Consider the following 60,948-nt stretch of genomic DNA (forward strand, 5'->3'; position numbering starts at 1 on the left):
AAATGAATTAAGTTAATTGATTTAAAAATCTAAACTTGCATTATTTAGCTTTATAGTGTATATGTGTCAATTAATATTAACTCTTTTTTTTGTATATAACTATAGGTGTCTTTATCCATGTTATGATTTGAGCCAGGGTTAGTATTTGAATAAAGCTATCCCAACAATGATGACTCAAAGATTCAAACTTGGTCCAAATGCCTAGAAAAGACGTCTACTTTTACTTCTTCCAAACATTTGTTGGTAATTAATACCAACTTAATTGATAAAATAACAAAATTATTAAATAAAAAAGAATATGAGTTACAATGTAATTTATTTTTTTATATAATATTTTAGTTAAAAAATCTATTTCTTAAAAACAATAATTTACTCCTCTAAAACTATTCACAGCCATATAATTTTGGCTTAATGGTGCAAAAAGCCCTTAAACTTTTTTTTTTTAAAAAAAGCAATTAAGTGCCTACTTTTTTTTTTACACTCGATTGGGTACTTGAACTTTCAAAATGCATCAAAAAGACCCTCAAACTTTTAAAAAAAACAATTAATCCTCGCTTTTATTAAAAGTTATAAAAATTAAAATCAATAAAAGTTATATTGTTAAATTTTAAGAAAAAATAAAATATTCAAAATTAGAAAAATATAAAATTGTTAAAAATATAAAATTATAAAATTTTATAAAAATCTTAAAAATTATAAAATATATAGAAATATAAAATTTTATAAAGTCGTAAGAAAATTATACAAAATGTAAAGAAATATAAATTTCAGAAAAGAATTTATAAAATTATTATACCAAAAGAAGCATTTTATAATTTTTCTATAACTTTTATTGATTTTATTTTTTATCATTTTTCATCACATGTCAACTTGTGTTATAAACGTGATAACTTTAATTGAAAAAAAAACTAGGGTCGTTAATTTTTATGATTTTTATAAAACTTTCCAATTTAATTTTTATAAAAATTAATAAAATTAATAAAATTTAAATTTTTATATTTTTATTAAATTTTAATAATATTTTAAAATTTATTATTTATTATAAATTTATTTCTAATTTTAATAAGAGCATAGGCTTAATTGTTTTTCTTGAAGAAGTTTAAGGGCATTTTTTATACATTTTGACAATTGAAGTGCTCGATTGAGTAAAAGAAAAAAAGAAAGGAAGGGTTTTGTTTTTTTTTTAAGTTTCAGTCCTCAAGCCTATAATTTTTAATCAATAATCCACTTTCTTTTAGCCATAACTAAAAAAAAAGATATAATGTAAAATACATATAAAAGGTAAAATAAAAAAAGATTTTGAGTGTGGTTATTTAAAAAAAGAAATTCCAAAACCTAAATAAAATTGAAATAATTCAATGTATTAATCATTTCAAATCGAATGATAAAAGTAAGGAAATGTCAACTCTGGTGTAAAATTATTTTAATGAAATAGGAATTAAAAGTGATATGACAAATTGCCAAACAATGATGAAGCACACGAGGGAGGGAAGGTGGGCAACTGCACGCACCAAGTCTTTATTTGGAGAAACTAACCTATTTGACTTTGACTCCTAATGAGCAAAGAAAACAGATGAATCCAATTCCACCCCTTCTTTGTAGGCCTCTTTGTTATTTTTCACTATATAAATCAACTTGCCTGGTTTCTCTTTGATGCAATTTAAGTAGGGTTTTAGCCTTCAATCTTATGGATTTAGCCGCACTCAAAACACAGCTCAAGAATTTTGTTCAATCCATGTTTGAAGAGGTACCTTCTTATTTCCCTCCCTTTTTTCTTAATTTTCATGATTTCAAGATATGGAAGTCTTCATTTGTTTGGATGTTATTGGTAGGGAGTGCTTGACAACCAGTTCAGTCAAATTCAAGCTTTGCAGGATTCAACTAATCCCAACTTCGTGGAGGAAGTCATCACTTTGTTTTGCAATGATGCAGAGAGGATCGTAAATGAAATCAACAGAAATTTGTAATCTCAAACCTCAGATGCTACTGTATGATGTTACTATTTAACCTTATTTTCTGACTTCATCTTTCTTTTCCTGATCCTAACACTAATTTATGTCTCTGCACTGCAGGGGTTATCAGAATGTTGATTTTAGCAACCTGGATTCTTATGTTCATCAACTTAAAGGAAGTAGCTCTAGGTCATATGCTTTTGCTTCTCTTCTTTCTTCTTTTGCTAACCTTTCATCAAATCCTGGTGTCTATATGTGAATATTGATGCTTATTATGAGATTTTCTGCGATTAAGCTATACCAGGGGAACAACAGATTTATGTTACTTTTGAGGTTAATGACCCTTAAAAACTTTTTTTGTCCCTGTATTTGGTCTCCCAGCATTGGTGCCAATCGCTTGAAACTTGCTTGTGCTAACCTCCGTCAAGCTTCCGATGAGCGGAATAAGGAAGGGTGAGAGTTAGGGAATCCTCTTTTCCTATTCATTCTTCAATATTAAAGATACCATACAAATAGTTACATTCATGTAGATGCAACCGTTGGCATATGTACACCCAAGTAGAAACTGCTAACACTACTTCTTTCCCCATTAATAAATAAACTGCTAACCTCTTATATAACATATAAATCCGTGGTCTATGTCAGGTGTTTGCAAGCTTTACAATTAATCACATGCGAATACTGTCTTTTACGCAGAAAATTTCAGGCCCTGTTGCATGTACCGCTTCTTCTCTTCAAACTCTGTTTTACTGCACTCTTATTCTAATTTTTGGCAAAATTGAACGTGATATTTTCTTGTTTCCAATATATTTCCCCATTTCTGATGATGCAGTTAGAGAGGAGTATTGTTGAGCTTGAGACCAACCAAAAATGAATAAAATGGAGTGTGCATTTGGAGGAACAGTTGGGTGGACATTGTTTCTTCATTTTGCTTCAACTTCATCAATGGCGCTATGATATTGAGTTATTCTTCATTTTACAATAAGCCATTAAGGAATAAATTACTGCTTCTTCTTCTTTTCTGTTTAATTATTGTAAAGAAATCAAAACTTAAGCTCAAAGTGGTTACGGTTATGGTTATATAAGATAAGAATGTTTGCATTTCATGAAGACGGACGATAAAAGAAAAATTGGTCTTCTTTTTTGTTGATGGTTTGTTTGCATCTTTGTATTTACATGAACCATCAAACATCAGCTCAGCAATTCTTGACCAAACAAAAGTAGAATTTTGAGGGTGAGGAACATCCAAAAACCTTCTTATCTGTAAGCATATAGGCTTTAAATACAAGCCACCAGTAAAGAAGCTGAATTGGAAAAGGGAAAAAGGAAAAAAAATCCATATGTTTTGAAGAGGCAGGCAGGCAAGCATGGGTTGTGAGATTGGTCGAGTCATTTGATGTCGGCTAAGCTGTAGTTGATGAAAGACAGATTGAGGAACTTTAGTGCTTATAGAAGGTGGGTAGTCACTAGTCAACAACGCACCCAATCCTTGGCTTTGAAAGCTATATTCACGAAACGGAACTCTCTTTACTCCACTAGATAATTGGTATTTGAGTTGATAATTGTCAACGCCCTCTCTTTGTGCTATCCCTTTGCAATATATGTTTTGTTAGGCAGTTCGAGCTCTGTTGGGTTTGGCACCCCAGCATCAAAAGCCTGGTTATGTAGCTCCCTTGTGATACAGGCTGAACCACTTAACACCTCCTCTAATGGACTTACAGCCACTGCCTCACTGCCTGAACTACTACTATCTTCAACTAGTCGTAGGTGGTTGTTGGAACTCTCACAGATTTGTCACCGTTAACTTAACCAATATATATGAGATTATAAAATGTACATAATAAAATTATAATGTATAAATATATTAAAATAAAATTTTAGTTAAATGATAAATTTAATATTATTTTTAATGTAATTCAAATATCATCTTTTGTATACTTTTTATTTTTTTTTAAATTAAAAAAATTAAAGTACCATCGAATAATATTAACTTATTTTAAATACAAAAGGGTATTTTTATAATTTTTCTAATCGAGTTGGTGCCCATCTGACTCATGACACCAACTCAGTCAAGAATTTTATTAATAGTATAAATAGATAATTTTCGTTAAAAAACTATTAAACCAATTATAAGTACAATTATGATGAGTAACATATACGTGGATAGAGGCCTTGGGTCTCGAGTACTTAGGCTTGAGACCCACCATTGGCAATTATATGTGTGGGTCTCGAAGTACCAACACATGCGACTGTCACACATTTAATTACTTGTTTGTTGACTTTAGTCCCATACTGTAATAGTTTGATTCTATTTTGTAATTCTTGAGACAATATATGTTGTAATTATTTGATATTTGCGATTCTTCAAAAATGTATTTACACTTGTAGTTTAACACTTTCAGTAAATATATATATCTATAAATGAATTATCTCATTTTTATTATTTATTATATAATTTATTTAGTGAGGCAAAATTGTACCAACAAAATGAATATATGATAATTAGATAAGTTACCGGCAGTTAACTGTATAACTAACATAACATTGGGCTTCAAAAAAACATTTTGATCCATTTCTCTAACTAAAACCCTAGTTTTGCATAATATATATAACAGCTGCCTACTGATGCCCGACTTGTTACCTCCATTTGCATCCACAACAGCTGCGGATCCATTGCTTCCCTGGTTCCTTCTCTCTCCCACTCTTATTCTCTATATTTACACCTGTTTCTCTCTTTGGGTTTTTGACATTCGTCTTTTTTTCTCTTTTTATCTCAGTTTCCTGTAAGCAAAAAAGAGAGAAAATGAAGGTTGTTGCTGCTTATTTGTTGGCTGTACTTGGAGGCAATGCCTCTCCTTCAGCTGATGATCTTAAGAACATTCTTGCCAGCGGTACGCTTGTGCTTTTCCAAATCAGGATTGCAATGCATTGTTTCTTTTTATCTATTTTACTTGGTAGTAGTAAGATCGTATTTTTAGTTTGAGATTTTCATGAATATATGTTGAAGGAAAGAACGTTTAGTTTGCTTCTAGTAATGTACATAAATATGTTGGCCTTTTTTGCATAAACTTGGATGGATTGAGGAAGAAATGTTGATGGTTGGTTTCAAATAATGGTGTTATATAGTTGGAGCTGACGCTGAAGAGGAAAGGCTCCAGCTTCTTTTATCTGAAGTGAAGGGAAAAGATATAACCGAGCTTATTGCATCTGGGAGGGAAAAGCTTGCCTCTGTTCCCAGCGGTGGTGGTGTTGCTGTGGCGGCATCTGCACCCGGAGCCGCCGCCGCCGCCGCTCCTGCTGCAGCTGAGACTAAGAAGGAAGAGAAAGTTGAGGAGAAAGAGGAATCCGATGATGTACTAACTCTGAAACATTATATTTTTTTTTTCATTTGTTTTTGTTGCAGTCTTGGCCTGGCGTGCTGTTACCATCACAATTCACATATGCATTTTTATCTTAATTTTTTATTCACCATTTTGCAGGATATGGGATTCAGTCTCTTCGACTAAAACCACCACGCACCGCCAGCAACCTATCAATGAAATACGGATGGTTTTTGGTTTCTACGGAGGATTTCTTTTGAATTTAAGGCTGCCCTAGGTTTTTAAAGGTAGTTATCCAGTGCCATGTAGTTCTTTCTTTTTGGATTCATATATTTGTTTTGCTGAACCCTTTTGTTGCAATGGAATTTTCTTCCGACTTAATTTTAATCATCTTCTCGAGTTTCATTCCCCGTAATCATATGTGCACAGCCAAAATCATCCTGAAATTGCTTGGAAATAACCTTTAATTTGATGTCAATCGTTTCCTTGAATTTCGAGTTCTAATAATCTAATCTAATATTGGATGGAATAATTGGTTGATTTCAGTACCAGCAAAATCATAGGTTTAAGGGTTTATTTTTCGTACTGCACAACATACAGTGGAATATTGTTTGTTATTATTCATCATTCAAAAGAAAAGCAAGATAAACAAAGCAAACTCCAGAATCTATGTACTAAATGCAAAGAGAAATAACAGCACAACCCAAAGTAAAAACACAGATCCAACCCTTCCCCTACGCAGTCCTCTTGCAACAGTGTTCTTCCCTTTTTGTAAGGCATGGCAGCTGTTACTACTCTTCATATCTTACAGGCAAAGGCAAGTCCTTCTTTTGCCAGCGCATCCAAATTCTCAGCTTTAGGCTGAAGCTTAGCAACTTTAGCAATTGCCTGGTTTTCTTCGGCACTACCACCTTCTAGGAATGCCCCTACCACCTTGCCATCTTTGATCCAATAAGATCCGAACTTTGGCTTCGGTGATTGTGGGTTGTTGTCTCCAAAAAGCACTGTATCCCCAACATTGTCGCCATAGAATTGCCATGCTAGGTCAAAGGAACGGGAATAGAAGTACGGTAAGTAGTCATATTCGTCGACTGATTGCCCCTTCTCAAGCCCCTTGATGGCCTGCAAAAATTGTACGAATGGTTCAACAGTTTATATGCGTCTATTGGAATGTAACGTTTAGACAACATCCAAGTATAAAGATACCTAAGTCAGGTAACACACCTTTACAGCCTGTTCGGCAGATTTCCGGGCATGGTCAACATGTTCAACCCTTCTCAACTCATTGTATAACTTCAGAGGGAAAGTGGCCACATCACCCACAGCATATACTGTGGGAACACTTGTTTTGAAAAAAGCATCAGTCTGCACAGTCAAACAATTGTGTTATACAATTAAAATATCAGTCTTGATTAGAGTTTATTCTTAATGAATATTATTCAGAATTAGGTCCTGCCCATTTAGACTGCAGATTTATGCAATATCAACAGAATGATTGAGGTGATCATTTCTTTAATAAAGTTCAATAAGTATTTCGAGGTGACATTTGTAGATGACAAAGGCATTTTAGATTACGTTATATATAGATCAAACCAACCTTTATTCCGCCCGTCTCCTCTTCAACCTGCCCTTTAAATAGTGCTGTAAGAGGCCTTCCACCAACACCAACCACAACAATGTCAGCTTCCAGAACTCTGCCATCCTTAAGTTGAACTTCCTTCACCTAAAAAGAGGATGAAGGTATCAAAGCATTAAAATGATTTGAATCTTCTAAAAAAATACTAAATTATCAGCCTTCTGAAAGATGACCACTTACCTCTCCATTGGAGTCAGAGGTGAATCCAACTGCAACTGTTCCCTTTATAATTTTGATCCCTTTATTAGCATAATAACCCTCATAAAAAGCAGCTATGCCAGAGGTGAAAAGCCGGGGCACTACAAGAACAATCATAAAATTAGAACACAAGAATCCACCAGAAATTAATTTAGTTAGTTTATGATGTGTCCTCATGCCCATATTTCAACAGTAGGAATCTACTTACTGCACCATGGTTCCGGGTACACCATGCTGACATCAAGATTGTTAATTTTCAAGGCTGCACCAAGCTCAAGACCAATATAACCTCCACCAACGATAACAGCCTTTCCATTCTTCTTTGCTTTGATTGATTCTACCAACTTATCAGCATCATCAATTTCTCTCAAGTAGAAGATGTTTTTAGCATCAGCTCCTTGCACTCCAAAATCTGTCAATTTTATAACCTGCAGGACAGATGTGTTAAACCATGTATGGTAGGCAATACAAGGAATGTTTAAGTTGAGATCCCTAGAAACTGCAACTCACCGTTGAACCAGTTGCAATGATCAAGATTTGATACTTGAATGTTTCTCCAGCGGCACTTACTAGAGTATTGGCAGGAAGATCTGCTTTCACTATTTCTGTGCTAAGGATCAATTCAATTCCTGCAAGCATGCGTACATGAAAAGCATATTGATGAGAATAGTACAGATTATTGAATAAACAAAGACAAATAGTTAAATTCCCTTTTCGCATATCATCATCTATTACTGCAGCAATTAAATTTCACATTAAACAAATTCACACAAACATGTCGCTAACCTTTTTCCTTGTACCACTCAGGAAGCAATCTCTCTCCGCCACTTCCAACACAGACATGGAAACCAGGAAGTCTAGCAGCTCCTGTGAAGAACAAATCAACAAATTGATACAGGAAACAAAGCAACCAATGTTGATGTGGCAAATAGAAGCGTAGTTATTATTGCATTTATGCGAGTTTAGAGTTTATTTGAATTTTTCAAATAAGTACATAAAAACGTATTAGGGTTATAGCTTACCCTCAGGGAAGAGATATGCTTTGCTCAGGGCAGGTCGTTCATATGGAGCCACCTACATGTATAAGAAAGCAAAAATCAGGTCATATGCAATACAAATTTACCTGTTAAGGCATCAATAAATGACAACAACAGCAGCTATGATGAGTGATGTGATGTAAATGCCACTGGAACTGGCCACTATTACAGTAGAATTTAACTTTGACAAAATCAGAAATAGGGAGCATCCAGAGGAGGGAGTCCCCATGAAGACAGCAGAACGAGAGAACAAAATAATGCTAAACTGCACGCCGAAATTATTTGATGGACTATTTTGCTTTTTCTAAGCAGAACTGATAATTAGAACAAAACAATTGTAAGTGATATGAATAAAATAATGCATATAGTGATCTAAAATGTAAAAATGCAATATACATTCTGCTTAATACAACAACAAATTCCATTAGCACGCAATGCTTAAAGTGTTGATTGAATATTATGAATTTGCCCTCGCATTGCTGCAGGAGCAAATATTATACTAAAATGAGAGAAGAGTTCTTCAATAACTTGAAATAATTTACTTACATTTTTTAATGACAATGACATAGTATTAAAAATCACAAGACGACAACCCTATAAAAAAAACCTTAGTAGTGTTTATCAAACAACTTCAATAGATTTTTTTTGTTTATTTTTTTCCCCCACAAGCTTCATTTTAAGAAACTAACTATTTTTAAGAAAAGTTCAATCGAAGGAAAAGCAAAATGTCTATCACTCATGTAATCAGTTTAGGTTTCATAAAGTTATATATAATAGAAAATCATACCGCCTCCTTGGAAATAATTGCTAGCTCACCAGGCTGCACTCCCTGCTTGGCAAACTCTCTCGCTGCATATCCCTATAAAGTCAGAAGAGAAGAGTTTTCAGGAAAAAGACGTAAAAAAGTAAAATAAATCAGTCAAAACAAAGTACAACATAAGCCTTTTAATAGTGTGAATGCTAAATACAATGAAAGAAGCTTTAACTTTCCACATTAAAGGGTTCAAAACTTCAAATCATTGCAAAATAAAATCTAGCCATCGTTCCGATACACACGCGACGCTCCATACGATTAAAACAGCAAAAGATGCATTACATGATGTAAAAAGACGTAGCCATGTTTAAATGCCTCGGTATAAATCCATTCTCAAAAACCATAACAATGAAAATTCAGTGACTAAACGAATAGCAACCGATCTAAAGCTTCAGATTTGCTTTCAATTCGTTCTCATTTTTTCTTTCACTTATCATCTTAGCAGGAAAACTGGATCTGTATTATTATAAAATTAAGCGATAGATGAAACACATTGAGGACTAGATTGTGAAAATAAAAAAGCAAAGGTATCGATAAACAAGAGAAAAAGTCAAACAAAATTCAAGAAAATAACAAGAAAAGAAAAGAGAATCGAAGAGCGAGAAGTGATCGACGGAACTTACAGCAGCTACACCACCGCCAAGGATCACGTACTTGAAACTCTTCTCCGCCATTGATGATCAAAGCTTAGCTTACTCTGCTCTGTCTTTTGCTCTTAACTTTTTGGTAATTAAACAAGTTTTTGTAAATTAGGTTCGGTCAGATTAATTTATAGGAAAGGGCTAGGCTGCCCTTCTCATTGGCTGATCTTTAGAAGTAAACGTGATTCAGCCACGTGGCATGAACGCTGCCGTTCGTCACTGCTGGCAATGCTTCTTCCACCACTACCGCAGACCTGACTAACCCCATTCTAGTTCAATTTAAAGAATTAAAAAATATTTTTAATATTTTATCAACTTTTAAATAGTAAAACAAGTATTTTTGGGCGATTTTACCCAAAAACGAGCTTAAACTTAGAAATATTTTAAAATCCAACTTCATCTCAATCCAATCGATGGGCATCTCTACACTATGAATCCCTACTATTTTTTCCAAATTTTGAAAATTATGAATCTTAAATAAATGGTAAAAAACTTAATTCTACAAAACTAGTAAATGTTTAAATTCAAGAAAGACATACGCATATAGCAGTTTTTTCTGAAGCTTAATTTTTAATAGATAATGAAAACTTTTGTGGTTATGAATTTTAAAACGAATATGAAATTGATTTTTATGTATAAAGAAATACATCTTTACAATTTTCTTCCAAAACACAAGTGTGAATGGTGAAATATGTACAGAATCTTGTCGTACTTCGTCTTCCTATGAACCTAGACTCTTCTTTTAAATTTAATCCTATTTTTGCAGGGAGTTGACGTCATTGATGATGTGGCAAGGGATCATTTATGTTCATACACGTAGTGTGTGCAAAGTTCACGTAAAATTGAAAAAATTTGGTTAACTGATCGAATTCGGTTAATCGGTCGGGGGTCGGTTAATTATTTTTTAATTTTTCGGTTAACTGTTAATTCGGTTCGAAATCGGTCGGTTAATCGAATTTTTTCGGTTTAACCGAAAAAATTAATAAATAAAATTATAATATATAAATAGGCTCACTATTCACCTAAACTCAATCCAAACCCAAGTATTTAACCAAACCCAACTCACTCATAAAAATTACAAATAATTTAATAAATAAAAATAAAATTCTAAAACTAAAACTAAAGTCTAAAAGTCTAAAAATAATTTAATTATATAGTGATTCAATTCGGTTAATTCAGGTAATCCGATTAATTCGGTTAATTCGGGTAATTCGGTTAATTCTGTTAATTTTTAACCAAAAATAAAATATATATAATTTTCAGTTAATGTTATTTTGGGTCGGTTAACCGAATGAACACCTCTACATACACGTCAACGTGGTTTGACATTCTTGCTCCAACAAAACAGCACTCACGCGACACATGGGCTTAAACCCAAAATGAAGTATTTAAATTTATTTTCCTACTTTGGGTCCAAAGAGTTTATTGTTTTCACGTCCCACAGACAGATTTGGGCCACCCTTTGATACATGCTCGCCCTTTTCCCATCCATCCAATATTTTAGATTATTATTTCACCCTCCGCACTGGATTTTCTGGTTGTTGGTTAGTCTGTCATGGCGGATTTTGACTCTCCGGTCACTCTCCTCCCTCCGTGGCGGCAGATGAAAGTTAGGGTGGCTAGGGTTTCTTTGTGGGGGTATGGGCTGGGCTTTAATAGCCATTGTACTCATTGTTTATTTTTATTGGGCTTTTGGGCTGATATGCTTGTATTATCAATATTATGTGAATGACATGTTTGATCCCTATCTAGAAAACTGATTATTTTCATTTTGTATAATTTATAGTATTCCTCCTTTCTTATTTTTTTTATTTTTAGTATATATAATAAAGATCAATTTTGTTATTGGACCTTCTAATTTGTGTAAATTGCAGATTTAGTATTTGTACTTTAATTTGATCAATTTTAATTTTGTACTTTTCAAATTTTAAATTTTAAATCGCCAAACGATAATGATTAAATCTATTTGGTTAAATTATGTCATTAGTTCTATATTATGCGTAAAGTTATAGATTTAGTCTACGTTCACCAATTGGGTCATTCTTAGTGACTATATATATATTTTTTATTTCAAAATTTTTGTCTTAATGCAAACAACAATCGTTGAATCTATTAACTGAATTTTTGTAAGTAATATGTGAAAATACAGACATAACATTACACATATAATAATATGTTTGGCACATCAAAATTTAAAAATAATAGAACTTAACTTAATGAATTTAATAGTTATCATTTCGTTAGGACTAAGATTTTTAAATTCTAGAAATACAATGACCTGAAAATAACCAAATTAAAGTACAAGTACTAAATTCACAACTTACATAAAGTACAGGATCTAATAGAAAATTTTGATCTATAATAAAACCCTAGATATGCAAATATGTTATTTTTATTTGGTACACTAGTAGTGTGTTTTTTTAACTCCACAAACAAAGTTTAAAAATTGTCATGTGTCTCATTTCTTTTATATTAATTTTCTTTCTCATGTATGTCGCTTATAAATATACACAATTATCTATTATAAATTAAAATTTAATAATATATAACATATACAATGCAAATAATGTTTTATAAATAAAATTGGAATCGTTATTTAAGTTAATACCAAAATAAAATACCAAGTAAAAGAATACAATATTATATATTATAGAAAGTAAAAAAAAAACAATATATTGTAGTTAATGATAAATTTATACCTATTTACTTATCCATATGCTCTTTCAAAATAATTTAACTTTGAATTTTATCACACCACCATTGACTGTCATTGTAAAATCAATATTTATCTAAAAATCATTTAAACATTGAATTAATATATAAAATTATTGAAAATAATATAGAATTTTAGAATTATATTAGAAAATAAATTATAATATTAAATTAAAAATAAAAATTAGGTAAAACAACCTCCAGCAATCATAATTATGATTCATAATAAATACGAAAGATATTTACATTAAATTAATAAACACATTAAATAATAATTATTAAAAATTATTAAAATCTTATACAATAAATCTTTTTTTTTCTCATTCGTTTACAACTTCACGTAAAATAACAATAACAATAAAAAGAAGAAAGAATAAAACGATGTTTATTTTGCATGATATAAGCAACTTACCAATAAATAAACAAATAATGATATTAAATTATATTACTTCATCATCAATTAAAATGATACTTCTAAGTTACTAATACTAATAACCATCATACTGATGATTTTCTTAAATGCTACTAATGGATATTTTTAACAGAGCTAAACTTAAATTTAAATTGATTAACTCTAACACTAATTGTTATAATTAAAAATAAAATCAATCTTTATTTTTATATAGTAAATATTAGTTCGATACATTTTGGACTTATATGATTCTTTTTAATAGTATAGTGACTAAATTGATCCATTTAATAATAGCGTGACTAGTTTGATCCAGTTTCTATAATACAAAGTTTTGCCATGAACTTTAAGCGATACAAGTGTATATTGAAATTAATATTTAATCACAAAGCTTGTTAAAATAAAATTTTGAAATCTAATTTAATTAGTTTATAAAATCATATAACAGTTTGTGTTGAATAAATTTAAGTTGAAACATTAGATATTAGGGTTAATATGTAGTTTGTCCCCTAAACTTGTCCAAACATATACAGTTGGTACCTAAATTTCTTTAGACCTAATTGATATCTGAACTTGTTGGAAAAAAAATTCAATTCGAAAACGGTGTTATTACACAGCGAAATTTTTTTTTTGAAAATCGAGCCTGCTTGTGATATTTATAGTAATAAATCATTTATTGAAATCACACATGTGTTCTCGGCTAAACAGATCATTATCGTTCTTGGCTTTCAACCGAATGACCTTCTTCGCTATTCTCATACCATGAATTACTTTAAGTGTGGGCTCGAACGATTCGAATCAAATACAGAACCTGAAATAGTTTACTTTGCTTTTAGTGAGAAAGCAAGACTCTCTTTGAATAGAAAACAATAGAATTGTTATTCAGGAAAATATAATTAATACTTAGAGAATAAACTTTTATTATTTTCAGACATAATAAACAATACCTCAAAGTTGTATATTTAGCCCTACCAGTGTCATTTATTTATAGGGAGAAGTGGTGAAACCCTTATTGAACTGTAGAAGTATATTTCAATAGAAAAACGAACTCCTAGTCTAACTAGGATTAGGTGGGGCGACAACTTGACTGTCGTAATTTGATATGTCAAATTAGGCTCTCTATTACACTTAATGAGTTTATTCTCAAGCAATTTAAGTGTCTTTTCTTTACTTTTTAGTTATTTTTAGATTTCGTATTAATAAATGGTTTTTGTGTGTTTTACTCTATTTAATTTTGAGACTCAATATTGCCAAATGTGTCATCGAGAACTTAATGGTTGATTAAGTGTTGTAGGGAGCCATCAGAAGCCCAAACATGAGCGAAAACACTAGAAGGGGGTATTGCAACATCGAGTCATGGTTTGGCACATGTGTATGTGAATGTTGAATGCAGGTTAATGTCAAAATGGGTGAGAAAAGTGGCCTTAAAATGGTCTATTTTCGTCCACACGGGCAGAGACACGAGCGTGTGTCTCAGCCGTGTGTGACACACGGTTTGGCACATGGGTGTGTAGTCTGGCCGTGTGACCTCTGCACATTAATTTCATAAATTAGTTGCCCACACGGCCTAACACACGGGCGTGTGACTTGGCCATGTGACCCAAGTTAGAGAGTTACACAGGTAAGGACACAGGCTGAGATACGGCAGTGTGCCTCATATCAAATGCCTACACAGCCTAAGACATGGGCGTGTCTCCTGGCCGTGTGAGCCACATGACCGGCCACACAGGCGTGTGTCCCCTGCTTCTAAGAAAATTTTTGAGATTTTGGGAAAAATTCCCTGAGTACCCGATTTAATCTCGATTCACTTCTAAGTGAATATTGGGCCTCAATGGTCCATCTAAGGGACAATATGAGTATTATATGATTGATTCTTAGTATGTGTAACAAAGGTTGGGAAATGTCCGTATTTAATTCGTAAAGTTTGGTAATGCTTCGTAACCCTGTTCCGGTGACGGATAAGGGTTAGGGGTGTTACACAGCTAGTTTTCTTGCATGCATTCTTGAATGGAAATCACTGACTCTCTTGGGTCCGATCCTTGGAGTACTCCAGTATTTCATTGTAACACTACAAATATTACAACTAACCTATCACACTTGCAGTAAGTCGTGATAATTATATTTGTTTTAATGTTGATTTCTCTCTTTGCCTGCGAGAACAGAGAAAGACGATCACAACCCTAGTTAAACAAACTAGGGTTTGTCGTTCCTATCATTAAACATTAGAGACTTTTGGGCCTCTCCCATATCGGGTCCAATTACAAGTTTTTTCTGGACTTTTAACCCAGTACTTTATAATTCAATCCAACCTGATATTTATTTTTCTATTTCCCAAAATAAACATCTTAAATTAATTAATTTTTCAATTAAATAATTTTCTTAACTCAATTCTAATTTCATTAAAATCATGACAAATTTACTGTAAAGGAATCTTTAAGAAAATATATTTAATATATTTACATTCAAGGATTTACCACGACCAATAAATTTATTTCAATTTTTGAACTTCAATTATTTAATTACTTAATTAAATAATAATTTGAAAACCATAAATTTATTTTCTAGGTCATTTCCATTTAGAGAAAACCACATTGATTTTCCAAATGCTTCACATTTGTCTAACTTTACCATTTCTATCTATTTTTGTTCATTTGATTTAACACACAATTCATTTCTAGTTTTAACGAGCTAACGGATGAATTGATTGGACATATGTAAATAGGGTTCAAATGATTTAAAATTAAGTTTCAGCTTTTTGCCTATTAATTCTAAACTTATTTAGTCACGAAGTCATTCCATTATAGTATCGTGAATGAGCTCTCCCTAATGACATACCATTACGAAAGCAACTTGATCAATGCTTGTCCAATGACCTTGTCATAAATGTGTTATCCTCATAGCATATCATTAATCTCTTTGGGATTAACCCAATCCCAATATGATCCTATTCTATCTCACGGTAACCAATATATCTTCCTTCATGAAAAGTCAATTTCTATGTAATCAAGTCATCCATCACAAAGACAAACGACCTGTGACCACGTTTACTTTTCATCTACCATGTAATGACAATGAGAGGATATCATTTACGAATCTTGGGCTATGAATTCTACTGTTGTGAATGACGCTGCATACTGCAGAAGTCGTATACCTAACGCACCAGCTTTTAGTTCCTTATCTATTTGAACTCAGACTTTTACTTACATCAAAGTATATGAGTCACGCATACATAGTACATCATCTACTCAAGATTAATGTATGCCACACTTTGAACGTCACAAGTGAATAAATCCGTAAATATATTCAAGATCTATTCTTCTTAGATTCAGTCTGATGTATTGTTAGTTCAATCATCACATCTATGTTTCTATCTTCTGAGAGTCATCCACTCTGATGCCCAAGACAAGACATCTCCCCAATTGGACTTGATAAACGACATATTAGTCTTTTAATTGATTTGCTTATTTCCGATTAGACGAAGGACCTATTTAGGTTTGTCTACTAATATAAGTTGTATTTCTATATTATGATCTAACCACGTAATACCGTTTAGTATTAGTTTAAATATTAGACAACCAGTGAGCCAATATTTGCTTCTATTTTGCTTTACACGCGAAAACCACGTGATGACAATATACAAAAAATATTAATGTAATTCATTAATAATTTAATTGACCAATCTGTTTGAAAAAAATACAAGTGTACATAGACTAAAATACTACACTTAGGTTGGTACCTTCACTTTATCACCGTTAGTTTATGTCAACGTGGCATTGCTAGCTAATTCATTAATGATGCGTGTCAACCTCTTAGCATGCCATGTGACAAATATAAATTTCTCACATTGAGAATGAACCTAGACAAAAAATTATATTTTTTTATAATTTTTTTTATTTTTAAAAATATTTTTATTTTTTTAATTTATGCTCGTTACGTGGCATATTGAAAAGCTACCACGTGTCACCACTAAATTGGCTATTAGTGCCACGTCAGCCCAAATTAATGGTGTTAGTGTAGAGGTACCACCAACTTAAGTGACGAGATACAAATTCAGATACTAATTAGGTCCAAAAAAAATTTGAAGTATGAATTTTTGGATTACAATCTATTTTGGAGCAAGTAATATAATGAGTCTTCCTACCAAACAAAGCATGGAGTAAGTTGATCAATGGTACCTTGGTTAAGTGGGGCAAATTTGTCCGAGGGAAAGAAGAAAACAAAGCTATAAATCCATGGAAAAGAACAGGATCCTATGCTTATTTATTTAATATTTTGGATCATTTAGGGACATAGCGTGGCACCGTTTTTAAGGGATATTTTAAATGAATTTGGTGTGAAAAAGTGATGTGAGACAAACCACCCAAACAATCCTTTTCTTGGGAGCTGCTTATACCATGTGAGAACGATGGCTCTGCTACTTTATTTAATATTTTGTTTATCACTTAGATTTATTTGTGGTCCAATTATTATATATATTTAATCACTTTATTTTTTTAAAAAGAAATTTGACATGTAAGTTGACCTTAAATTATATACATTTCTTTAGGATGATATTTAAACTTCTTTTAATAAATTTCCATTTTTTAAATTTAAATAGAAAAACTATTTATATAAACCGATTTAACACATTTTTAATGAAATAAAATCGCTTACAAAATTAAAGAATTGCCACATGTATTTTGAAAAATTAATATCATAATAATAATTCACATGCATTATCTTAATTAAGGCCTAAATGCTACTAAAATATCTTTAGTTCTTGGAACATTGTTTGAAATGACTGACTTACAAATAAAAAAACAAAATAGAGAAAACGAAAAGAAACTACGTTTGCATAAATAATAGAAGGTATCATTGGAAGAGGATCTAAAACGAGGTGATACATCTTAAAATATTAGAATTAATTCAACTAAAAATATGCTAAAGCAGATCATTCTTTATACTGAAAAAATTATCACTTTTTTTAGTCTTCCTTCTATTCCTTGGTTGCTCGGCATCGTCCATGGATAGATAACATGGCCAGCATATGTGTTTACGTACGTGTAGGATTGTGGCAATCAAAATTTTTTATTTTCATCTTTTATTTGTGTTTATTTATTGTAAATATTGAAAAATAGATAATACACCCGTTATGCCAGCCTGAGCGTAGGCTTTATGAATAGTGTGAACAACTTAAAGAATCGTCTCCACAAGTAGTGCAAGCAAACCTTTCGAGGTAAATCCTTTATGGAAACCCCTCAACTTGATGATTAAGTAGGTCATACTCATTAACTATCACACCAGGCTTCAACTATAATGTCTTATCCGAGTTAACCTAGAGCACGTCATAATGCAACTCTATCCGACCTATAATAGTAGACCACTTCCCTTGATGCATCAAGCATGGTAACTTGAAAAAAAGGGCTAAAGATATGCAGGGCTTAAAGCTTGGAACTAGAATCAAGCCATCCTATTCCACTCCACCTTTCTCTCTTATAAGATCTCTCCCTTAGCTTCAACCGTCTTGCCAGGTGTGAAGCTAGAACAATTTTTTAGGGAGAGCTGAATGAAATTTTAATTTTTTATAGTCTATATATTTATAATTTTTAAAGTATTAAATTGAATTTTTTTATAATTTTAGGGGGGGTCAAAGTGTAATTTTATATTTATTAATTTAAAATTTTAAAAAAATTTAGAATTATTGAGGAAATGGTTTTAATGGTGCTGACAACTATTCATGTTTTATTTTTCAATATGTTAGCATTCACTATGAAAGAGCAAACCTAACCCCCCCCCCCAAAAAAAAAAAAACCAACATAAGAAAGGAGTTCAAAAAAGACTTGAAAACTTTCAACCTGAAACAAAACACTAAAATAAGTCACCAAGGTTTTAGGTGTGTCAAATCATTGGATTAAGATGATGACATTAATAAATTGATATTTTCTACACCTAATTGTTGAAAAAGCTTAACTTTTATAAGCCGAAAATAAGGTCCTATACCTTGGATTTTTTTTTTACTAAACAATATAAGATTATAGCTTTTGTCCATGCTGAACAAATTTGTATTGATAAGTTAAGAATATTTAAATTTGCTTTGCTTTTTTTTTTTAATTGCGTCAATTAGTATTGAAAAAAAAAGTTACGGAATGTAAAAATCTTGTTAGTTGACGAGCAAGTAGAAAATAGTCTTTTCATGCTTTCTTATCACATTAAAATAAAACTTGTAGGGATACGTTTTAAAGGTTCGACAAAATATTTAGTTTGTACTTTAATAAAATCTTTACTAGTGTCATAAAAATTCAAGACCTACTATTTGGGAAGCTCGAGCCTATTCCCAGTGCTTCAACCAATGACAAGTGAAAATGGTTTAAGGTAATTATTTGAAAATAATATTGTCTATTTGTTATACATATTATTGAAATCAATTAAGTTAATTTTAAAATATATATTTTTTTTATAAATTCTTAGAATTGTCTTGGGTCATTAGTCAAAACCTATATCAAAGTCCAAGCAGTACTTGAAGAAAGAACTAAGTATCATACAAAAAAAAAATGATGTAGCCACTAATGTTTTAGCAACATGTACCCTTGACATGCAATTTACATATGCGCGATCTAGTTGGGAATGACCAAATGTTAATGGGAGAGTTCTTCGAGATGCTTTGAGTAAAGGAAATGACTTGAAATACCTATTGGTTGCTATTATCTTATTGATGCTAGATTCATCCACTCAGAGGGTTTCTAGCTCCTTTTTATGGGGCAACAGTATCACTTAAACAAGTAGAGACACAACAATCAGCCCCATTAGCCCTAAAGAATTTCTCAACATAAAGCAATTCTTTTTATAAGAATTGGAATGGAAAGGTGTGATCTCTTAAAGATGAGGAAGTGTGTACTTAGAAGCCCATCTTTTTATTGAATTAGGACACAAAACTAAATTATCCTTGTACGTTGCTTGCTTCATAATTATATTTGCAAAGAAATGTCTTATGATTCATTGGAATAGAATAATGAAGTTTCAAGTAGTGCGAAAGTTAGGGATGATACGAATGACGTTAATTTCTGGAATTAAGTTTTCTAATGAGTGGATTATGTGGCGACAATAACTTGCTATTGATATGTTTAATGAGCGAAAGGCTACTTGATTAGAGAGGTGAAATAATGAAATGAACTAAACTAAATTAGTTGCAAGAATCTTTCAATAAATGTATAACTGCTTTAAGTGAATTTTTTGCCTTTATATTTGAATATATTTATTGATTAATTTAATTTGTATACATAGTCATAAGAATGCAACCTCATTCAAGAACACGACAACGTCATATTTTGAAGATTTTAGTATGGGATACGAGAAAGATTGTGTCAATGGGAAGGATGCCCAAATATCAGTTGACATTATTAAAGAGTTAGGGGAGGATGATGATTAGAGAGGTCCATGGATTGGGTCAGGTCGAGGCTTGATTCCAAATTTTTTTTCAAGCCTAGATTTGTTTTCGGGCTAGCTTGGCTTGTCCAAAAAGTGCATTTCACTATTAAAAAAATAAAAATATATTTTTATAAATAATATTATGTATTTTATAATTAAATTTAAATTTTTATTATTATTTAAATTAAATTTAGACCGGAGCTATTGAGATGGGCGGGCTACTCAACTTTTGGACAAGTCTAATGATAATAATGGTGGAATTGAGAAGAATGAAAATGATATAAGTGTAAGAGAAATCGACTTAAATGGAACTAAAAATGTGACATGACAATGGATGAGGAGAATAACCAGTTAAAGTCCCTATTTGCTAATGGGGGCCATATTAAAAGAATGAATATTTTTATAAATTTATAATTGAAGAATGAAATAAAGTATATAAAATTAGCACAACATTCATATTTTACTTTTAAAATACCAAATGTGACCTTAATGACAATGATTTAAGTAGAAAAATATCAAAAGTTTATAACATTGTTTTTAAATGTATTTATAAAATTATTTAAGTCAATTTTTTCAAATAAATCTATATATAATATAAAACTAACTCTTTTGAGAGTTGTTGGGGATAAATATGGGTAATTTAGGTATCAAAAGTTAGGAGTAGGAGTAATTTAGGTATTAAAAGTTAATGACAATTTAGATATTTTGAAAAAGCTAATTAATTATTTTAATTATTATTATAGTTTAATTATTTGTGTTTTGATTATTTTTTAATTTGTTGGAAGTTACTTTTATAGTATTTATTAGAATTAATTGTATTTTAAATATCACATTTATTATTAAATTATTTCTATTAGCTTTTCTATTTTATTTAAATTTTTTTATATAAGTGTGTGCATGCAGAAGTTAAATTGAAATTTTTTAAGGTTGAGAATATGAATAGTTTTAAAATTTATTGTTAAACATATTAATTTAGTATTTTCTTAACTAGATTTTATAATGAGCCGTTAGGAGTTAATAAGGACATTATAGATATCTATATTAACATTCTTTTAAATTAATTCATAAAAAGCATTTATTATTTTATTTTACTTTAATATTTTTTCAAATATATATAGTTTCAAATTTATGTGCTCTAACATAGAATTAATTATATTGTAACAAGATTTTAATTTTTAATTTGAGATAATATAATAAAACTCATCAACTCAAAATTTTTTACTTGATTCGATCGCTCACCCTAATTCAAATTAACTTTTTAAATGATTTATTTGTATCAAAATGAGTATTTGATTTGAGTACTAATCCCTATTTATTAGGGTACTCCCACTTCATTTAATATACTCGTGGTGTAAAGTAAAGATAATAATAAAATATTCGGTTGTTAAATCTGTATAACAGTATCCACATCCAATCTGCTACGGGGGACCCACTTCAATATATGGTGGCCCCATTTTCATCCTTCAAAATAATCAGAGCCCAAATAGTAAAATCTAAAATAAAAACAAAAGTTCCATTTCTCTCTCTCTCTCTCTCTCTGTCTTCAAATCGTCTTTGGTTTTAGGGTTTCCGATCCCTAAAAACGTTCTCATTTCACCCTTTACTCGTGGAATCCGTTCTGAAGTGCTTTCATTTCTCTTCATCTTCCTCAAGGTACTGTTTTTATTTCTCTTAATTCAAGTTTTGGGGTTGGATTTGATAAATTGCAACACGTTTTGAAGTATGCTGGAGCTCTTAGAGTGTTTGGGTTTTGTTTTTAATTTTGTTTGTGTTTTTCGTTTTTCTTTTTCGTCTTCGGCTTTGGTTGACAGTTAATAGTGTTTTTATTCTTGGTATCCTTGTTGGATCAGTGATTTTATTTTATTTTTTGTTAAGCTGGGAATGAAACAAAGTTTAGTTGCACTTGGATTTAGCTTCACTTATTTCTTAGAAAAAATTTCTGGAAGAAAAAAAAACTAATGTAAAAGAACATGAAAAATAGAGCTAACATTTATGCTTGACTTTTAGTCTGAATCCCTTTTTGTTAACCATTTATTGTTAGTTTAAATATAGCATGTGGTCCTGTAACTAGTCATGATACATTAAAGCTGTGAAAACGGCAGTAGTCTTAATTATTCTAGCTAATTTGGCTTCCTGCATTGTGAAATTTTAAATTTAAACATCACGAGATTCTTATGTGATTTTTTGTGCTTATATGTCAATGTAGTCATATAAACATATTAGATATGGTATATATTTATATATATATTTCCTTAACTGTTATTTTTGTAGCCTTTCTATATACTTCTTGTTTTAATGGTTTTCTAATTGGATGTCTTTTTAGGTTGTTGGGATGTATGAGCTTTAGAATTGATTTGATGAAATTAAAGTGACATTGGGTCCTTGAAGTTGGTTGATACAGAAACATGAATTAGTGTAAATTTTGAGGGTGATATCCGTACCTTTTCTTTTAGGATACTGCTGAGAATAATTTGTCCTGTGTAACAGTTAGATGGGTTCATATTCTGGTACTTGCGAAATAGTTGAAGCAAGCGAAGAGTCGGAACCAGTACAACAATCTCGATGGCAGTACCAACCAAATTCAGGATTGGGTGCACGTGACAAAGATAGAAAGCCTAATGCGCTGAAAATGGGGTATAAGGATTCTCTAGAAGATGATATTAATCAGCTTTTTGAGGCTATCAATCTGAAAGGTCCCAAAGGTTTAAGTGTTTCATACCAAGGAGGTGCGAGCTCAAGCTCTTTAAAGAAAAATGCAATGAAGAAGCCAATTGCAGTGGGGATGCCCCGCTCTCCTAGAATTGGTGGTTCAGATTCACTGTCTCTGAAGCAGGCACTTAGGGATCTTTGCATTTCTAAGGCATCGGAAATGGCTGCTATGAAACGGTTATCAATGTCAACTAGTTCTCCTGTGGCGTCTGAAGCTGGAAGGATAAAAAATTGGTTCAATTCAGTTGTAGTTGAACCTGCTGGTGGATCTGGTCTTCACAGAGATGAAAACAAGAGGGACATGGTTGAAGTATCTTTGGTGCCTGAAGAAAGCAAATCAACTTCTAGAATGACTGCTGTGTCACATGAAGCTCCCCAGAATAAGTCTTTGAGCCAAAGAGCTAATTCTTCTCCCCGATTTGCTGGTGCAAGACCAGAAATTAGCACTGACACTTCTGTATCAACTCCAACTGATGTTTCTGCATCACTAGAAGTTGAAAGTCAAGCACCAAAGGCAGAGTTGCATCAGAAAGAGAAGCATTCATCTGCATTTTTTCCGTCTTGTTCTTATGCTGATGATGATATGTTAGAGCCTGAAAATACTCTGCCTGGTTCAAACAAGTTGCCAGAAAGAGCATCAACGCCAAAGTCGGTACGAAAAGGCAGGTCGCAAATTGTTTCTTCTTCTAGCTCAATTAGTGGCAAAAGAGTAAGCAGGATGACGAGAAATGCACCACGGGTGGCCAAAATAGTTGTTAGGAACAAAAGTAGTTCTGGCAAGAAGAAAATAAAGCAGGGCTCCTCTTCTGCTGCTAATACTTTCAGTGAAGTAACTAGCAGCTTGGATTCCACTGCAGGTCAGTTAGTTTGTCAGAGGTGCCACTGTTCTTTGAAGAGTTCAAATAACGAATCTAATCAAGAATCTGTGAAGTTGCAGTCAGCTGGGATTAGTACTGAAGTGAGCTCAAGTCATGTGAATTCTGATGTGCGCAAACCAACATTGATGGTAAATAACTCTAACAGCAGCGTTGCTGCTGTTCCAAGGGCTAAAAAGAGCCCAAAATCAAGAGAAAAGGGACACTTCTCCCAAAGTTCCAGTAGCCTTGGTGATAGTACTAGCACAAGCATCAGTGATGACAGCAATTTAAGTAGGTATAGCTGTAGCAACAAACCTCACATGTCAAAGGATGTGAGGTGGGCAGCCATCCGCCACATTAAGATGCAGGAAGGGGTCTTGGGGTTGCGGCATTTTAATCTTTTAAAGAAGCTTGGTTGTGGAGATATTGGGACGGTATATCTTGCTGAGCTTATTGGTACAAACTGCTTGTTTGCTATAAAAGTCATGGACAATGAATTTTTGGCAAGAAGGAAGAAATTGCCAAGGGCCCAAACAGAGAAAGAAATATTACGGATGCTTGATCACCCTTTTCTCCCTACTTTATATACCCAATTCACTTCAGATAACTTATCATGTTTAGTTATGGAGTACTGTCCTGGTGGGGACCTGCATGTCCTTCGGCAAAGGCAGCCTGGGAGATATTTTCCTGAGCCAGCAGCTAGGTAAGATGCTTAGGTGATAAGTCATTCATACAGTTTGAGTTCATACATGGCTGGGTATGTCATGCTAGCAGGCAGAACTTTTGATTTTGCATGTTGGTCATTCACTCGGTTTGAACATCTAAAGCACAATAAGTTTAGCATTATATTACTAGCATATCCAGTTAAAGCTATGAAATGGTTCAGATGTGGCCATGATAGGTCATAGATGCTTCCACCTAATTCACCTTGGAACTCCCCCGAAATCCGAGTGAAGGATTGGAAGTGTTAAGCTTGTCTCAGAGTGACTTTTTTAACATCGGTTTTTAGTTGTTTATGCTAGGCTCTAGCTTGTGCTGTTTTGACTAGTTTTCTTTGTTGTGGTGATGGTGGTGCAGTATGATATAAAGACAAAGTGTGAGTTGAATGAGAGTGTTTCAATGCTATAGTTCATTTTCTTTTTTCAGTCAATCTGACACCAATATTATCTGAACTGGTTATATATGTTATCCTAAATGCAGGTTTTACGTAGCTGAAGTCCTGCTTGCTTTGGAGTACTTGCACATGCTTGGAGTTGTTTACCGTGATTTGAAACCAGAAAACATTCTGGTTCGAGAAGATGGCCACATAATGCTCACAGATTTTGACCTTTCACTTAGATGCACAGTTAGTCCAACTCTCCTGAAAACTTCATCAAATTTGGATCCTGCTAGGATGTCTGGTCCGGGCACAGGATCTAGCTGCATAGAACCCTTCTGCATTGAGCCATCTTGTCAAGTCACATGCTTCAGTCCTAGGTTCTTGCCTGCTGCTGCAAAAACCAAGAGGAAGGCAAAATCTGACCTTGTTGCCCAAGTCAGATCACTGCCACAGCTTGTGGCTGAGCCTACTGATGCAAGATCCAATTCCTTTGTTGGGACGCACGAGTACTTGGCTCCTGAGATCATTAAAGGAGAGGGTCATGGAGCTGCTGTTGATTGGTGGACCTTCGGTATCTTTCTTTACGAGCTTCTCTATGGTAGGACACCTTTTAAAGGTGCAGGTAATGAAGAAACGTTAACTAATGTTGTGCTAGAGGGCCTTAAGTTCCCGGACAGCCCTCTTGTGAGTTTCCAGGCAAGGGATCTCATCAGAGGGCTGCTGGTGAAGGAGCCTGAGAATCGGCTGGGAACAGAAAAAGGGGCTGCAGAAATCAAGCAACATCCTTTCTTTGAAGGCTTGAATTGGGCTTTGATACGATGTGCTGTTCCACCAGAACTGCCAGAGTTGTATGAATTTGGGATTCCGAGCATGAAGTCCCCGGAAGCAGAGAGCAATTATTTGGAATGTAAAGCTACAGGAGACCACCTTGAATTTGAGCTGTTTTGATGTAAACATGTACTTTAGGAGATGGGTTTCCATAGGATACCCTTCTCCATGGCTGGCCATGAGCCATGCTTCCCTTGTTGTAATTAATAATGTAGCCCATGATGTATATTTAATTGAGAATACTTGGTAAAGCTGTCGCCAGATTTTGTCCTATTATCAGACACCAAAATCTTATATTTCAACAATTAATGTTTAGTTAGTGTAAGTTGTACATGTTCTTTCATTTTTCCCGCTAGTTGATCACCACTCCCCTAATTTCTTACTTTTTCCTTTTCTACTCCTGTTTATCGCGATGCATGCTTTTATGAATTTAAATGTGTTTATGTTCAAATCCATCTACTTCAACTGGTGGGTTATGCTCATATATTCTACCATAATTTCGATTAGTTAATATTTTGTACCATTTACATGTTTATCAATGTTTAATATTATGACAAAATTATTTGTGTTGCGACTGGAACTATAGTTAGTTTTGATCACTCCTACTACTGCTTGCAGCGCAGTTACTCCCATATCCTTCATCAACCAAATACCAGATTCGTCTCTATCTTCTCCGAATGTCGTCGCAGTCTTTTTGGGTAATTATTCTTTTATTGATGAAATACTTTACGCCATTGTTAAAATTCTTAATTTTTGTTACTTCTTTTTGTTTTTCATTGTTATATATTTATGATTTATATTTAATGTCAACTTGATCTTATAAGTTGTTATTTTTAGCTCTAAAAAAACAAAAGAATTTTAAAGACGATATTATTAAGAATGTCAACCATAAATCCTTAAAAAATTATTCTCAATGAATCCTACAACAAATATAAAATATGATAAAAAGAAAGAAAGAAAGTCGTTATTCTCCTCATGTCAAGATGCTTGTATAGGAAAAATTTGGATTCAACCTTGAAAACCTTATCTCAATTATTGATAAATTTGAAAATATAAATAGTCAAAGATTTAATTTAATCAAATTTAAAGTATTTTTTAATTATAAATTTAATTATAAAATAATTTAACCATGATTACGATAAATACATATTTATACTAATATGACTACTATTATTATTTTATGGTATTTATGTCTTTTCATACTTTTATATTATTTTTAAATAAAAACCTAAAATTAATATGTCTAGTGATTGAACTCGTGTTTAATAGATTTAAAACAAATTCTTTATCACTACACCAATCATAATTCTTAATTAAATTTTTTAAAATAACTTTTAACATAAAATTTTTCTCTCACAAAATTTGTGAATATAGATAATGTCACCGATTGAGTTGGTGTCAAAAGTCAACTTGATACTAACTCATAATTCATGACATCATGATAAACTATTATAGTGTTGTTAATCGATGTATTTATGTGTTTAAATTTTATTATACTCACAATTTAATCTATTTTTATTTTAAATGTCGTACATATTTCATGTGATAGTATGATTAATTAGTTTCAAACTATATGTTTCGCTATTTGTTGTACGTTATTCTTAAACATACATTTGTATTCTAAATTTGTGGTATTCACACGCATACACTTGTGATAGGATTTCTAGTGCATGTAACTTGAGTAGAAAATTTTTAGGTCTACATAATTTAATGAGCTCAGTGAGGATAACAACATCTTTTCCTTTTGAATCATTTGGAAGTACAGGATTAAATGTGATAAATTTGATTACATTTTAAAATTTTTTGCATAATAATAATAATAATTTAATTTTACATACTTTTAAATAATAAATTATAAGTTTTAAGATTTTTTTGACAATTTTTAGAATTAATATGGGAGCACAAATCAAAAAATTAAATTACAAATCTGATCCTAAATCAAGTTTTACTCTGTTTACCATCTTTCAACATATAAAAGATGTAACGATGAAGCATATGAATAAGATAATTAAATAAAACAAAGAAAGCTTAATATGAAATAAATAATCTCTTGTTATTGCAAGTCACAACAGGATTGTGAACTAAATGTAAAAAATGGCTCACAAAACTGAAACTAAATATAAATGATCCTTCTGATTTTCAGTGTCAAAACTGCCCAACCACAACATTTTGACTTACATGTCTATCTAACTAAGGGTTGTTTTATCTATTTGGGTGATTCTGGTAAATTTGATGCTTTATAATGGTGGAAACAAAATAGTATTTTGTCCAAAATAGCTTGTCATTCGCATCACTACAGTGTGACTTTAGAAGATACTTTTAGTTGAGTCATATTTTCATACACTTGAGGCGAAGGAGATTGGTGCTACCTTTGCTTTAATTCTTTTTCTTTTTCTTTGTATATATAGAAAGAGAAAAATCCAATTGAAATTGAGCTTAAATTTCCATAGAGTGATGATGCAACATTCCATATCCAGCCCGATCACCAAATTCGAGTTACAACGTGTTACATTCGTTGTTGGAGCAACTACGATCAAATCATAGTTCAATTTATATCACAAACATTCCAATATAAGTTAAACAGGTATATAAAAATTATTTTTATTTATTTCCAGGTTTTATACAAGCTTACGAAAGCTCTAATGCTAACCTGAGATATTTTCAAAATTTCAGATGTTAAGGAGTTCTTCGTCGCGACGTAGCATACTGGCTATTCTCGTCCCAACGACCCATGCTTGACGTCGCATCGTGGCATGGTGGCCTTGTAAAGACCCGATAGTCAGGGGCGTCGAAAAGTGCATTTTCGGGACTCCATTTTCGTAAATCGAACTCATAAATATTTATTAAAAATATTTACAAAGTTAGTTGTGTAGTTAATTAGGTTTTGGTTAAGTGAATTTGCATGAATTAAGAGTAATTAGGTATAAGGACTAAATTGCATATAGGGTGAAAGTTAAATTATAGATTAAAGAATAATTAAAGGGGCTAAAGAAGTAATTATGCCATCATTCTTTAATGAGCGGTATAAGGTGTAAAATTATTATATATATTATAATATGTTTTACTTAATATTTAAGTAAATATATATTATAGTAATAAAAGGAAAAAAAGAAAGGCAAAAGCAAAACGAAACAGAAAGAAGGAAAAAGAGAAAGAGAAAGAGAAAGAGAAAGAAAGAAGAACCCATGGCTTAGGGTTTCAAAGCTTCAAGTTCAATTGGTTAGTCAATTTAGTCCCATTTTCTTGTAATCTTTATGTTTTTGGAATCCCAGTGTTAAGTACTACTCGACCCATGTCGAAATTTTAGCAATTACTGAGTTTTTAAATGTTGTTAATGTTGAATAATTTTAGTATTAGGGATTAAATTGATAGATTTTTAAGTTAGAAATGAAAAAGGATTAAATTGTAGAATGAACTGTAAATTTTGAGTAATAGGGACTAAATTGTGAAAAATTTGAAATTTAGGGATTTAAGTGAAAATAAGGAGTTAAATTTAGTTTAAAGTGAAAATTGTATAAAATTATAGAATTAATTGTGAATAATAAAAATTACTCTCGATTTAGGGACTAAATTGGAATTTAGGCAAATATTGAATAAAAATTGAAATATTTAATATGAAATTGAATTGTGTTGTATTGATGAATTTTAATTGTTTTAATTCCGTAGCTAAGGTCGTACCGGAATCCTCAACTGAAAAGGGGAAAGATAAAGTTGACGTGGAATAGTTCAGAATTCCTAGTTTGTATTTCTATAATCCGAAACTAGTTATTAATTGTTGTATTTTTATTTATTTAATGCATATGGTAAGTGTTGACACAATTTTTTGGTAAAACGGGGTCGACTTGAATTTTAAAAACGAAAACGAAAATGGGAGTCGCCACCAATCTTTTTTGGTGAGGTGTGATCGGTTCACCTCGAAAAGTGGTTGTTTTTAATAAACGATTTAATTTTTATTAAAACAACAATTTTGGTCTACGAAATTCAGAAAAACGGGTTCAGGAGTATGTTACGCATGAGGAAGGATTAGCACCCTCGATACACCCAAAATTGGTACCTAGTTGATTACTTAATGTCTTGGTGTCGAAAATTGAGAATTTTAAAGAATTTAAAAATACGATCCTTCTTTATGTGTGTTATTTAAAAATGCTTTAATTAAATCAAAAATAGAAAATGCGTCATTATCTCGAAGTAACAAGATGTCACACCCAGTAAGTTAGGACCCGACATCTCATATTTTGAGAGTAAGTTTGCATTTCACTTTTTATTTAAACCTCATTTATTTTAATTTTCAAAGGATATTCAATTACTTAGAATCAACGAGAAAAATCGAAGCCCAGTAAGTTAGGGCACGATTTCTCAAATTTTCTAAATATAGAATATTACCTTTATTTTTAAAATTTTATGTGTTTGGAAATTTAAAAGGATATTTTGCTATTTAGGTTTAACGAGAAAATCGAGACCCAGTAAGTTAGGGTACAATTTCCCGAATTTCCAAAATGCAAAATAGTGCCTTATTTACGAAATTTTCCTTTTACAAATTTGGGTAAAAAAATGTAACATTTAAAAATAATGTGCGAATGAAAGGTTACATTGATGGAATGATAATAGAGCATAAAATAACAGTTTATGAATAAAATGTTGCATCAATAAATGACAATAATATGGAACTACGAACAAGCTAGTTATAGTACACAAAATGACAATGAACACACAATATATCTAGTTTAATACCAACATTAATAATCAAAGGAAAATAAAACAAGATAATATATATAACAATCTAAAGTAAATAATAATTTAACATGAATGATTTATAAGAACAATAAATAATAAAAGTTTCTAATAAACAATATACAAGAAAACTTAAAATAAATAAATATAAAACGTTTTAGAATAAATAATATTATATATAAAAAGGTACAAACAATTTCAAAGAATATATACGTACATATGAAAATTCAAAAGGATATATATATATATATATATATATATATATATGTATAAAATAGTTTACAATAAATAATAAGTAAATAAAAACTTAAAACAAATGATAATAAAGAGTTTTTTGTTTAATAATAATAATAATAATAATAATAATAATAATAATAATAAACAAATAAAATAAATGGACCCAGGACCAGACTGAAATTAAAACAAAATTAAATGATGGAATTTAAATAAAAAAGACAATTGGGGCCTGAACTAGACGCGCGTGTAGCCACAGGGACGAAAGGGAAATATTCCCATGCCATCTGAACGGTACCGTTTCAGGGAACAACAATTGCGCCTGGTCTAAAGACTAAATTGAACTAAAGGAAAAACATTGGTGGCCAAAATCAAAAGAATAAGGGAACCACATTGAATGTGCCACGAAAGCAGGGGGATCAAAGGCGCAAATAGCCCCTTAATCAGAAACGCGCGGATCCCCTAGGCGGGTCGGGTCGCGCATTGGGTCTAGGGGGGCTAAACGGCGTCGTTTTACCTTCTTTATTTAAGACCAAATTTTTTTAAAAAACCATTTTCAGCCCCCTTTTACAAAAAAAAAAAACTGAAACAAGGCCCTAAACACCCTTTTCTCCTCTTTCCCCTCACGTTTTCTGACCGGAGGACCACGCCACCACCATGGTCGACGGGCAGTGGCGAAGGACTGGGCCTTTAGCCCGCTTTGAAGTCCGGTGGATGGTCCAGGTGATGAGAGGCCGAAAGCAAAAAAGGAAATCTGACCGACTCTTTAACCCGACTCTGACGACGGCAAAGGAGATCTCCGTCGACGGAGCTACGCAGTGGTTCCAGGTGAGATTTTTTTACTTTTTTTATCCCGATTTTTACTTTGATTATTTAAAGTGGATTTGAAAAAAGAAAAAGAAAAAAAATAAAATCAAAGTAAAATAAACAAACCAACGAAAGAAAAACTAGAAGAAACGAAGCAGAAATAGTAAATTTTATTTCTCTGATGTGCGTTTTTTTACAAAGAAAATCCAAGAAGAAGGAATACAATTGCCTTATTCAGCCTTTTATAGCCGATTACAAACGTTTAATCTCTACCTCATTTGTCGTTTTCTATTTGTTTTCTTTGCTATTGCGTGCTGCTCGTTTTGCAGGTGATGTCAGACGCGCGTGGATGGGGCGCTGGCATGCGGCAGCGCTGGAGGCAGAGGTGCAGGAAGCATGCGACGCAAAAAGGGTTAGGGACCCTAGGGTTTGCTGCTGCTGAAAGTTTGTTATGGGCTATTAGATTTGGGCTTAGGGTTCAATTAGGCTTGCTAGGTTAATTTTTAGGTAGTGGGTCAAGAATTGGGTTGGTCAGATTTGGGCTACTGTTGTTTTATTTATTTTGTTATTTTGGCACTGGGCCCGACAAATTTGGGCTTTTACAGTAGGTATTGAGGTGAGTATTTGACACTTTGACATTGATTTGAATTAAAAGTTGATTGAATGGATTGAATTGATATATATATATATATATTATGAATATATTGATTATTTGAATTGAAATGAATATGTATGTGCAAATATGATAATTGACTAATGCCAATGTATGAATAAATGTGGTCTTAAATATTCAAATGTGTTTATAATTAAAATATGCATATTATATTATCTTGTCTTTAAATATTCAGATTATAGAAATACCACTGAGTTTTACTCAGCGTACGATTTTGTTTTCCGTGAGCAAATTAGGTACTTCAATTTTGATCGCTGATTCAGCATCCAACAGTGCTCCCAAACTCAACTGTGGTGATGTTTATCTTTTATGTCAGCATGTACCTAGGGTGTCTAAATAATAGTTATTTTGTAGATTGAATGTAAATGAGATTATAAGTTTAATATTGGTTGGTTTTATATATATAAATATGTGTTTGTTTTTGAAGCCATATTATGGCATGGTAAATTGAACTAAATCTAGATAGGTGCATGTGAATTTAATTCTATGTTTAAGTGCTCATGAACTAGGCAAATTGATTTGGATTTGGTATGTTTATAATTTGGATTAAAATGATGCTTTGATGACTTGTTTTGATGATATGAAATGTTTGAGAATTCTACCTGTTTGATCGATAAACTTCGATAATGCTTCGAAATCTTATTCCGACGACGGATATGGGTTAGGGGTCCTAATCTAGTTGTGACGACATACACTCAACATCGTGACGTGACATCATGTTTCTGCAACTTTCAAATGAAACTTCAGCATGCACTTATCAAAAAAATTACATATGCAAAATCAAACCACAAATTCAGTCAAAACATGTATCTTTATGCCTCCAACATAACAGAACACCTTTGACAATAGTGTACCAATACCATGTTATTTATAAGCTAGCTAACTAGTATAATTTATTCCAAACCATCAACATACATACTTATTTACCAAGGTCATTGACAATTACAACATTTCATGCCATTTCATGCCATTTTAAACCATATTTGAATTCATTTACACATTGTATTCTATTAACCAACTTCATACATTAACAACTTTTTAAACCAAAAGTGTATATAAACATAGTTTTGTACCAAATTTGATTCAACCTAGGAACATGTCATACTTGAGACCAAAATGAAACTTATACTAACTTTCCTGTAACACCCCCAAACCGTATCCCCAGCCGGAACCGGGTTACGGAGCATTACCGGAGATTACAGATCAAATAGATAGAAATCTCAAATATTTTATATAATCAAAACAAGTCATCAAAGCATCATTTTAATCCAAATTATAAACTGTCCAAAATAGATCTTATAACTTTATTTACAATCAAACCACAAAATAACTAATATTTAGACACTCTAGGTACATGCCAACACAAGGAAATAAACATCACCATATTTGAGTTCGGGATCGTTGTTGGATGCTGAATCAACGATCAAACTTAAGTATTTAACCTGCACACGGAAAACAAAATCGTACGCTGAGTAAAAACTCAGTGGTATTTCTATAATCCAAATTTTTTTAAAAATAAAACAATAAAATATGTATAATAAAATGTTAAGCACAATTGAACATTTAAAATCACACAATACTCAATTGTCATCACTTGCTATATATAATACCTTTCTATAATTTATTCACGTATCATTTAAACAATGGCACTATCCATTCCACAATCAATTTATGAATATATAACTCGTGTATTCCATGTATTTACAACATATTTCACATTCTATTTTCAGTTTACTATCTCATATTCATAGCCTAAAATAGATTTTATAGAACACACCGGATATACAGAACAAATACAAAGGTGCATTATTATGCACTAATGAACATAGAGCACTAAAGTGCTACATAGAGAGCACATATATGCTAAACGGAGAGTATTGTCGTGCTAGTAATCAGAGAGCACCAACGTGCTAATAATCAGAGAGCGCGTTAAAGTTCCTTAATGGCATGCCACTAATATCCCAGTAGTTCTAAATTCCGTCTACTTGGGCATTAAAATTGAATTTTATACATATAAAAAACAATCTAATTATCATATTTTCACAATTTCACATTTACACATATATATGTTCATAATATATATATATTCCAATTCAATTCAACCAATATAATTTCATCACATATCAAGACAATCCATTTCAATTGTAAAACACAATAATTCTCACCTCAATCATTTACTATAACATTTAATCAAAATACAACAATTAATAGTTAGATTCGGATTATAGAAATACAAACCAGGAATTCCGAGCTATTCCTCGTCAACTATATTTTTTCCCTTTTTAGTCGAGAATTCCGGTACAATGCTAGCTACGGAATTAAAACAATTAAAAATCATCAATACAACACCATTCAATCTCACATTAAATATTTTAATTTTTAGTCAATATTTGCCTAAATTCCAATTTAGCCCCTGAACCGAGACTAACTTTTATTCTCAAAACTAATTTCATATTTTCATTCCATTCCCACTTTAAACAAATTTAACTCTCTAATTTCACCATAAATCCCTAATTTTAAAATTCTCTCAATTTAGTCCCTACTATTCAAAACTTATTTTTATTTTACAAATCAACCCTTTACTAACTCCTAACTTGAAATTCAATCAATTTAACCCCTAATTCATCAATTAATTCAACATGAACAACATCTAAAAATTCACTAACTTTCAAAATTTCAACTTAAATCAAGTAGTATTTTGTTCTAGGATTCCAAAACATCAAAATTATAAGAAAAGTGACTAATTTGACTTACCAAATTAAGCTTGGAACTTCAAAACCCCAATTTCCCTTTTCTTTCTTTCATTCTTTCCTTCTCTATTTCGTTTTAAGCTTTCTTTTTTTTAATTTCATTTCTTTATTTTTTGATTAATTAATGTAATATAATAATATAATATAATAATATTTTAATCTAAAATATCTTATACTTAAATAATAAGTAAATTATACATATTATTACAAATGTATGTATATATTTTATTACACACGTATTTTATTATTACCACACAAGTGTCACATTTTGGTTTATTTACTAATTTAGTCCATTTATTTTTTCTATTTCATAATTAAACTTTCACAATCAATTTAATTTAGTCATTTTATCTAATTAACCTTAATTAAGTCAAACTCACCTAATCAAAACCTAATTAACTCCACAACTAGCTTCGTAAATATTTATTAAAAATATTTACGAATTCGATTTACCGGAACGGAGTCCCGAAAATGCATTTTTAAAAAAAATCACATTTGACCCGTAAATATTAAATATATTTACGAACTTACTCATTGGATTTAGTGGCCTCGAACCACTATTTTCGACACCATTGAAAATCGGGCTGTTACATTTCTTGAGTCGGGGATTGCTTCCGGGATGCTGGACCAACTGCTAAAACTACCAGGAATATGTTATAGTTGCGCGCAAAGAAAACAAACCATACACCGATCAAATACGTTCAGCGGTAATTCTATGATTCAATGCACATAATGAAAGCTTAAGCATACGTTTACATTTCATTTAAACCTATAATCATATCATTCAAGTCATGTGCTATAGTTGCCATATAATTTTGCATTAGACAAATTTTGTATCTAGTCATAGCTACCATTATCTCATAACATACCTAAATTCATTCATGCTTCATAACATCACATAAGCATCCAAAATATACCAAATATGCTATTCATCAATTAAGATACTATTTATCTATTTTATAATGTACCAATTAATAGTATAATATCAACATTTATATATATATTTAAATTCATACAAGCTCTTTAACTATTTCTGTAACAGCCCGTTTTCAATGAAATCGGAACAGTGATTTTGGGACCACAAATCTGATGTAGAAAAATTTATTTTAATATTAATATGTGGTCTACAGCATGATAGTATTATGGTACAAAATTATGAAAATTTTAAAGTTAGGTAAGGGTAATTTGGTAAAAAGTCAAGTAATGATAAAATAAAACAAAAGTGTTATCATCTTTAATTCTTCTTCTTCCAACTGATTTTACCAAGGAAAGAAGCCATTTTTGATTGAAGCTAGGTTCGGCCAAGAACTTCATGCATGTGAACGATTTTTGTTCCATTTTTATTAATTTATTTATTTCCGAGATCGTTGTAGCTTAACCTAGTTAGCCCGGGGACTAATTTGCAAAACTATTGAACAATTTTAGATTTTCCATTGATGAATATGTTAAGGTTTTTAAATTTAATGGAAGAAAATGAATCTTTGTTGTTAGTTAAACAACTTTTGTTAAGTAATTTTTGATAAAATTGTTAATTAGGGGTTAAATTGAGAAATGTGAAATTGTGTGAAATTGTGAAATGTAAGGGCTGATATAAGCATATATAAAATTCGGTTAGGCTTGGTTACGGGTGAAATTGTATGAATTTCATTTTATAAGCCTAGGGACTAAATTGTAAAGAAGTCAAAAGTATAGGGGTAAAATAGCGATTTTGTCATAATATAAATTTTGGGTTTAATTGAATAGAATGATGCTTAATTGAGTTAAATTTGATTATATAGATCAAGAAAATCAATGTACGGAATTAGATCGAGGGAAAGATAAATTTTTGGATTGAACGATCATTTTTCCATCGTACGAGTTCAAGGTAAGTTCGTGTAATTAAATTGCATATTTATATGCTTTAATTTATATATATGTATGTGAATGGTTTAATTATTATGTATAATTATCGAGTGCATAATCGATGACATACGAGAAATACTGATCCTCGTTTGAACCTTAGGGTTACCGATTTGGTTGTGGTTCTGCATGTGTTGCGGACACACTGTAATGGCCCAAATTTAAAGTTATCGGAATAGTGGTTTCATGACCACAAATCCGATTTAAAGAGAAATTTATTTTAATATTTTTGCATGAATATTGATATGATAGGAAAATCCTATGAAAATATCGATAGAAAAATTTTACCGATTTTGTGGTTAGTTAGAAAAAGAAATTATTGAAGAAATTGGGTAAAAATAAGGTATCGAGACTTTGATCTCGTACAACCGAGTCAAAAATAATTTTATAAATAATTATGAAATATTAGTAATATGGTATAAAAATTTCGTTAGAAAATTTTAATGTTTGGATAGTCAATTACGTAAAAAGGACTAAATTGAAAAGGTGTAAAAGTTACTAGAAGGATTAAATAGCTCAATTGTTAAATGAGGAGGGACATAAATTTCAAATAATCCCAAAAGAAGATATTTTGGGCGGCATACGTTGAGAAAAATCAGGAGAATTGAAGAATTAAGGGTAAAATTGGAATATTGCAAAAATTGCTTTAAAAGTTAGGACTAAAGTGGAATATCTAGAATTCTCTTCATATTTTCTGCATTCTCATCAGCCAAAAACGTCCCAAGGGTTTCTTCAAGCTGGTTTTTCATAATTTTTGCACCAAGTGAGTTAATGCTTGCCTTTTTCTTGTAATCTTTGTGTTTCTAAGACTTTTACAACTAGGTCCTATTACTAAATTCATTAGCTTTTGATTTTATGAATGAAATGGAAAGTTGCTATAAATATGTGCTGGAATTTTATGATGAAATAGGATGAAAGTGAAGCTTTAATTTGTTTATGAGATGATTTTATTAGGTGATTTCAATAGAAATTGATTTGTAGGACCTAATTGTGAAAAAGTTTGGAATTAAAGTCTAGTACTCAAATTCTGATTTCCAAAGCTTATAAAGTAGTTTAAAGTGATGGAATATAGTGTTAATTGAGAAAAATCAGCTCAATTGAAAGGTTAATTGAGCAGGGATGAAATTATCATTTATTGAAAGTTTAGGGAAAAATGGTAATTTACATCATACACTAAAACAGTTTTGGATAGTAGCAGTACTCTAACTTTGAAAATTCACCAAAAATTGTAGAGATCGAATTAGAGAATTAATAAAATATGAAATTAAATCTTGTTGAGTCTAGTTTCTCATAGAAGAAATGGTTTAATCAATGGAATTGTAAATCATGAGATATAATAGATTTTGTGAGACAAGGTCAGAATGAATTCGGGTTCCCCTGTTCTTACTTTGGAAAATCATTAAAAATTGTACAAAAATTATTATGAGTTATAATTTATATGGTTGGAATCCTTGATGAGTCTATTTTCAGAAGAAATAAACAGAAACATCATCAAAATTCTGTACAATGAGATAATTAATTTTTAGTGAAGAGGGGTTGGAACTGTCAACAAGTGAAATAGGGGAAACTTTAAAGAATAAACTGTACTTATTTGGTAGGAAAAAAATTCTGAAAATTTTATGGTAAGAATATATGTGAGTCTAGTTTCAGGGAAAATTAACGGATCTTAATTTGGAGTTCTGTAGCTTAAGATATAAATAATTTAGTGACTGTGACTCAGTGAGACAACTTTGAATGCACTATAAATAATAATGGATTTATAGAGAATGTTACATATGAACAAGAAATGCATTAGATTAATGATTAAATTTATTTATTTAGATCCGAAAAATTCAAATACGAAGCAAGATCGAGGAAAAGAAAAAGTTCGGGATTAGCAGATTTTTGGTTACGAACAAGTGTCGAGGTAAGTTCGTGTAACTTGAATTATATTCATAAATGCTTGAAATGTTTGTTATTGATGTGAATATGATTTGGATGTTTATTGTCTGATAACTGATGAAGTATTGATATTCTTGATGAAAAGAGGAAATAAATCCCGGTTGAATGAAAGGAAAATTCGATGGATCTCTGAAAAGGAATTGACGGTAAAAAGGATCTAGCCCGGACGGGTGATCCTATCCTGATATAGCCCTCCCGAAGAGTATGTGGAAAATGAATTTAGCCCGGACGGGTAATCCGAATTAGGGTCTGAATTTAGCCTGGACTGATAATTCAGATCCAAGCTTATTAGAGTAATTGTCATTGCAGGGGATTTAGCCTGGACTGGTAATCCCGACAATACTCTGTGAGTTTATATTACAGGGGATTTAGCCTGGACTGATAATCCCGCTGTAAGGATGAGGTTCGCGGGAGTGTGCTCTCTGAAATGGGAATATGTGTACATGAATATGAATTGACGACCCGAAATTGTACACTAAAGTGTACCTCTGAAAATCCATCGAAATTCCAAGTAGTTCAACGGGATAAATATGGAAAAATAACAAGGAAATGGAAATCATGGAATTGATAAGCTTATCAATCATGGTATATATATTATTGATACATGGAAATTATTGGACTAATTTGAATGTTGAGTTTGTGCATGATAGGGGAATAATGTATGGAATGGGTGTATGAATGTTTATTACATTGTATGGAAAATATTAGGTAAGTATAATTCTTATTACATGAGCTTACTAAGCACAAAGTGCTTATCCTGTTTCTTTTCCCCTGTTTTGTAGTGTTAAGAGCTCGGAGGTCGGATTTGGTCGGAGAAGCATCACACTATCAACGTCAAGATCTCGGTACATAAAGAAACTTATTTTGGAAATCAATGGCATGTTTAAGCTAGTAAAGTAGATGTTAATGTGGAATGAATGTATGGTTAGCCATTGGTATGGCTAACAAATTTTGGTTTTGGCATGTGATGAGATTATCTTATGAATACAATAAATCTATCTTGAAAATATATTGAAATGGATTGGTTGTGTCGGATTGATCTCGGTTTAAAATTTGCAGGGAAGATTAGATATTTATAAAGGGGTTATATTGAGTTTAAAAAAAATTTAGTAAAATCTGGTAATACCTCGTATCCCATTTCGGCGACGGATACGGGTAGGTGGTGTTACACACACCACAGCTCATATGAGCTTACCGATTTAAGCTCGTGAGAGCTTACCGATTCACAGCCCGTATGAGCATACATGTAAAAGAATTGACGGATTTACTTTTTAGTACACCTCGTGTGTATTACCTGTGTATCTAACGATATTCTAAGTGGTTCAACGGGCATAATATTATTATGAGATCATATAAGTTCGATACGAACAATTACAGGTATTTACATGGAAATGATATATGTATGTTATAAGGATACATGGTATAGTACATAGAATTTAATAATTGTTGAATTCATACATGTTTCTCAGTTTTATATGAATACATGGCTAACTTGGTTAATGGTTATGTGATAGGCTTTGGCCAAATTGAATTGTGTTATGCTTTGGGTTACTTACCTAAATTTGTGGTTAAATGGTATGTTTAATTCTGTATTATACGAACTTACTAAGTTTAATTACTTACTCTATTTATTTTCCCATGTTTTATAGTGATTCGGAAGCTCGTTCGGATTGAAAGTTGTAGGAGACCGCATCACACTATCAAACGATATTTTGGTACTTTTGACTTTATATTTTGGTTTAAATGACCTATATAGGTCATTTTGGCTAATGATAGCCTTGTTGTGTTTTAGCCATTTGTGTTGGCTTGTTTTGTGAACATATTTTGTTATGTAAATATGTAAATAGCTTTATTGTATATGATGTATGGTTGCCATATGAATGCCTTGGTTGTGAATTAGTATTTTGGATACCAAATAGTTGAGATTGATAAGTGTCATATATGTTATGTTTTAGGCACAATGATGCATATATGTGTTGGACCATTTAGGTACACTTTGGAGGCATAATTAACAAATTTTAAATTGGCTATTTGAAGTGTCTATTGGTATCATGCGTGTATGTGATGTTTTAACAAGTTATAAGCTTGATATTGGTTGGTTTTGAATGTCTAATTATGCCATGGTTATATGCAAATTTTGGTGTTTAAGTTGGTACAAATTTTGGTGAGAAATATGGCTTGGGAAATGACCTATTTTTGTCCATACGTGCAGAGACACGGGCATGTGTCTCATCCTTGTGTGTCACATAGCCAGGTGACACGGCCGTGTGTCCCTTGCAACTTCTATAGAAAACATGTCAGTAGCTTCACACGACCTGGCACAGGGGCGTGTAAGTCCATTTCGAAGGGTATACGGCCTGACACACAGGCGTGTAGTCTGACCGTGTGACCTAAGTCAGTGAGTTACACGGGATAGGATACAGGCGTGTAGCCCTATTTCGAATGCCCACACAGCCTGGTCACACGAGCGTGTATCCCCTGCACTTTGAAAATTTTACATGTTTTTTTGAAAAATTTCTTCAGTACTCGGTTTAGTCCTGAACTATTTTTAATGTCTATTTGGGGTCTCGAGGGCTTGTATTAGGGACTATATGAATGAATTTGAATGGTTAGTGATTTTGTAACACCCTCTAACCCTAAACCGTTGCCGAAACAGGGTTACGAGGCATTACCAGACATCTCAGACAATTTACAAATAATTCTTAATATATCACGAACATATATAAAAGAATCATAAATTCCTATAAATTTATGCTAATTGACTTCATTTTTTTTTAAAATTTCGACAATATTTCTGCTTATTTTTACATAAAACCCCTAGCAAACTTAAAACCAAAAACAACCCAATACCAATATTTCAATCAATAATTTTATACTTTAAAACGCTACTAAATCATGCTGAATTAATTGATTCACTACTTTATTTATCATTCAAAATATTATAACCATTTACTTACAACCAATATCATTTAGCATGTATATATTTATATATATATAACTCGTGTACAATCACCTAGTACATGCCACTTAAACAAAAGGAAGAAATACATCAAAATTTTCTTGATGGAGTCGGGATCTTTCTAGGTGCTGAACTGGACCTTGAACTCTAATGACCTGCGCACAGAAACAACCGTACGCTGAGTATTTCATACTCAGTGGTATTACCATAGTTCAAATTATAATATTAATAAGCATGTAATGTATAAAATCATACATGCAAATTTAAACTCAAATTTCATGTTTCAACAGTAACAATTCATCAATTAATATCATATATCCACAATTTGGAACTTGGACACATTTCGAACCTCAGATTCATTTCTCAATCTCATATCACATTTCAATTCACCATTCAACTTTTCATTTCATTTCAATAGCTCGATTGATCAACTCATTCAGTTTATTATTTCATTATTTACCCTATTAACAAAACTCGGACTTTGGCAGATACACGGATCTAACCAAACACTCCAGTATGGCATCCAGTGCCTCATCGGATAGTTCGAAGCAATAGTTGACACCCAGTGTCTCATCGGCAAAGCCGAAGAAAGTTGGTACTCAGTACCTCATCGAATCTATCCGAAGAAATATAGTGACACCCAGTGTCTCATCGACTCGAGGTTGAAGTATCCCTGAACTCTTCCAATCCTATGGCATGCCAACTATATCCGACTCATCCCGACTAGTTAATAGGGTCTCCAAATTCACATTTCAATTCAATTTCACTTTTTCACTTTCAATCACAATTCAATCGAATTTCTTTCAACTTATAATACTTACCATATATTTCACTTACCATACATATAAATTTAAATATAGCATTTAATAATAAATAATTTGAAGTATAGTAATACAAACCGTAATTCTCCCGTTTTAGTCATCGATAACTTTCTCCTTTCCTTTCGATGTCGATGCCTCGAGTTCTTTGTTAGCTACGAAAATTAAAATAATTTACACTATTAATACAATACTAATTTATATTAAATAATTGAATTCCTATTAAATTTCTACCTTAATTTCAATTTAATCCTAACTAGATTTATCTATTTTTCTAATTTAATTCACACTCTATTTCTATTCAAATTTCATCCAAACTAAAATTTAACTATTAAAATTTCAGCATATTTTCCTAATTTCGAATTTATTTCAATTTAATCCCTAAAACTCAAAACTTATGGCTTAGTTTACAATTCAATCCTTTATTCAATTCCAATCAAAGTTTCTATCAAATAAATCCTCAATTCCATCATTTATTCAACATAAACCCTACTCAAAAATCTATTAACTTTCAAATTTTCAACTTAAATCCAAGAGTATTTCACTCTTGGATTCCAAAACATCAAATTTATAAGAAAATGACTTGATTAAACTTATCAATTAAAGTTTCAAGCTTCAAATCCCTAGTTTTCTCTTTTATTTTCTTTCCCTTTTCTTTCGCTTTTCTCCCCTGCTTCTCGTCTCAATTCTGTTTCTATTCTTTGTTTTTGTTTCTTTTTATATTTTATTTATTTTATTAACATAATATAATGATTATAATAAATATCTATTTTAATAACAATATCTATTTTACATTTAGTCACACCTATATTTCTACATTTGTACCAATAATTTTATTACAATTGTCATTATTTAGTTTGTTTATCAAATAAAATCTCATAGTTTAATTATTTAATTTAATAAATATCTTTAACTTAATAATAATAATTAGTAAATATTTATTTTAAGATCATTTAAATTTATTACAATTGTACACATAAATATTATTACATTTGTACCTTATCATTACTATACACTTGTCATGTCTTTAATTTATTTATTATATAAAAATCTCATAATATAATTAATTCAATTAATAATTATAAAATATCTTCATACTTAAATTATAAGTAATTTAGGTGTTTAGTTTACAAATGTACAAATATAATTTTTACACATGTATATTTTATTACCATACAATTGTCTATTATTTACTTTATTTAATAATAATAATAATAATAATAATAATAATAATAATAATAATAATAATAATAATAATATAAAACCATAATGATGGTTAACAATTGTAATATTTTATATATATATATATATATAATATTTATGTATAACTTAAATAAAATCTTAGATTTTAATGCATATACGCCGCCTCATTTCATATAAATGGCTTAATTGTCATTTTAGCCCTTTTTACTTTCTTTTAATCTATAATTAGGCTTTCATTCTTTATTCAATTTGATCCTTTTCCTAATTATTTTATATTAGGCTAAATTCACCTAATTAATACCTAATTAAGCACTCCACTAAACTTATAATTACTTCTAATAATCATTTATGACTCAATTTACTAAGATAGAGGCCCGATATCATACTTTTCTAATGCTTGTGAATTTTGGGTCATTACCGATTTAAATATAAAATGTATGATTGTTTGATTTATAAGTTTGGTAGTGCTCCGTAACTCTATTCTAGCGTTGGATACGAGTTAGGGTGTTACAATTTTCGAGCCCATTGTATCTCTCATTCGCATTTGGCTCATGGGGCTTGTTTTCAATTCATTTTGCATATTATCACATATTGTATCTCAATTTCATTTAACATTTCATATATCATTTAATCACTTCATGTGTTTATAACCACGTTAACCAGACACAGATTAAGAACGGATAAGTGGATTCGTCACCTCGGGTTGCTTGGAAACGATGACGCCATACGTATACATATTACCATCCCGAATTGCCAGACAATGATGATTTTCTCAATCTAATTAATTTTTCAAATTTGAGTTACCCAACAATGATGGTTTTCTAGATCGATTAATATGTCACCCGAGTTGCTGAAAATAATGACTCAATGTGAACAATCTACCACCCAAAGTTGCCCGACAATGATGGTTTTCAATTAATAATCTAACCCTATGGTATGCCACTATATCCGACTCATCCAGAACAACTAATAGGGTAACCAAATTTCGATTCATTATATAAAGTTCAAATCATATTTAATCATATCCAAATAACCCACCAATTCATCAAATCATCATATAAACAACATATTTCAACTCAATTTCATATCAATTATCACATATTAATTAATTCATACAACTTTCTAATCTATTCAATTTAGCCTTTGTCTCGATATTCAATCTAAACTGTAGCAGTTCAAGTCAATAATCCAATAATAACTCATATGTACACCATATAATTCAAAATGACATGTACATGCAGAAAATAAGTGGTTCCCGAATTGTAAAAATACAAATCGAATTTTTGAGTTATTCGTTGACGACTTTCAATTTTTCGTTCCCTCTCGACGGTCCGTGTCAACGTTAGCTAAATAAAATCATAAAACATATAATATTATCAAGTTTTATTCAAATTAGAACCAATCACAAATTTGAGCGTACTTTACAATTTATTCAATTTAGTCCCTAAATTCGGGACAAACATAAATTTCAATCTAAAGCTTCGGATATAAATTCGATTTCACAATTACTCATTAGGGACTTTCTATTTCCTATTCCTATTGAAATTTCATGATATTTTTTCATTTTATTCAATTTTTCCCTTAATATACGAAACTAACAATTAAGTTTTACAATTTAGTCCTTTTTCTTAATCTAAGCTTAATTTCTAGATATTTCACACCAATTTCATCTACTTCTTAACAATGGTTACTTTATGAAACTTTAATAGTTTCATAAATTAGTACATGGGCTAGCTAAATCCAACTCTCATGACTTCAAATCTATAAAAATTTCAAGAAAAGGACCTAAATGAACTTACCAATTTATGGTCGAATGTTTCAAGCTTGGGAGGTTTCTTAGTTCAACAATGGTGGTCGGTTTAGATAATGAAGAAAGGTATTCTTTTTTCTCTTTCTTTCCACCGAAATCATCCTTTTATACATGCCTTAATGTTTGATTAGTTTTGGTTGATTATGTTTTATTTATAATTAACCTTAATTTCACTTATTTAGTTTAATAAAATCATACCGTCCATTAAGTATTAATTAAGTATGGTCTAATTGCTATTTTAGATCTAGTCCTCAAGTCATTTTCTAATTAAAATCTACAACGATTAGAATTTACAAATTAGTCCTTGGGCCCTAATTAACCACAATTTTGACTAAATTGATCATCCAAATTTTAATTCATCTTTATAGTAACTCCGTAAATATCCTTGTTTAATATTTATGGAATCAATTTACAAAAATAAGGTCCTAAAATCGTAATTTTTATACCACTAAAAATTGAGTCGTTACAAATGATCTTCAACATTTTCAAAAGTACAAATATTTTCTACTTGAAATTATTGAAAAATCCAATTGAAATGAGCATACCAACACTTTTGAAGTATTGGAGTAAAATTGTGATGTTTTTGTGTTTTAGTTTTAATTTATTTAATGGGTTGATGTTGTATTTGATTGAATTTTTCTATTGGAGTAATGTCTAATGTTGTATCAATTAGACTTTTGCTTTTATATTTAGAAGTATGTTGACTTAGTTATTGAAAAGTCATATTGTTATGTTATAAAAATCATTATTACATTTTCAATTGAGTTTTAAAATAACAAGTTTAATCAAGTATGAGTAAGAAAACCGAGAATTGACCTTAATTGAGTTTAGATTGATTATATCTCAAGTTGAGTTTAAGTTTAAAAATAGATGTTCAATTGAACTCGAATGGAGTATTGAATTTTGAATTTGAGCTCAACTTGATTACATCTAGAGTTGTCCATGGATCAGGTTGGCCGAACCAAGTAAAAATTTAGGCTCGTTTTTCTAGGCTCGGGCTTGAACTGACTCAAAAAATGGGCCTAAAATTTTTCTCAAGCTCGGTCCGGATAAAAATACTAAAACCTGAGTCCGGCCCGATCTACTCGTATTAAAATTTTTTATATTATTTTTTATATAAAAATAAATTTAAAAAACATAATACATCAAATACACTAAAAATATTAAAATAAATATTTATCAACAAATGGAAAAAGAATAAAAAAATACTTAAATAACACTAAGATAAGTGCAACTTAGCAAACAAATACCTCTAAAATAGTAGCAAAATTAATAATAAAATAAGAGTTATATAATATTCAAACAATAACAACAAAATTGTAGCAATATAGTAGCGAAATAATAGCAAAACAATAGAAAAACAATGACAAAACAGTAAAAAAATAACAACAATTTTTTTTTTACAAATTCGGGTCGGGCCGAAAAAGCTTACTCAAGCTTCGGTCCGTTTAAAAAATGGGTATTAAATTTTTGGGTCTATATTTTACCCAAACATTTTAACTTTTCAAGCAGACTTTTAAGCCGATACATGGGCAAGTGTAATTACACCTCTACTTGGGAGGCTTTTGATGGTGTAGACGAAGCTTGCTTTATTGGTGCCCAATAAGTTATATTGGTACTGAATAGTGTAGTAGCTGAGAAACACTTGCGCAACATCTCCAAATGCAGTGCTTTGGTTTGTTAGGAACATGATTTGATTAAACAAGATTGGGTGGCGGAAGTAGTGCACTGTGCATACATATAGAGAGCGTAATTATGCAGCTAATGCTATGCCGAATTTTGAAGCAAATCATCCCCCCGGGGAGTCCAAGTTTTCAGCCATCCTCCTCACCTCATCATGATGAAAGCATCAAATCAAACCACTCCTTAATCTGTTTTTTTTTATATATACTTTCATGTCTGACATTTAGGATGGCTAATAAGAGGTTTAGCCACCGCCCTATACGTTGTTGGATGTAGATGAGTTGATATGTAACTTACGTTAGCTTTGACTTGTAAGAAGGGGGTTGGGTTGGCATCATTTCCTATTTCCTATTTCTGATTCACAAATGACAAACCAATACACGTATTCACGGGGCATTCCTCAATATCAGCGTCCCTAGTGCTTTCTCACCTGTCCCCCATTAATGCGTTTCCACCGCATTTATTCTTATTATTATGTCAAATTCTAATTAGCCAACAATTTGGATTCTCATCTCTTTTTTTCTAGACTAAAATCTAGGTCTATTAATTTGGGTTTGGCACTTTGCCTACCCTTGGCTCATTTTCTCTAATTAATTTAGCCATTAAATTTCATATTTGACAGATGGATTGCACGTATTCAAACGACGATAACTAATAGATTATACCCTAATACACTTAATTTAGATTTTTTTTTTCTTAATTGTTATTAGTTCATTTGAGAGAGTGTCTCAATTAATATAGATACGACTTATAAATTCATAAAAAAATATTAATATTATTAAAAATTAATTATACAAATTATGTTTACGAGGATTAAACTATCTAGTTTTATTTTTCATTAATTTATGCATCGAAAAGTAATTATAATTCACTTTTTTTTTTCTCATTACAAATCAGAAGGACATTAACTATATTTGGGGAAAGAGATTGCCAAGTTTTCTCGTTTGACATTAGTTAACTATATTTGGGGGGTTTTCGTAATCGGCCAAGTTGGCTCCAACATTTCTACCCATTTAATATTACAATCTAGCTTGTGCATAATTACCAGCTTTATTGACCCATTTTTATTCCTACTGTCGACTACCTTTAGCAACTTAAAATTATAAAAAAATTGTTAAAAACTAATAAAAAATTATATAAAAAAGCATTTATATTGCATTCTCATTTTAGAAATTAAATCTCTAAATTTAGAATAAACATGTTGTATTAAATTAACTATTGAATAATGAGAATAGTTATAAGATTGGTTGAGATTATTACATGTTGAATCAAATTTTCTCGACCTTCCAAAGATAAAATAACAATGACCTTCTCCTTTTATTAATAATTTATTGTTTAATTTTATTTCTTTTCCATTTTTACATATAATATTTTGGACCTTGAAATTTTGAAAATTATTTACTAAGTATTACGTGCTATAAAGTATTTTTCAGTATGCTTAGATACTTTAAAGCTGAAATTGCCTTATTCAACGATTACAAATATTAGTATGTCAGCATAAAATATTTTGATAACTATTTTGATGACTTTTATAATTTATTAGATTTTTTATAAGTTTTGTGATTTTTATAAAATATATAAAATTTATATTTTTTCATGAATCTTTATAATGTTTTATAATTTTTTTAGTTTATATATTTTTTATAATTTTATTAAAGAAAAGTGACTATCACGTGCCATCATTTGATCGGATCGTTAGTTAATTTTAATGGTCAAACATAGTAAAACCAAAACCGTTAACATAAAGGCTTAATTTATTTATTTTATTAATAGCAAGGGTTCAATTGGGGTAAATTAAGTTAAAAACTTGATTGAATTTTTATTTTTCTTAAGGACTTTTTATAAGTATAACCCTTTTCTTTTAAGTTACAACATACAATCAACAATTATTATCATGATTAATTACTATTAACACAAAATTTAATAACTAAATTAACAAATTAATTTTAGTCCTTATTTCAATATTTGTATACATTTCAATTTTATTATGCGCACTTTATTACTTCCATAAATTATATATTAATAATATATTTGATTGAGTTGATGTCACAAGCTAACTTGATACCGACTCATAACACTATAATAAATAATTTAATCTAATATTTTATTTTAATATTATTTATTAATTAATTTTGATAAAAATTTCAAGTACCTAATATTTCCCACTTTCACCTCTAAAAAATTAAAATATTATCGAAGCTTGGATGTTAAGTCAAAGTCACCCTTTTAACCATATTTTATGATATAATAATATGTTTGTTTATTTTATTAATAAAAAGGAAATTTAAAATGACATAATCCGATCACCTTTTGGTCTCCCCTTCACCATCTAGGTTTCTATAAGATGGAAAAAGAAATGGAAAACACCAGCTTTTTTTAAGTTTTATGTTTATGCATCCATGCATCTTCTCCTTTGCTTCTGATATGCATGCATGCATCTTTCTATCACATTATTCCATTAATTTGTGTCTAAATTGATACATACATAAATTATACTAATTTTATAAATTAGTATTTTCTTTTTGTAACAAGGGTACTTAAACCATACCTCATTATCTAAATTATCCCGTTGTTAAACAAATTCTTAGTCAATCATTTTGTGATAGAAGAAAATTCATAACTAAAAGAAATTTAAAAAAAAAAGAGTTAAACTTTATTTCTTTACCCAAATTCTATAACTCATCCAAACTCAATTTTCAACAAACTAATCCCACATTCCAGCGAGCTTCTTTTCCTTTTTAAACCTGAATTTCGATTCTTTTCTCACTCAATTCAAAATCTATTTATTATTTTTCTTAAAAATAACTTTTTTTCGTTTTTTTATATACTTTGGATAAAATAGTTAATGTTTGATGAACTTCTATAATGAAAAACCCCAGATAAATCATAAAATCTAAATACAGAGAAGAAACTACGTAAGGAAAAAGAAAAGGTAAAGAGGATTGAAAAATAGTTCCCTAACATTTAAGAAAAAGGGAAATTAATTGATACATTGTCAGAGGAGTTTTTAGACTCCATAAGCAAAGTTAGAAGGTTGACAAATGTCTTATAAGACTATAGTAAAATATTAAAAAATAAATATAAAAAGACACGTGTCAATTTTTTAAAATTGGTTGTGGAAAAAAAAGTAGACTATCAATGTACCAAACACTCGCTCTACAAAAACTTTAAAAGAGAAGAAAGAATCATGGAGAGGTGGAGAGTGTAAAAAAAGTTGAAAAGTTTTAATTTAATTAAAGAAAAACTATTTTGTACATCACCTATGGAGTTTTTTAGATTCCACAAGCGAGTTGAAGGTTTACATGTGTCCTGTAGGGTATATTTAAAAATTTCAAAAATAAAATAAAATCTCTTTGGGATCTAGTTTTGTCATCGAAAATTGGGTTCAAATGAGTTTTCTACTGAGTTCTTGAATTTTCCATTATTGAAATTCTTTGGTGAAGAACAAAAGAGATGAATATGAATAAGTTTGTTTGTTTTTTAAAATGCTTAAGGAAATATTTTTTTTTTTGGTGGGGGTTTAGTTAAAAATTGCCAAGTATCACAAAATGATAGGCTAAAATATGTTTTGAACAACTGGATAATTTGGCTAAAGGAGTATAGCTTATCACTTTGGGTAACAGAGCATGGTTTAGGTGCCACTTCTGACTAAAAAAAAAAATTAGATACAAACTTGAGAAAATGGATATAACTTAGGTATCATTTTGTGATTTAAGCATTGTTCTTATTGAAGGCATATTCATAGTTTACTTTGGATGACTTTTTAAATGAGATCTTGGCATATCTGTGTTGTTTGATTGGCATAAGCTCAAATGACTGTCTCTTAACTTTCTATTGTGCTTTGAAATGTATCAAGTCAACATTTAGAGCTCGAGTTATGTTATTTTTCTAACGTGGCATACATGAGGATTGTCATGTAGATGACACATCAACATTTAATTAATTTTATTAAAAATTTAAAAAGTATTTGTTTATATTTTATTTATAATTTTTATAATAATTTTAATTATTTTAATTTTCAAAAATAGTTTTTTATATATTTTAAATTTCAAAATAAAAAATATTAAATAAAATTGTAAATGTGCCATTTGTAGTAAATGTGGTGTATGCAACTTATTATATTAAATATATATATGGGATGAATTAGGTATATATGCTGAAAGAATTATTTGGTAAAATAAGTCATTTTTAAAAAAAACTTAAGAAAATAGATCGATTTTGGAGAGAGTGTGTGAAAGCATGTTCATTTGACGCGTTTTTTACACATTAGCGTGTAAAATGATTTCTTTCACTTTTGAATATCAAACAATTCTATTAGGGGTAAGTACGCAAAGATTTAAGGTCATTTCTTCAATTTGCTCTCCATTTCTAAGTTCGTAGCCTTCGCAGTAGCTTCGTCGATGTTACCTACCAAATAAAAGGCTTGTTCAGAAAGACCGTCTAATTCTTCGAAAAGTATCAATTTAAATCCTCTAATTGTTTCTGCTAGACCAACATATTTCCCCGGGGAACCGATAAATGCTTCCGCTACGAAAAAGGGTTGTCATAAGAAACGCTCAAATTTTCACGCTCTTGCTACGGTTAAGAGATCCTCTTCGGACAATTCATCCAACCCAAGGATAGCTATAATGTCCTGAAGTTCTTTGTAACGCTGTAAGGTTTACTTAACCCTTTGCGCAGTTTCATAATGTTCCTCACCAACGATTTGAGGTTGGAGCATAGTGGACGTTGAGTCTAAAGGATCTACCGCTGGATAAATACCTTTGGCAGGGGTAGGGGCAGGGTCGGTTGTAGCATCTAAATGCACAAATGTTGTGGCAGGGGCAGGGTCGGTCAAATCATCTGCAGGTACATAAACTGCTTGAATAAAAGTTATGGATCCCTCCTTGGTAGAAGTAATTCTTTCTAGTGAAGTACCCAGGAAAACACGTCTAACTGGACGTTTTTTCCCTTTAAATCACATTTTTTGACTTTTTAAATATAATTAGTTTCTTTGGTCAAGTGGTTAAATGTTAGTGGTTTTCTCCTTGAGTCTTGAGTTTGATTCATCATCCACTCATATTTGTATTTTTTATTTCATGTTGTTTTAAATATTTGTACGTCAATTATTTATTTTCTCCACGTATATTGTGAGTATGGTGCTTTCTAATATTATAAAATAAATTAATTATTTAAGATACAATTATTGTTTTTATATGTAAAATATTTCATCATTGTTTTTCATTTACATTTTGGGTATGATGTTTCAAATATTTTTATATGTAAAATATTTCAGTTAATTATTTCAAATATCATTATTGTTTATATTTGAAATATTTGAAAATACATACAAAAATATATAATACTAAAATTTACTACACTCATGATATGGATTAAATATTTGATTTTATAAATAAAAAGGTTATTAATTAAAAATAAAAATAATATATTTATTAATTAAAAACAAAAAGCTTGAAATAACATGAAATAAAAATTATAAATGTGTTTAGAAAAGGAATTGAACTTAAGACTCAAAGATGAAATCACCATTTAACCAAAGGAGCTAATATGTTAAAAATATTAATTAAAAAAAATCTTAAAACAACATGAAATAAAAATACAAATATAAGTGGAAGAGGAATTAGACCCAATACCCAAGGAAAAAATTACTAACATTTAACTAAAAAGTGACTTAAAGTAAAAACGCGTCCAATTAAACATGCTTTCTTTGGAAAACTAGTCCAGCTGTACGCGTTTTTCTGCTAAACTGGACGTATTTTCACACACACTCCAAAATCAACCTATTTCTCCAATTTAAGAAAAAAGAAATCTATTTAGCCAAATATGTTAAACATTCGGCATATCTCCCTCGTTCAGCCGTATATGATATGCTATGAAATATGACCAATGTACATTTCAGGGGTTGTTGAAGTTGGAACCTGAATTTAGTTTTCCAAAAATAGAATTTCATTTTAGGTTTTTATACTATTTTAAAAATTTTAGTTAATGGCATCACTTACAGGTAATACTACGGTGTCCACGTGAATTGAATTTCAAACAAAAAATCTGTTATAAACGCAATCTTTTCCAGTAGCCGCAAAGTGTTCATTTTTTTAGTTCAACGTGCGTCTGGCTTCTTTGCACTTCCTGACTTAATTTTAATTTAAAAGCAGAGAAAATAATCACAAAATCAGATTTTGTATTTCTATAGTAATAGAAAGAAACAGTTTTTCTTCAACCATGCACTGAATCGTAAGCAAAAACAAAGCTTCAAAAAAGTGATTAATTGATGGCGTCTATGTAATTCATACTTCAAACAGATTTGACTCCATTATTTTCATCTTCAATTCTTTGTCTCTCAGTTTTCATTTTTTTTCTGCCAGAAACCAAGGAGAATTCATTCATGTTGTTGATATTTATTAAGATTATTATTGTCTTAGTAGCCTGAATCAAGGAGTAAGACGAACAAAACAATGGCGTCAGCTCTTGCTGGAGATGATCTACTAGCAAGGTCGATGAGCAGCGGAAGGAGCTATCGGAGCTGGACCTCAGCCAGCTTCAAGGAGGTTTGGCAAGCGCCGCCGAAGCGTTGGCAGGAGTGGACGTCAAGATGAGGAGGAGGAGGAACTACGTTGGGCGGCTATAGAGAGGTTACCCACGTATGATCGGTTGAGAAAAGGGATGTTGACACAGATTCTTGATAACGGCAAAGTGGTTCACCATGAAGTTGATGTAGCTAAGCTTGGAATGCAAGCTAAGAAGCAGTTAATGGCTAGTATGTTGAAAGTTGTTGAAGAAGATAATGAAAAGTTCTTGAGAAGATTAAGGGACAGAACCGATAGGTAAGTTAACCAATATACGTATGTCGTTTTGGAATATTGATCTTATTTGATTTGATTGATTCGGTTTTGTTTGGTTTAGAGTGGGGATCGAGATTCCAACCATTGAAGTTCGGTTTCAGCATTTGGAAGTTGAAGGAGATGTATATGTTGGAAGCAGAGCCCTGCCTACTCTTCTCAATGTTACCTTGAACACCATAGAGGTATTTTTTTTTCAAAAAGAATAATTTATCAGTTCGAATTTGAATCTATTGTACTAGAATTTGATATTTTTATTTGGTTTATTTCGATTTCCGCGTTTTTAACTTTTGTTTAAAAAACAGAGCATTCTCGGATTGCTTCGGCTTGCACCATCTAAGAAGAGAAAAAATCAGATACTTAAAGACGTTAGCGGCATAGTCAAACCTTCGAGGTTATTTTTTCCCATGAAAGTTTATCATGATGTCGTAGTTTATATAACTTTGTGTGAATTATCAATTAAATTTGAATGAAAATTTTCAGGATGACTCTACTTCTAGGTCCTCCAGGAGCTGGAAAAACAACGTTGTTGATGGCACTCGCTGGAAAGCTTGATCGTGATCTAAGGGTGACTTTCCTAATCCCACTTTATATAATTGGTTTCATCTGAAATATCATATGATCTCCTAAAAATAACTTCAACTTGGCTTTGTGTAAACAGTCATCTGGGAAAGTCACTTATTGCGGTCACGATTTGAATGAATTTGTTCCTCAAAGAACGTGCGCTTATATCAGTCAACACGATCTTCACTATGGCGAAATGACAGTGAGGGAGACATTGGATTTTTCGGGACGTTGTTTGGGTGTGGGTACCCGATATGAAATGCTTTCGGAGTTGTCCAGGAGAGAGAAGGAAGTTGGAATTAAGCCTGATCCTGAGATTGATGCTTTCATGAAAGCCACAGCAGTTGCAGGCCAAGAAACAAGCTTGGTCACTGATTATATTCTAAAGGTTATTATTCCTCTTAGTTTATCGCTTAGACAGACAAATTAAAAAGTAGTATTTGACTCTTGTAAGAATTTGTAACAGATACTTGGATTGGATATTTGTGCGGATATCATGGTCGGAGATGATATGCGTCGGGGTATTTCCGGTGGGCAAAAGAAGCGTGTCACCACAGGTATATTTTCTCCAACAGCCTTTTTGTCTATCACCGTGGCATTTTTAGTCTAATGGTTGTTTTCGATTCAACTTCTACTATAGGAGAAATGTTGGTAGGACCAGCAAAGGCTTTATTTATGGATGAAATATCAACAGGATTGGATAGTTCAACTACTTTCCAGATTTGCAAGTTCATGAGACAAATGGTTCATACCATGGATGTAACCATGATCATTTCTCTTCTACAACCAGCGCCGGAGACATTCGATCTATTCGATGATGTTATCGTACTCTCAGAGGGTCAAATTGTCTACCAGGGTCCACGTGAGAGTGTCCTGGATTTCTTCGAATTCATGGGCTTCAAATGTCCTGAAAGAAAAGGAATTGCAGACTTTCTGCAAGAAGTAACATCCAAGAAAGACCAACAACAATACTGGTTCCAAAAGAGCCTACCTTACGGATATGTTTCAGTTTCTGACTTTGTCAATGGCTTCAGTTGCTTCTGCATTGGTCAGCAACTTTCAATGGATCTTAAGGTTCCTTATGACAAAACTAGTACCCACCCTGCTGCTTTAGTTACTAAAAAATATGGAATTTCCAATTGGGAACTGTTCAAGGCGTGCTTTGCAAGGGAATGGCTGCTAATGAAGCGAAACTCGTTCGTGTACATTTTTAAGACTGTCCAAATAACAATCATGTCATTGATTGCCTTGACTGTGTTTTTAAGAACTGAAATGCCAGTTGGATCCTTGGAAAATGGTCAAAAATTCTTTGGAGCCTTGTTTTTCAGTCTAATCAATGTGATGTTCAATGGAACGGCGGAACTTGCAATGACGGTTTTCAGGCTACCAGTGTTCTATAAACAAAGGGACTTATTGTTTTATCCAGCGTGGGGTTTTGGTTTGCCAATTTGGGTGCTTAGAATCCCACTCTCACTTATGGAATCAGGGATATGGATTGCTCTAACATACTATACAATTGGCTTTGCTCCAGCTGCTAGCAGGTAAGTTACATTGAAAGCAATCCTTTTTTTTTTCTATTGATCATCATCCTGTTATTTCAGCCTTTGACTAAACATCATTTTTGGGTGTAATCTCCAGGTTTTTCCGTCAGTTCTTGGCATTCTTTGGCGTCCATCAGATGGCTTTGTCGCTCTTTAGGTTCATTGCTGCAATAGGAAGAACAGAAGTGGTGGCAAACACCTTGGGTACCTTCACCTTGTTATTGGTTTTTGTACTTGGAGGTTTTATCATTGCCAAAAGTAAGTGGTTGTTGACCTCTCTTTGTCGCTATTAACATTTAGCTTCAGTTCAAACATCCTAAGAGTTATTACTTGCAGATGACATTGAGCCATGGATGATCTGGGGCTACTATGTTTCTCCTATGATGTATGGACAAAATGCCATCGTCATGAATGAATTCCTTGATGAAAGATGGAGTGCGGTAAGATCTTCAAAGTCTTATGCATTTAGTTATATAAACTTGGGTTAGCCATTCATAAATCATTGTCTTACACATAATGGATGCAATGCCGAACAATCTGAGACCCTTAATTGATGCACCAACAATGGGTAAAGTTCTTCTCAAGACCAGAGGCTTCTTCACCGAAGAATATTGGTTTTGGATTTGTGTTGGAGCACTCTTCGCATTCTCCCTTGTCTTCAACATTTTATTTATTGGAGCTTTGACTTTCCTGAATCGTAAGTGACATTCTTAATTTCATTTTGACAACATCTACAACTTACATTTGATTGGGTTTGAATAAATTTTCAATGTGGGATTTCAGCTCTGGGTGGTTCCAAAGCAGTAGTTGTCAATGAAGATGAAAAGAAGACTAAAAACCCATACTCGGGTGGAAGAATACCAGAAGGTGATTGAAATGCTTTTGAGCTTTGAGTTTTTTTTCCCCGTCTGTTTAGAAGTGTATAACTTTTCTGAATGATTTACTGGTATTCATATGAAAGCAAGAAACTCTTCTAACAATCCTAGAAAAGGCATGGTTTTGCCTTTCCAACCCCTTTCACTTGCGTTCAACCATGTTAACTACTATGTTGATATGCCTGCTGTAAGTTACTTACATGTTATCTGAGAGACATTGAAAACTTTATAAGCTGACATTTTGTTCATGATATTTTTGGTTTAATCATAGTTTCTTTACCAGGAAATGAAGACTCAAGGCATAGAAGTAGATCGTCTTCATTGCTTGAGATGTTAGTGGTGCTTTCAGACCAGGAATATTGACAGCGTTGGTGGGTGTGAGTGGTGCTGGAAAGACAACCCTGATGGATGTTTTAGCAGGGAGGAAAACAAGAGGATACATTGAGGGACATATCAAGATCTCAAAGTTACACCAAGAACCAAGCAACCTTTGCTCGTGTCAGCGGTTACTGTGAACAAAATGACATTCACTCCCCACATGTCACCGTTTACGAATCACTCTTGTACTCAGCTTGGCTCCGTCTTGCTTCCGACACAGACACCAGCACTAGAAAGGTTTGTAAAAACATCTGTAAAGATCACTTGTTCTGGAATCATATACAGAGTTCCTATTGTAAAACTATGTTTGGAATTTATCGTTGAATAGATGTTTGTTGAGGAAGTTATGGAGTTGGTCGAGCTCAAACCACTAAGGAATGCTTTAGTTGGTCTTCCTGGAATTGAAGGCCTTTCAACTGAACAAAGGAAAAGGTTGACAATAGCCGTAGAGTTGGTTGCTAATCCTTCTATCATCTTCATGGATGAGCCAACTTCAGGGCTTGATGCCCGGGCTGCAGCCATCGTTATGCGAACAGTGAGAAACACTGTGGACACAGGGAGGACTGTTGTCTGCACAATTCATCAGCCTAGTATTGACATATTTGAAGCATTTGATGAGGTGAAGAACTTGATGCACTCATTTCTTTTTCAGGAACTTCACCACTTTTCTGTTGTTTTTTTATTTCTATTGCCTGCTTTTCATTGAACTTAGTATTATGCTTGTTGCAGTTGTTGTTAATGAAAAGAGGAGGGCAAGTCATTTATTCTGGACCACTTGGTCGTCATTCTCACAAGCTTATAGAATATTTTGAGGTGAAACTTATTATTAGGTAACTCGATGACAAAGTTGAGCAACATAAGCTAGTTCTAAAATTGCATCTTCGAGTGCAGGCCGTCCAAGGGGTTCCGAAGATCAGAGATGGATACAATCCGGCGACATGGATGCTTGAAGTCAGTGCTCCATCTGTCGAGGCTCAATTGGATGTGGATTTTACTGATATTTACGCCAATTCATCACTTTATCGGTATGTTCAAATGCAATGCCAAAGATCAGGCAATTTTTCTCCCCTTAGACTGGCCCATCATTGGGCTCAATTTCTTAATTTTACAAACTTTCAGGATGAACCAAGAACTTATCAAAGAGCTCAGTGCACCAGCACCTGGCACCAAGGATCTCTTCTTCCCAACACAATATTCTCAGCCATTCCTTACCCAATGCAAGGCATGCTTTTGGAAACAACACTGGTCTTACTGGAGGAACCCTCAATACAATGCCATCAGGTTTTTCATGACAACAGTTATCGGCATCTTATTTGGTATTATCTTCTGGAACAAAGGACAACGGATGTAAGCATTATTTTTTATCATAGAAACAATGTATTTCTGCCAAGGGTGATGGAAAGTTTTGGGATTAACCAAAACTATTGTGATAACTAGATCAAGACAACAAGATCTGATGAATCTTCTCGGAGCAATGTATTCAGCCGTGCTTTTCCTCGGAGCAACCAATGCTGCTGCTGTTCAATCTGTTGTTGCAATTGAGAGAACAGTCTTCTACCGGGAAAGAGCAGCTGGAATGTATTCTGAATTGCCTTATGCATTCGCTCAGGTAAACATTGTTCAGTTTTGTACAAATGAAATTGATTTGTTTTCAGGACATTGCCATTGAATGGTGGACTTAAGAACTATCCTTTATTTCCTGCAGGTGGCAATAGAGATAATCTATACTGCAATTCAAACTCTCATTTATACATTACTTATTTACTCGATGATAGGATTTGAGTGGACGCCGGTGAAATTCTTATGGTTCTACTACTACATATTAACATGCTTTATCTACTTCACCTTGTATGGAATGATGGTCGTCGCTCTAACTCCTGGTCATCAAATTGCCGCCATTGTCATGTCATTCTTCCTAAGTTTTTGGAACTTGTTCTCTGGTTTTCTCATTCCTAGGACTGTAAGTCATTTAAAAGCCATTAACTAACTACACTTTTCCGCTTGAGGGGGAAAGATGTGCTAAAAATTACTTATTATTCATCGCATTGCAGCAAATCCCAATATGGTGGAGGTGGTATTATTGGGCATCTCCAGTGGCTTGGACACTATATGGCCTTGTGACGTCTCAAGTGGGTGACAAGGACGGTCCTCTTGAGGTCCCTGGACGGCAAAATATGACCGTAAAGGGCTTCCTTAAAGAAGATTTGGGGTTCGAATACAGCTTTCTTCCAGCAGTTGCCGTGGCTCATGTTGGTTGGTGTCTCCTTTTCTTCTTCGTATTTGCCTATGGTATCAGGTTCCTCAACTACCAAAGGAGATAGATAAGCTTCGAATTTCAAATTCACCAAACCATTTGACTAACTTCAATTGAAAACAACTTGTAGTTGGTCGGTGGAAACGATAGTTCCATATTCTTTTTACATAAATGCAGCGCCAAGATTTTGCTGCTATAAGATAGAATTGAAAGGCTAAAAGAACTGCTTCAAAATCAGAAATGGAAGCATCTCCATTTCATCGAAGTGAAAAGTAGCTTTTCTTAATTATCCCCTATTCCACCATTGCTTCAAAACTTATTTTTAAGGAAAACCCTTCAAAACCGTAACATATATATGTTTGCTAATATGACAGTTAAAGACCACTAAGACATAAAGCCAACATACAGAAAGTGCAAGCAACTTGCATAGGAACGCGTTTTCAGTGTCTAAATTAGTTAAAAGAGTTGAAAGGGGAAGAGAAAAAAATAACATTAACAGTGACTAAATTCAAGTGCTGATATAGCTAATTTTAGAAGTAGAACCCTTAGGCAACTGATGTAGAACACTAGTGGGTGATGAATTAGATGTGGATGATGATCGTAAAGCCTCGGCAAGAGGTCCTCCCATGGAAGCCACCTGGTTCGATGCTGCCCATCCTCCCATGGCCCAGTTCAACGGTGGCTGCTGATGATGCTCCCTTCTGCTGTCGCCATTGCCTGTAGACACAGATTAAGAACGGATAAGTGGATTCGTCACCTCGGGTTGCTTGGAAACGATGACGCCATACGTATACATATTACCATCCCGAATTGCCAGACAATGATGATTTTCTCAATCTAATTAATTTTTCAGCCCGAGTTACCCAACAATGATGGTTTTCTAGATCTGATTAATATGTCACCCCGAGTTGCCTGAAAATAATGACTCAATGTGAACAATCTACCACCCCAGGTTGCCCGACAATGATGGTTTTCAATTAATAATCTAACCCTATGGTATGCCAGCTATATCCGACTCAGTCCGAACAACTAATAGGGTAACCAAATTTCTGATTCATTATATAAAGTTCAAATCATATTTAATCATATCCAAATAACCCACCAATTCATCAAATCATCATATAAACAACATATTTCAACTCAATTTCATATCAATTATCACATATTAATTAATTCATACAACTTTCTAATCTATTCAATTTAGCCTTTGTCTCGATATTCAATCTAAACTGTAGCAGTTCAAGTCAATAATCCAATAATAACTCATATGTACACCATATAATTCAAAATGACATGTACATGCAGAAAATAAGTGGTTCCCGAATTGTAAAAATACAAATCGAATTTTTGAGTTATTCGTTGACGACTTTCAATTT

The 60,948-nt window shown here is 31.9% G+C and overlaps 5 protein-coding genes and 2 pseudogenes across 6 annotated transcripts; 5 read left to right on the plus strand and 2 right to left on the minus strand.

Annotated features, from left to right (window-relative positions):
• Window positions 1-1,495: 1,495 nt before the first annotated feature.
• LOC105799691 (histidine-containing phosphotransfer protein 1) lies at window positions 1,496-3,062 on the plus strand. The gene is made up of 6 exons (XM_012630367.2): window positions 1,496-1,747; window positions 1,833-1,963; window positions 2,073-2,141; window positions 2,334-2,405; window positions 2,598-2,670; window positions 2,785-3,062. The coding sequence occupies exons 1-6, from the start codon at window positions 1,688-1,690 to the stop codon at window positions 2,824-2,826; spliced, it is 447 nt and encodes a 148-aa protein (XP_012485821.1). The 5' UTR covers window positions 1,496-1,687; the 3' UTR covers window positions 2,827-3,062.
• Window positions 3,063-4,497: 1,435 nt separating this feature from the next.
• LOC105799693 (60S acidic ribosomal protein P2A) lies at window positions 4,498-5,659 on the plus strand. The gene is made up of 4 exons (XM_012630369.2): window positions 4,498-4,636; window positions 4,730-4,843; window positions 5,079-5,305; window positions 5,432-5,659. The coding sequence occupies exons 2-4, from the start codon at window positions 4,756-4,758 to the stop codon at window positions 5,456-5,458; spliced, it is 342 nt and encodes a 113-aa protein (XP_012485823.1). The 5' UTR covers window positions 4,498-4,636; window positions 4,730-4,755; the 3' UTR covers window positions 5,459-5,659.
• Window positions 5,660-5,832: 173 nt separating this feature from the next.
• On the minus strand, window positions 5,833-9,796 carry LOC105799692 (monodehydroascorbate reductase). The gene is made up of 10 exons (XM_012630368.2): window positions 9,581-9,796; window positions 8,931-9,002; window positions 8,129-8,180; window positions 7,893-7,973; window positions 7,617-7,735; window positions 7,315-7,534; window positions 7,089-7,207; window positions 6,870-6,995; window positions 6,497-6,637; window positions 5,833-6,394 (listed from the first exon to the last, which is right to left on the minus strand). The coding sequence occupies exons 1-10, from the start codon at window positions 9,629-9,631 to the stop codon at window positions 6,071-6,073; spliced, it is 1,305 nt and encodes a 434-aa protein (XP_012485822.1). The 5' UTR covers window positions 9,632-9,796; the 3' UTR covers window positions 5,833-6,070.
• An 11,819-nt stretch (window positions 9,797-21,615) lies between these two features.
• LOC105799695 (serine/threonine-protein kinase D6PKL1) lies at window positions 21,616-25,941 on the plus strand. 2 transcript variants are annotated; one of them, XM_012630370.2, is made up of 3 exons: window positions 21,616-21,776; window positions 22,447-24,392; window positions 24,890-25,941. In XM_012630370.2, the coding sequence occupies exons 2-3, from the start codon at window positions 22,615-22,617 to the stop codon at window positions 25,734-25,736; spliced, it is 2,625 nt and encodes an 874-aa protein (XP_012485824.1). In that variant the 5' UTR covers window positions 21,616-21,776; window positions 22,447-22,614; the 3' UTR covers window positions 25,737-25,941. The 2 variants fall into 2 exon arrangements, with proteins under 2 accessions (XP_012485824.1, XP_012485825.1); XM_012630371.2 differs by having other exon boundaries at window positions 22,611-24,392.
• Window positions 25,942-31,118: 5,177 nt separating this feature from the next.
• LOC105797951 (uncharacterized) lies at window positions 31,119-32,067 on the plus strand. The gene is made up of 2 exons (XM_012627816.2): window positions 31,119-31,409; window positions 31,718-32,067. The coding sequence occupies exons 1-2, from the start codon at window positions 31,239-31,241 to the stop codon at window positions 31,886-31,888; spliced, it is 342 nt and encodes a 113-aa protein (XP_012483270.1). The 5' UTR covers window positions 31,119-31,238; the 3' UTR covers window positions 31,889-32,067.
• Window positions 32,068-51,440: 19,373 nt separating this feature from the next.
• LOC128032604 (ATP synthase subunit beta, chloroplastic-like) lies at window positions 51,441-52,184 on the minus strand (annotated as a pseudogene).
• A 1,011-nt stretch (window positions 52,185-53,195) lies between these two features.
• Window positions 53,196-60,686, plus strand: LOC105799696 (pleiotropic drug resistance protein 2-like; annotated as a pseudogene).
• The last annotated feature ends 262 nt before the right edge of the window (window positions 60,687-60,948 follow it).

The sequence above is a fragment of the Gossypium raimondii genome, chromosome 9 (assembly GCF_025698545.1).
Source record: "Gossypium raimondii isolate GPD5lz chromosome 9, ASM2569854v1, whole genome shotgun sequence".
Taxonomy (NCBI): Eukaryota; Viridiplantae; Streptophyta; class Magnoliopsida; order Malvales; family Malvaceae; genus Gossypium; species Gossypium raimondii.

Coding starts and splice junctions, on each gene's coding strand:
- LOC105799691 (XM_012630367.2), top strand. CDS start 1,688: ATGGATTTAGCCGCACTCAAAACACAGCTCAAGAATTTTGTTCAATCC. Junction 1,748..1,832: donor TTCAATCCATGTTTGAAGAG/GTACCTTCTTAT, acceptor TGTTATTGGTAG/GGAGTGCTTGACAACCAGTT. Junction 1,964..2,072: donor AATGAAATCAACAGAAATTT/GTAATCTCAAAC, acceptor TCTGCACTGCAG/GGGTTATCAGAATGTTGATT.
- LOC105799693 (XM_012630369.2), top strand. CDS start 4,756: ATGAAGGTTGTTGCTGCTTATTTGTTGGCTGTACTTGGAGGCAATGCC. Junction 4,844..5,078: donor TAAGAACATTCTTGCCAGCG/GTACGCTTGTGC, acceptor GGTGTTATATAG/TTGGAGCTGACGCTGAAGAG. Junction 5,306..5,431: donor AGAAAGAGGAATCCGATGAT/GTACTAACTCTG, acceptor ACCATTTTGCAG/GATATGGGATTCAGTCTCTT.
- LOC105799692 (XM_012630368.2), bottom strand. CDS start 9,631: ATGGCGGAGAAGAGTTTCAAGTACGTGATCCTTGGCGGTGGTGTAGCT. Junction 7,208..7,314: donor GTACCCGGAACCATGGTGCA/GTAAGTAGATTC, acceptor TTGTTCTTGTAG/TGCCCCGGCTTTTCACCTCT. Junction 6,996..7,088: donor CCTCTGACTCCAATGGAGAG/GTAAGTGGTCAT, acceptor TCCTCTTTTTAG/GTGAAGGAAGTTCAACTTAA.
- LOC105799695 (XM_012630370.2), top strand. CDS start 22,615: ATGGGTTCATATTCTGGTACTTGCGAAATAGTTGAAGCAAGCGAAGAG. Junction 24,393..24,889: donor TTTCCTGAGCCAGCAGCTAG/GTAAGATGCTTA, acceptor TCCTAAATGCAG/GTTTTACGTAGCTGAAGTCC.
- LOC105797951 (XM_012627816.2), top strand. CDS start 31,239: ATGGTCGACGGGCAGTGGCGAAGGACTGGGCCTTTAGCCCGCTTTGAA. Junction 31,410..31,717: donor GAGCTACGCAGTGGTTCCAG/GTGAGATTTTTT, acceptor CTCGTTTTGCAG/GTGATGTCAGACGCGCGTGG.